General features: G+C 34.2%; 2 protein-coding genes, 3 long non-coding RNA genes, 1 other non-coding gene and 1 pseudogene across 13 annotated transcripts; 4 read left to right on the forward strand and 3 right to left on the reverse strand.

Annotated features, from left to right (window-relative positions):
- Positions 1–3,820: 3,820 nt before the first annotated feature.
- Positions 3,821–3,926, forward strand: LOC146914489 (small nucleolar RNA R71). The gene has a single exon (XR_015017220.1). It is a non-coding gene; the product is annotated as a small nucleolar RNA R71 (small nucleolar RNA).
- Positions 3,927–7,522: 3,596 nt separating this feature from the next.
- LOC146914490 (UDP-glycosyltransferase 74G1-like) lies at positions 7,523–8,993 on the forward strand (annotated as a pseudogene).
- A 14,640-nt stretch (positions 8,994–23,633) lies between these two features.
- On the forward strand, positions 23,634–26,983 carry LOC146914491 (uncharacterized). The gene is made up of 5 exons (XR_015014228.1): positions 23,634–23,858; positions 23,963–24,082; positions 25,449–25,890; positions 26,023–26,137; positions 26,663–26,983. It is a non-coding gene; the product is annotated as an uncharacterized LOC146914491 (long non-coding RNA).
- A 212-nt stretch (positions 26,984–27,195) lies between these two features.
- Positions 27,196–28,038, reverse strand: LOC146914492 (uncharacterized). The gene has a single exon (XM_085721078.1). The coding sequence runs from the start codon at positions 28,036–28,038 to the stop codon at positions 27,196–27,198; it is 843 nt and encodes a 280-aa protein (XP_085577204.1).
- Positions 28,039–36,340: 8,302 nt separating this feature from the next.
- On the reverse strand, positions 36,341–40,147 carry LOC146914493 (K(+) efflux antiporter 4-like). Of its 6 annotated transcripts, XR_015014226.1 has the most exons (5): positions 39,707–40,057; positions 38,530–38,796; positions 37,638–37,715; positions 37,372–37,460; positions 36,341–36,658 (listed from the first exon to the last, which is right to left on the reverse strand). XR_015014226.1 is itself a non-coding variant. In XM_085717353.1 (4 exons), exons 2-4 carry the CDS (start codon positions 38,640–38,642, stop codon positions 37,284–37,286), a joined length of 300 nt encoding a protein of 99 aa, XP_085573479.1. In that variant the 5' UTR covers positions 38,643–38,777; positions 39,707–40,146; the 3' UTR covers positions 37,151–37,283. The 6 variants fall into 6 exon arrangements, 3 of the variants coding, with proteins under 3 accessions (XP_085573479.1, XP_085573478.1, XP_085573477.1); XR_015014227.1 differs by having other exon boundaries at positions 37,638–38,792; positions 39,707–40,147; XR_015014225.1 differs by having other exon boundaries at positions 37,638–38,796; positions 39,707–40,142.
- Positions 40,148–48,419: 8,272 nt separating this feature from the next.
- On the forward strand, positions 48,420–49,919 carry LOC146914494 (uncharacterized). The gene is made up of 2 exons (XR_015014229.1): positions 48,420–49,348; positions 49,580–49,919. It is a non-coding gene; the product is annotated as an uncharacterized LOC146914494 (long non-coding RNA).
- A 3,906-nt stretch (positions 49,920–53,825) lies between these two features.
- LOC146914495 (uncharacterized) lies at positions 53,826–59,079 on the reverse strand. 3 transcript variants are annotated; one of them, XR_015014231.1, is made up of 4 exons: positions 58,957–59,079; positions 58,745–58,864; positions 57,229–57,555; positions 53,826–57,115 (listed from the first exon to the last, which is right to left on the reverse strand). It is a non-coding gene; the product is annotated as an uncharacterized LOC146914495 (long non-coding RNA). The 3 variants fall into 3 exon arrangements; XR_015014232.1 differs by lacking the exon at positions 57,229–57,555; XR_015014230.1 differs by having other exon boundaries at positions 53,826–57,555.
- Positions 59,080–61,812: the final 2,733 nt, after the last annotated feature.

Genomic DNA, 61,812 nt, shown 5'->3' on the forward strand with positions numbered 1-61,812 from the left:
AGTTTTGGCATCGTTAGCAACACATGGTATCGCTTCGACCCATTTAGTGACATAGTCAACACAAACAAGTATATGGAGATAAGAGTTAGAAGAAGGGAAAGGTCCCGTAAAATCTATGCCCCAACAGTCAAAAGGTTCGACTTCGATGATTCCTGTCATGGGCATTTCATTTCTTCTAGAGATACTACCTGTTCGTTGGCATTCATTACACCGCGTCACAAACTCATGGCAGTCTTTAAAAAGTGTTGGCCACCAAAAACCACTTTGCAAGATTTTTGCAGCGGTTCTTTGTCCACTATGGTGTCCTCCATATGGTGAGCTATGGCAATGCCATATGATGCTTTCTGCTTCATTCCCTGCAACACATCTTCTAATAATACCATCAGTGCTCACCTTGAACAGATATGGATCATCCCACAGATAGTGGTTTGAATCTTTGAAGAATCTTTTTCTCTGGTTCAGATCCATGTCATCAGGAATTATGTTCCCTGCCTTAAAGTTTGCAATGTCAGCAAACCAGGGTCTTGCTTCAATAGCAAACAGCTTTTCATCTGGGAATTCTGCAGTAATTCCTTTTTCCTTTCTCGTCACCTCCTCATTTTCCAACCTAGAGAGGTGATCAGCTACTACGTTCTCCACTCCCTTTTTGTCACGAATTTCCAGATCAAATTCTTATAAAAGAAGAATCAACCTAAGTAACCGAGGTTTCGAGTCTCCTTTGGTTAAGAGGTACTTAAGAGCTGCATGATCTGTAAAAACAATGACTTTGGAGCCTATTAGATAAGAACGAAACTTTTCCAAAGCAAAGATTATGGCAAGCAATTCTTTTTCAGTGGTTGTATAGTTAACTTGATTTACATTCAACACTTTGCTTGCATAATAAATTGCATGGAAAAATTTGTTCTTTTGTTGGCCCAGGACTGCACCAACAGCATAATCACTTGCATCACACATAAGTTCAAAAGGTAAATCCCAATTTGGTGCAATGATTATTGGTGCAGTTACCAACTTAGTTTTAATCAAAGAAAAAGCTTCTAGACATTCAGGATTAAAATTAAAATCATTTTCTTTGATCAAGAGGTTACAAAGCGGCTTAGAAATCTTGGAAAAATCTTTTATGAAACGCCGATAAAAACCAGCATGCCCCAAGAAACTCCTTACTCCCTTAACATTACAAGGAGAGGGAAGTTTCTCTATAACTTCTATCTTTGCTTGATCCACCTCTATGCTTTTAGCACTTATTTTATGCCCCAAAACTATACCTTCAGTTACCATAAAATGGCATTTTTCCCAATTTAAAACAAGGTTAGTTTTGGTGCATCTTTTAAGGACAGCATCTAAGTGAGACAAACATTGATCGAAGGGCTTACCAAAAACAGAAAAATCATCCATAAATACCTCAATGTTCTTTTCTATCATGTCAGAGAAGATAGAAAGCATGCACCTTTGAAAAGTAGCTGGTGCATTACACAGTCCAAAAGGCATCCTCCGGTAAGCAAATACGCCGAATGGACATGTGAAAGCAGTTTTTTCTTGATCTTCCGGAGCTACTGCAATCTGATTGTACCCCAGATATCCATCCAAGAAACAGTAAAATGCTTGTCCAGCCAACCTCTCGAGCATTTGATCCATGAATGGTAAAGGAAAGTGATCTTTCCTTGTTGCGACGTTCAACCTCCTGTAATCTATGCACATCCTCCATCCAGTGACTATTCTTGTAGGTATCAATTCATTCTTCTCATTTGCCACAACCGTCATTCCTCCTTTTTTTGGTACCACATGAACAGGACTAACCCATGAGCTGTCAGAGATAGGATAAATCATACCTGTATCTAGCAACTTTAACACCTCTTTCTTAACCACTTCCTTCATTGTTGGGTTGAGTCTTCTTTGTGGTTGCACCACCGGTTTGTATTCAGCCTCCATGTGAATTTTATGTGTGCAATATGCTGGACTAATTCCTTTCAAATCAGAAATGCTCCATCCTAGTGCCTCTTGGTTACTTCTTAGCACCCTCATAAGTTTCTCATCTTCTAGAGGTGTCAAGGTGCTACTGATGATTGCTGGTCTGGATTTATCGTCACTAAGAAACACATACTTCAGATGAGAAGGAAGTTCTTGTAATTCTGGAATATTTTTAGTACTTTGTTGCTCCCCCTTTTCTTCACTAAAGATGTTATCATCATGAGGAGAATGTGACAGCTGTTCCGTTGCCTCAAGTTGCTCAATGCATTCCTTTACCTCCATGTCTTCAATATCTTCAATATTTTCTATGGAGTTAACAATTGTTTGTTCCAAAGGCTGTGTTGGTTGTTGCTTGCGTGAATTTTCTTCAACTATTTCCTCAACAACATCTATCTGGTAACACTTAGGATTTTCAGCTCTATGTTTCATGGCTTCGAAAATATTAAACACCACTTGCTCCTTATGGAACCGCAACTCAAGTTGTCCTCTTTCCACGTCAATCAATGCACGTCCTGTTGCAAGGAAAGGTCTTCCAAGAATAAGTGGCACTTCTTCATCTTCAGCCATATCAAAGATCACAAAATCAGCAGGGAATACCAGCTCATTGACTTTAACTAGTATATCTTCAATCACACCATAGGGATAAGAGATTGACCGATCAGCTAGAGTGAGAGTCATCCTAGTTGGTTTCGGTTCACCACACCCAAGTTTCTTCATCATTGAGAGAGGCATCAGATTTATGCTAGCTCCAAGATCACATAAAGCTTTACCAATGCTCACTGGCCCAATGGAGCAAGGGATAGTGAAAGCACCAGGATCCTTTAATTTTGGAGGTAGTTTCTTTTGAAGAATAGCAATACAATTTTCTGAAAGAGAAATGTTCTCATCATCTTTTAACTTTCTTCTTCCGGTTAACAACTCTTTCATGAATTTTGCATATATAGGCATTTGATCAAGAGCTTCTCCAAAAGGAATGTCTACCTTGAGTTGTGAAAAGACCTCCATGAACTTCTGAAACTGACCTTCCTCCTTCTTCTTCTTTTTGGCTAAATGAGGATAAGGTAGCTTGACATATGATGGTATAATTTGAGGCTTACCTCCATTCTTCAATATTCAGCTCTTTGTTCTCCTCAAGATTGAGTCTTCATCTATCAACTTCTCATTTTTTTCTTCCTCCATTTTTTTCTTTTCATTTTCAACATCTCCATGATTACTCATATTTTCAACTACTTCCTCATCATTCTTTTCAACTTCACCATTTTTTTCTTTCTCCACTACTACTTCCTCATTATTCTTTGGAACATTTGGAACTAAAGGTGTCAATACCTTTCTGTTTCTCAATTCAATGGCATTGCATGTTGCGGTTGTATTTGATGAGAATTCTCCAATGTTTTGTTCGGCCAGTTGCTTAGCCAATTGCTCCAACTGAGTTTCAAGTATCTTTCTGGAGGTTTCATTGTTCTTACTTTCAGCTGCTTGACTCCTCTTCATTTCTTCAAGGCTTCCTTGGGTCATCTTCATGAAGTTGGTCATTGTCTCTTCCCAATCTGATGATATTCTTTGCTGTTGTTTGTTGGCTAGAGTATAACAATGAAATTCTTTGGTGAGCTTCTCTAGCTGTTGGTTCATCGAGGCTTGGTTAGCTAGGATGGTATTTTGATCACTCACCCCAAACACTCCTCCTTCTTTTGTGTTGGTATCAGCAGGATATTCATTACTTGCAATGAGTTCTATTAGAGCTAAAACTTCATGATCGGTCTTGTTCTTCAAACCACCCCCAGCTGATGCATCTAAGAACATCCTATTGTTGTGGGTTAAACCTTCAGTGAAGATTTGGAGATATTGTTTCATGGTGAAATCATGGTTTGGGCATCTTTTAAGAAGTAAATTGAATCGCTCCCAAGCATCATAAAACAATTCATTTTCTCCTTGTTTGAAATTGGATATCTCTCTCCTCTTATCCCAACATTTTGATATTGGGAAGTACTTCTCTAAGAATTTAAGCTCTAACTCATCCCATGATTGAATGGTTCCATTAGGGATAGTTAGTAACCAATCCTTTGCTCTACCCGTCAAGGTGAAAGGGAAAAGCCTAAGTTTCTTTTGGCTATCAGTTATAGTAGATGGGGGTACACTAAACTCACATGTTTCAGCAAAGTGACTCAAATGTTCATGAGGGCTCATGTTCTTTGACCCATCGAACTGTTTTTCCCTCAACCCATTTAGGACTGTGGTTTTGATATCAAAAGCGATTGGATTAGCAGGTTGAAAGATGTGGGTATATTTACCATGATGATTTGCTAACCCGTAATCCCCCAACTTTGGTCTAGCTGGCTCCCCCATGATACTAGGTAGCTTTTCTCGCGCAATTGATGAGACAGACTTTTTACAACCGGAACCAAGTGTCACAGCCCTGTCGACCTTGCATACACAAGAAAAATACCTTAGTAGTACTATACTAGACAAGATAATATGTACTGAAATAATAACAAACTTATTTACAGAAAGATATATTGTAGAAATCCTAATTAATAACGATATTGCCTTGTTGAAATGATTCAATAGTCCCCGGCAACGGCGCCAAAAACTTGATAGATAATTGGCAAGTGTACCAACGTCTATCGAAGTAGTAAAAATATCGATTCACGAGGACTGTATTTAACTTCAACTTAACAAGTTCGTTATTCGTTAGGATGTGTAAAGTTTATATTGGTTGCCCTAGGCAGTTGGTAATTGGTTGTAACAAACAATAAAGTAAATTGCGACAGAAATTATATTGAGATGAATGATTAAGCCTTTGAATCCGCTATTGCTCTATATGAGATAATTGTCCTCTCTCTACTTCTCTAGTATTAATCTTTCTTTACGACAAGTTAACAAAATAGTGTTGATCACTCTCGCGCATCAACACCCATTCCTAAGCTAGAATCGCCTACTCTATCCCGAGTCTACGTGGCAACAATAACTTAGGAAGCAATATGGAACGTTATCTTATGTGTCATAACCCTCAATTTCCCATCTCTGGGCTCCTAATGTTGAGTTAAACAGATTTACTAGATCAAGATCAAAAGCCAGGGTTAGTGGTCATTCAATTCCTAAGATTATTTCATATACATAATTGAAGTAGTTATGGTTAGTGGTCCTACAACAATCACTTTTGAAAAGCAATGAACACAAGTAAAAATGAATAAAGACTGATTAATATTGATGATAGAGAGAGTACAACTACAGATTCATATATTACAATAGGTTCATCATGGCTCAATGAAACTATAGTTTAGCTACTCATAACTAAACTATCATAAGCATAAATGATAGAAGCATACATAAATTCTTACCAACTTGAGAGTTGGTATGACTCTAAGAGCTTGCTCCTTCGTTTCCTTCTTCCTCTATGCTTAAAAGCCCATAAAACTTTCGTCCCTCAAAAACTCCCCCAAGCTTTCTCTTTATAGTCAATAACATGTGGCCAGCAGAACGCACCATCGTGCCACGATGACTCCTCATCGTGGCACGTTTAGACAGCTTTTGCACGCTTGTCAGCAGATCGATCGCACTAACAGTCAGTCAGAGCACACCATCATGGCACGTTGCAGATGCTTCGTGCCACGATATTTCCAGTGGGGAAAACTTTGCTCAATGCTCGTTCATCGTGGCACGATGCTCGAAATCGTGGCACGTTGTTTCCTTGAACGTGGCACGAGCCATATAATCGTGGCACGAGACTTCATTCTTGTAGGAAAATTGCATCTTTTTAACTTCTTCTCCTTTAAAGCCCTTGTTCTTGGTTTTGTATGATTTCGCCATGAATTATATGTAGTTGTCTCTCTTTATGTTATAAAAACAATACAAATAACAACTAAAAACATGCAATGACAGACAGTCATCAGTCTTCTATTTTTTTTAAAGTAATATTAATTAGAGTTATATACCGGTCCGTCAACTTTTGGTTGGTGACAACGAAATTCTGGAATTTTTCCATCAATAACCTTATTTATGACCTTCTCACCTATGTTTATAATCATAGGTGTTTGTTGTATTTGGTCTTCTATTTTTTGTTAAAAGTGGTATTAATTAGAGTTATATACCGGTCCGTCAACTTTTGGTTGGTCACAACAAAGTTCTGGAATTTTTCCATCAATAACCTTATTTATGACCTTCTTACCTATGTTTATAATCATAGGTGTTTGTTGTATTTGGTCTTCTATTTTTTTTCCGTGAAAGTAGTATTAATTAGAGTTATAATTGAAAAAAGTAATTAATGTTGTATTGAAAAGTAAAATGGGTCAATATTCTTGGGACAATATTTTTTTTACAAATAACTCAGTTATTATGGGATGGAGGGAGTATATACCTTATCTTTGATATTTAGGGAAAGCGTAAAGTAGTCCAACACTTTAAATTTGGATATAGAACAAGTGTCATGCTTCACCCACTTCCAAAACCAAGCGCCTATAGTATGGTATAAAAAATTCCGCTCCACTTTACTTGGGTTCTCTTTTACTCATAGTCAATATGATTCATCTCTATTTATTCATAGCACATCTATAGGAATTGTCCTGCTTCTTTTGTAGGTTGATGATATAGTTTTTTTTTTTTTGACAAAAACTGATGATATAGTTATTACTAGTATTTGTTAAAATGTGCTGCATATTTTTTTTTTTTTTGAAGAGGCTAAAATGAAATTGTATTACCACCTCAAAATGGCCTTCCCAGCACAAGATGTGCTTAGGAAGAAACACCAGAATTCAAATAGTATCACAGATGTAATTACAAGACAAAGTCAGTTCGTAATGGCGGAAGAAAACAACAAAGAAACAAACAATTAACATATACCGAGGATAGTGAACCGACTAAGCCACCAACCGTGGTAATTGAGGGGAAGACTGATGTATTTTCCTTTCAACCACATGAAAGTTATCGACTTAATCTTGTCAACCACCTGTTGAATGTTGCAATTTTTCACATTGAATACCCTGTTGTTTCTCTCTTTCCAAATTTCCCAGACAGTTGCAAACCATATAGCTTGTAATATGTATTTTTCTGATTAAAATGACTTGATGCATCGTTAGGCATAACGGAAAAAACACCTATCCACTTGAGAATTAAGTTCCAAACAGATCGAAAAAAATCACAATGAAAAAACAAATGGGAAGATGTTTCCATTTCCCCATACTCTCCAGCACAAAGCTAAGCATCAAATGAAATAACATGCCGATGGAAAAGATTGTCTTTGGTAGGAAGCCTATCTCGAAATAGATGTCAGGCAAAGATAATAACCTTTAAAGGAACATTCTTGGGCCACAGAGAAGATGCAGGCACAACTTGATCGAGTTGTGTAGAAGCCGACAACGAATTATATGCTCTGTGAACGGAATACACCGAAGATGTTTCCAACCGCCGCAACCATCTATCGACCCTATCGACCTGCATATTTCTAGAATTATCTAGAATGCATTAGTAACTTTTAGAATGTTAAGAATTGATGTACATGTCTAGATTTCTCTAGAATAGTTTAGTATATTTTAGAGTTAATTAATACTTTACTCTAAAAACTAAACATGTTTCAGTAGAAAACAGCCACAACAAAGAAACCGAAAGCCAATGGAGAATGAAAGAAACTATGCACCACACATTTTAGTATTACAAGAAACAAATCACTAACATTTTAAAAAGTAAACTATCCGAGTAGAAAGAGAAATTAAAAATAATACCAGAAGGTCAACTTTTTCCTCTGAATTTAATCTGCTTCATCCACATTTTCATTATTTTATCACCTCCCAAAATAGTATTCATTGTCGTTTTCCAAAACTCGCACGACCACTAAAATAAAAAACGACCAATTATTTTTGTGATCTCCCTGGAAAAACGAAAATCGCTCTGAAAAGATTCAGAGAGCCACAACAGCCGCCCGTCCGACCCCAGGTATTGATTTCTCTTTTTTGTTGGATGGATGATTTTTTGCAATAAACCATTTTCGATTTTGAAACAGAGTATTCGTTTATTGCAAAAAATCATCTATCCAACAAAAAAGAAAAATCAATATTTGGGGTCGGGCGGCAATGGTTGTGGCTCTCCGAATCTTTTTAGAGCGGTTTTAATTTTTCCAGGGAGATCACAAAAATAATAGGCCGTTTTTTATTTTAGTGGCTGTGCGAGTTTTGGAAAACGAAGATGAATACTAATTAGGGAGGTGACAAAATAAGGAAAATGTGATGGAAGCAGATTAAATTCAGACGCAAAAATTGCCTTCTGGTATTATTTTTAATTTCTCTTTCTACTTGGATAGTTTCCTCTTTTTTTTTTTTTTCTCTCTTGATGAGTTAGCATGCCCTTGTGAGTGTTTTGTTGCTTGACGCGGTTAATATCTTTAGATTGATCTGATCATTTTGTTTTTATCCTTCCTTTTTGAGATCTGATACACAACAAAGAAACCAAATACCAATGGAGAATGAAAGAAACCCTATGCTTCAATTCTCAAAACGTTTAGTCCAAAATGGAGTGAAAGTGACACTAGGAAACACCATTTCCATTTGGAGCAAAATCGACAACAACATTGATCTAAATTCAATTGAAATTGAAAGCATCTCAGATGTTTCGTCAATTGAAATTGAAAGCATCTCAGATGTTTCCAAGAAAATTGGAATTCCTGTTGCTGTTTTTTCTACTCAAGCTTGTTGTGTTAATACTAAAAACATGCATGCTTTTATGAAATGGATTGAGTTGCCAATTTCGAGTAGTGAAATTGTGTTACTTATATATTCCTACAAACCAGTTTTCAAAAATTGATCAAGCTGATGGGGTTCTTGTCAATACTTTCTATAAACTTGAGCCAGAGGTAAGTAAGTTACATATGTGTGTGTGTGTGTGTGTGTCTATATATATCTGTAAATATAAATATAATTGACTAATTTTTGATTTTTTATTCTTCATTTTATGGATTGCAATGTGTTTGTGATTTTGCTAGTCATTATCAGATTTTTAACACGGATGTCGCAGCTCAGGTGGCAGTGGAAAACCTTTATTAAAAGCATTCGTCACGATCCTTAATATTGTAATCACGGGTAAATGTTGCTCATGTGACCTTAAATGTAATCACATTGACATTTGAAACCATGATAGCATCGCCAAGATGTTGAGGACTTTTTAGAATTGGGATTCCCGCAAAGATTAGAATCAAGGTTTTTTTTTACAGCGATAACAGTTGTGGTTGTATCGCATTCTTTGACATTGTAGATAATCGTAGTCAAGTATGTTTGTTGCAACACTTAATATTATGGAATATATTTCATATAAGTTGTTAGAGATTCAGAAAAGAGTAAAATTCCAAAGGAAATTTTGGAGTTATTATTAGAGAAAAGTTTAATTGTCAATTGGTGTCCACAACTACAAGTGCTAACACATGAAGCTATTGGTAGTTTTGTAACACATTGTGGTTGGAATTCAACATTGGAAGCTTTGAGTGTTAGATTTCCAGTGATTACAATGCCACTTTAGACAGATCAAATCACAAATTGAATGTTTATTGTTGATGATTGGAAAATGGTTAGAAGGGAAACAATTAAGGTTTGCTTAAAGGAAATAATGATACTTGCACCACACTTAAATGGATTCGCTGCGGTTGAGATATTTCTGCATTCACGCAGTCAATGCATTGGTAACTGTAAGATTGAGTTTCGATAGTTAACTAAGTATGCTGAATTTTTAATTTGTTTTATAATTTTCATTGGTCATTGATGTGCTGACTCTATGAACTCGAAGTATTCCCACAACAGAGAATCTCGAACTATTATAAAATAAATTGGTATGTCAGCTTCAAAATCATGGTCTAAAAGTATGCTTAAGAGGTACCAATGAAACAAGGTTGTCTAATATTATAAGGTGATAATTCATTGATGAGGAAAAGCAAGTACTATCAATGTCATCTTAAATTGTATTGTAAGGTGATAATTTATTAATTTCCTCTTATAAAGTTTGCTCAATCATTAGAAGATGGACATAAATTGAGAAAAATATTTGTGTTTCAAAAAGTCACATGATAGCAATACTCGTAAAAATCTCCCCTGGAATTTATTATTTCTTCAAGCATATTAACTTTTAAACTTTTATTTAATTGATATAAACACTGATTCAATATAATGAAAAATTTGAAAATCTAAGAAACAGATTGTATATACTGGATAGATTAGTTGATATGACTGCACTTAAAATGTAAACATAATGTATTTAAAACTACCATTGTTGTACTCGGCATTTTTTTTATTGAATAAAAAATGAAATCTTGAACCAAAAAAAATAAAAATGAAATCAACATGTTTGTACACAAATTTAGAATACCTTACTTCAATTTTGATTCTTAAGGAACCAAATAATAAATTTCATGTGTTTTCGTTTTTGAAAATTATGGCTACAAATTTTAACTCTATTGATAACATAACCATCAATAATAATAAGATTGATTTCGACATTTCTTAAGGTTTTGAAAAATGAAACGCTTAGGCGATTAGGCACTGTTCATTTGCCATCCTTATTCTAGCTTTCTTCAACCTAAGGTAACCCCATCAACCATCCACAACCTAAATTCTTCCTACTCCGATCATCATGGATACTTGGAAATGTCTTATCGACGACACTTCCATCCCATCATCTAAAGCTCCTCAAACTAAACCTAACCCAACCCCGGTTAAAACCACCGCCTTCGTAATCACCACTAACCCTATCCCAACAACCGCCACTGTAACCACCACTCAAACCACCATAACCCCCGAGGTTCGTCATCAAAACAAGGACCCAATTATCAACCCTAAACCATCTAAAGTTCTTCAAAGGCAAGCCAAAACCTTTGCTCAGGCTGTATCCAACATCTGTGATATACCCACCTCTCAACTCCCCCAACCGATTCTCAAAGGGGATAATTTCTCAATATCGATTCCAGAAGAGGAATATTTGACCGGATTAAACGAATGCAAGTTTAACCTTCATGCCAGAATCATCTGGCCTAAAGGGTCGTCCCCGCTTTCAACTTTTGATTTGCGCGCCAAACTATCCACCTTATGGAAGGATCTCAGCAAGTGGGGAATCTCATTTATAGGTAAAGGTTTTTACAGTCTCACTTTTTCATGTCTGGAGGATGTCAAAAGTGTGAGATCCATAGCTTCCTGGAATCTTAACCCAGGCGTAATGAAATTCTTCACTTGGACCAAGGACTTTGAACCTAATCTGCAGAATAGCACTTCTGCGCAGGTTTGGGTAAGAATCTATGGTTTACCACAGGAGTATTGGAGGCCCAGGATCTTATTTGCTATTGCTAGTAGCGCAGGTACTCCTATTTACACAGACTCTGCCTCTGCTAAGCCCATGATTGAACGTACGTTTGGTCATTATGCTAGGGTACTTGTGGATATGGATGTCACTCAAACCCTAAGATACAAGGTTTTGGTCGAAAGGGTAGGTTATGCTTTCTTTGTTGAGCTTGACTATGAAAACATTCCTGATTTCTGTAGTCACTGTAAGAAAATAGGTCATCATATTGGTATTTGCAAACTGATGAATTCTTCTGAGTTCAAAGGAGATGAGGGAATGAAGGCTGGTCCTCTGAATGTGACTGGGAAAGAAACATGGAAGAAAAGACAAGAAGTGCAAAAACAGGGCAACCATGTTAAGGACCCTATTATTGTTGATATAGCAAAAGAGACTGCAGTCAGTGCTGAGAAACATGATAAAAGCAATAAACATGTCACAGGTAAAGCTGGACCTAGTGGAACTAAAGATAATCTGGAGGGAAGACAAAATAACTCATTTGAAGCCCTTTTGAGTAAGGAAGCTAATGAAGAAAACATCAGAGATGCTTTGAGATCTGCAGACTTGGAATATGAACAACAAGTGAATGAAGAGCTTGATGAAGTGCAAAAGGGACCAGATGAGAACGATGATAGCTCACAAGGCTCAGAGTTTGTTGATGCAACTCAACAAATTTATAGAACTGAGACTTCTGATGCTTCTATGGATCATGAAGACTCTGAAGAGGAGGATTGCTCAGTTGATATTAGTGAGGAAGATATAGAGAGACACAACAGAGAGTTCCTTAAAAATTCATGGGCTAATATGGCTGATGAGGCAGAAACTGACAAAAGACCTCTCAAACATCTGGAAGAAGAAGGCATTGACAAGTATGATATACCAGATGAAGGATTTAAAGTTGTTCAAAAGAGGAAACCTGCTACCAAAAAAGGGTCATCAAAGAATAGTCTATACAATACCAGAGCTAAATCTGGCAACTCTAAACCCTTCAGATGAAGAGTCTCTACTGGAACATAAGGGGTTTAGCTAACCAGCCCTCAAGGTTAGCTCTTAGTAGATTAATTTTGTTACATAAACCTGACTTAGTGTTTATTGCTGAACCTTGGATGGATTTCTCCAAATTCCCTCCCTCTTGGCTTCATAGATTAGGTTTTAAGATTTTTTCTCTCAATGATAGGGGAAATCTTTGACCTAATCTTTGGTGTTTTTGCTCCACTAATCTTAACCCTTCTGTTTTAGATGTAGATAGCCAACAAGACACTTTTAGCATCCCTGTTAATAATCACAATCTTATTTTTTCTGCTGTTTATGCTTCAACCAGTAACATTAAAAGGAGAGATCTCTGGCAAAAACTTAGTTTACTGAACAACACTTTTAATGCCCCTTGGACCATCATTGGAGACTTCAACACCATTTTAGGAGTGCATGAACATAATGGGAGCTTCACACCTGCTAGACCCCCCATTAATGACTTTGTTAATTGGTCTGACACAAATGACTTAATTCACCTGCCTACTAGAGGTGCCACCTACACCTGGGACAATGGTAGATCTGGTATAAGACACACCAAAAGGAGACTTGATAGATCCATTGTTAACCATAAAATGCTTGATCTCTGCACATCCATATCTTGTTCAACCCTTGTTAAAACAGGTTCTGACCACTACCCTCTCCTGCTTGATTTCAAAACAGATAACATCAAGATTGCATCATCCTTTAAATTTTTGAAGATGTGGACTCTCCATACTGACTGCAATCAAATCATCTCTGATTGTTGGAACATTACTATCCCTGGTTGTCCCATGTATATCCTCAGCTCTAAGCTCAAAAACCTCAAAGCCAAACTCAAGCAGTGGAACAAAGATATTTTTGGTAATATTCATTCCCATGTTGAACTTGCTGAATCCAAACTATCTGATATCCAAACTCAAATTAACCTTTTTGGTCATTCTGATCAGCTTATGAATGATGAGAAATTAGCCCAAATTGATCTTGACCAAGCCCTTAACAAGCAGGAGTCCTTCTGGAAGGAAAAAGCTAGAATAAATTGGCATTTGCATGGTGATAGAAATACAAGTTTCTTTCATAGAGTCACCAAAATCAAAAACAAGACAAAAGTCATTTCCTCTTTGAGGATTGAAGAAGATATCATCACTGATCCTCAAACTATTACTAGTCATATTGTTAATTGCTATCAGAATCTTTTTTCTTCTAACTTTGTTTTGCAGGATTCTTTGCTGGTGGAAGAAGTCATCCCTCCTCTCATAGACAATCATACCAATAGCTTGTTAACTATGGTTCCCTCTAGAGATGAAATCAAGGCTGCAGTGGTTAGTCTGAATGGTGATGGAGCTCCAGGTCCAGATGGATTTGGTGCTTGTTTCTTTCAAACATACTGGGAGATTGTGCAACATGATGTCATTGAAGCTGTGTTGGAATTCTTTCATACTGGTTGGTTACTTCCTAACTATAATGCCAATTCCCTAATATTGATCCCTAAAAATCCTAATGCTGACACCATTGATCAATATAGACCCATAGCCCTAGCAAATTTCAAATTCAAAATAATTTCAAAGGTTATTGCTGACAGACTTGCAAACATCCTGCCTAGTATAATTTCTGTTGAACAAAGGGGTTTTGTCAAAGGGAGGAATATTAAAGACTGCATTGCTTTAACCTCTGAAGCTATCAATGTCCTGGATAAAAGGTCTTTTGGGGGGGAACCTAGCTTTAAAAATTGATGTCTCAAAGGCTTTTGATACCTTAAATTGGGAGTTTCTGCTCAAAGTTCTTATAAGTTTTGGTTTTAACCAAACTTTCTGCAGCTGGATCAAAACCATTCTCCAATCAGCGAATATTTCCATTTGTGTGAATGGTACTCAGGAGGGGTACTTCAATTTCAATAGAGGTGTCAGACAAGGTGACCCTTTGTCACCACTTCTTTTTTGTATTGCAGAAGAAGTTCTTAGTAGAGGAATATCAAAACTTGTTGACAATGGTACCATTGAGCTCATCTCTGCATCTAGACACTCTAAGATTCCATCTCATTGTTTCTATGCTGATGACCTTATGGTTTTCTGCAAAGGAAAATTGTCTGGCTTAGAAGCTTTGAAGGATCTTTTCACAAGATATGCAAACTGCTCTGGACAGATTATGAACATCAGAAAGTCTTCAATTTATGCTGGAGGTATCCATAATCATAGACTTAATCACATTGTTAACTTACTTGGTTTCTCTGTAGGGGCCTTGCCTTTTACTTACCTTGGAGCTCCTATTTTCAAAGGAAAACCAAAAAAAATTCATTTTCAATCAATTGCTGATAGAGTGAAACTGAAATTAGCAACTTCGAAAGCCTCTCTCCTTTCTATGGCAGGAAGAGTTCAATTAGTCAAAGCCGTGGTACAATCAATGCTTATTCACACAATGTCTGTTTACACTTGGCCTGTTAGCTTGCTCAGAGAAATGGAAAGATGGATTAAGAACTTCATTTGGAGTGGTGATATCACAAAGAGGAAGATGGTGACTGTTGCTTGGAAAAAAATTTGTTCTTCTTTTGATGAAGGTGGCCTAAACGTTAAATCCCTAATTTGTCTCAATGAAGCTACTAACCTTAAATTCTGCTGGGATTTCTTGCACTCTAAGGAACAATGGGCATCTGTTCTTAGAAGTAGAGTTATGAGAAGAAACAACTACATCAGGCATCATATTTCATCCTCCATTTGGTGTGGTATTAAAAAAGAGATGGATACCATTAAAGATAATTCAACCTGGCTTGTTGGAAATGGAAAACAAATTGACTTCTGGCAAGATGCTTGGAATGGGGATCCTTTGGCTCTATCCCCAAATGCTACTATGGATTTGATGGCTGACTTCTCATCATCCCTTGAGGATTATATTCTCAATCAGCATTGGAATGTGCCTATTCAGCTGATTCAGATATTTCCTGCTCTCAGAAATCTTACAACCCATCTTATCCTTCCTGTTGAAGATCATGAAGACAGTTTGGTGTGGATTCACAATTCTTCTGGTTTACTCTCCCTTAAAGAAGCTTATGAGCACAAAAGGCATCATTTCCCTCAAAGAAATTGGGCCAAAATTATTTGGTCTAAAGATATCCCACCATCTAAATCTCTTATGGCTTGGAGGTTGCTGCATAATAAGCTCCCAACAGATGAAAATCTGAGCATGAGAGGCTGTCATATCCCCTCTAGATGCTCCTTATGCATGTCTAATTCTGAGACATCCCTCCACCTTTTCATTCACTGTCCATATGCTACAAATCTTTGGAAGTGGCTTGCCTCTGTTGTAAACATCAATATCTAGTTTCAGACTCTGGAAGATATATGGCTGCTTTGTGATAGAAACTGAAACCCCAATGTAAGCTTGCCATCTTATCCGCTTTGATCAATATCTTGAATGTCATTTGGTTCTCCAGAAATCAGTCTAGATTCAGTAACAAGGTGGTCACTTGGAAGTCAGCTATTTCAATCATCATTTCAAATGTTTCCATCTCTTGTAATCTCTCAAAGGCGGTTGCCTCTTCATCAATATCAGATTTCATCATCCTCAAGAAGTTAAATGTCTGTATTCATCCTCCCAAAGCTCCCAGGATTATTGAGGTTACATGGCACCCTCCCATCTATCATTGGATCAAATGCAACACAGACGGATCTGCCAATAGCACCACATCTTCCTGTGGTGGGATCTTCAGAGATAAAGACTCCAATTTCCTTCTTTGTTTTGCAGAAAACACAGGTGCCAAGAATGCTTTCTTTGCTGAACTCTCTGGAGCAATGAGAGCTATTGAGATTGCTCATCAGCATCAATGGAACAACTTATGGATTGAATCTGATTCAACTCTTGTGGTAAATGCTTTCAAAAACTCTTCATTGATTCCTTGGCCCCTAAGGAACAGGTGGAACAACTGTGTGAATATCACTAGGAATATGAATTTTTTGGCTACTCATGTGTTTAGGGAAGGTAACTGCTGTGCAGATGCCTTAGCTAATTTGGGTTTAACTTTGCAACAACTAACTATTTGGCTAGAATTACCTTCTTGTATTAGAAGTTTTTTTGTTCAAAACAGGCTTGGAATGCCTTGTTTTAGGTTTGTAAATATCTGAAGAGGTTTTGGTTTGGTCCCCCTCTTCCTTTTTGTTCCTCCTTTTTCTTTTGGTAATCTATTTCTGGTAGTCCTGGCTTCCTGCTAGGCTATCTTTGTTTAAAAAAAAAAAAAAAACCATCAATAATAAACAAAAAGTGTGAAGATTCATGATTAGGGTTGAAGAATATTTGACATTGTGAATTGATACTATGTTGGAGATTGATTTTTTTATTCTCACCTACTAATAATTAATTTAGGCCCCAACATTCTTTTTACCACTTTTTATTGTTCAAATCTTATTATTCGGAGGGCTATAAAGTATTCAACATGAACCGTCAAATTTTGTAATTTTCTTTCTTATTTATTTACAATTTAGGGTACGTAGTATTTGCCATTTGTAACTCTTTGAATATTGTAAGGAGAAATTTTGTTTGTTATTCATTCAAGTGAAAAATACATCAAGTGCATACCTATTTATAGTAAAGTATCCAAGTATTTGAGCTATCTTACTTTACAAGAAATAATGCAATACTAACTATAATTCTCAGAAAGTAACTTAAGTTGTAAGCTCTAACACCTAACAATTCCTCCCTTAAATTGTGCATTATCGTAAAACAGTTTACAAGAGTGTATCTTAGTCTAATCCATCAATAACACCAAGCTTAGCTCTCAGTTTGCAAATTGTTTCAAGTTTGAGTGGCTTTGTCATAATGTCAGCCAATTGATCTTGTGAGTTGCAGTGTTTCAGTTCCATGATATTATCTCTGGTCAAGTCCCTCAAAAAATGAAATATTATATCTATGTGCTTGCACCTTCCATGCATGATAGGGTTCCAGGGCCGTCCCAAAGAATTCAGAGGCTCGGCTCTGGGAATGAAAAGAGGTCAGTGATAAAATCAAAATGTATTTTTTTTTTTTTGGAAAGAGCAATGTTCTATTTATATTTTTTAAAAGATAAATGCAAGGTGTCGTATATATGCGGTACACCCAAAGTGAAAATGACTACCGTATACATGAGAAATCCCCACCTGACACCAAAAGCAAGAGAACCTAAATCTAATAGGCCTAAAAGGCTAAAACAAGAGGACAAAAAATGGCTGGGGGTGTTAAAAAAAAATTGGAGGGCAGTAGTACTAGTGGGTATAAAAAAATTTGAGGCCCATGGTTGGGGGAGGCCCAACTCTGTTGAGCTGTTTGCACCCCCTCAGGGTCGGGCCTGTAGGGTTCTTAGACAGTTTGATTGATGAACTGTTATCACATTATACCGCAGTTGCTTCCCTTTGATCTTCACACAGATGGCTCAAAATCTTTCTCATCCAAACTCCTTGAAAAAAGCATCAAGCTGTTGCATCATACTCAACTTCAGTAGTAGATACAGTAATTATAGGCTGCTTCTTAGATCGCCAGGATATTGCTCCATTTCCAATCATGAACACCTACCCTGAGGTGCTTTTCCTATCATCCGTGCTCCATTTGAATGTTTAATTGAAAATAAATAAACATTATATAAATTGCTTAATAACAATTATGGGTGTCTATAAGGCACTAATTTCATTTGATGAAATTGTAACAGTAACCTATAATCATATATACGAAATTACAACTTATTTTATATATTATAATAGATTAAGAAGAGTCATGTACCTTCTTAGTTGGGTAGAGCGTGCTAGTAACGTGTTATGAAACTAAGCAAATAAGAATAAGAATAGAGAGAAGGAGAGGAGGAGATAATAGAGAGAAGTATTGTATTATTCTTTGATGTCCTCTAATATGTTACATATGAGCTCTATATATACAATAACTTAGGGAACAAATCCAATAGTCTAGTAGTATAACTCATTAACCCATTTGCTCTATGGACATCCACTATTAATATTTATATCACTCCCCCTTAGATGTTGATGAACGAAATTGGCAAATGCACCAAATCGCAACAAGAAGTAAAAGAAGATTAATAGAATTGCAGGGTTAAATTGTCTTGCCAAATGCAAAATTATTTTTTCTAATTCAAATGATTAACAACGATTAGGGTTTCCTTGAATCCCCCGTCTCTATTGGAGTTATCTTTTAAGAAATAAAAGAAATTATGCGGTGCATCACTAATTTAATGTGTCACGATGATCTAACCCATACTAGGCTCTTTAGATAACTCATGTAGGATCCACCAGAGTAGTGTACTATGTTTTTTTAAAGAACAAAGTAAGGAGGAAGACGATTCAAATCTTAACTTCCTAACCACTATAAGAAGTAGTAATTAGAAAAGCCAATGAACTATAAAATTATGGGTTGTTAGTTCCTAATTTAATCCTACAGATCAATCCCCAAGGTTACACTCGTAGTTAACTAATTGACCAAGCATTAATAACGGGCATAATCAAATTTAAATCTCAACAAAATCAAAAACGTAAACTGAATGAAAACTTTATTCATAAATTCCATCAATTAAGAAGGGGTTTATCGTGGAACCCTAATCAAGAGGTTTTGTTGCTAATGGCAACAAACATCATAACAAAACAATAGAAGAACATACCTTAGAAAGAATAAAAGGAGGAGAAATTTTGCCTTGAATCTCTTATGCTTGACCCTTTCTCTCATCCATAAATGTTACCGAATCCATAACATAGTGTGCCAGAGTCTCTATTTATAGCATGAGGTTGCTTAGGGTTTAAGAGAGGAAAATTGGGCTTTATCCGCCAAGCAGTTTTTAGCCGCTGTCAGGCGAATGGATTGGGCACAGGGGCGCCCGAGGCAGCCCCTCATGTGTGATTTCTTGCATTTTCTTCCCGTCTTTGATCATTCTTCCGTCTAAAACTCCTAGGAACTTGAAATTTATTTTCTTCACCATGTTTTGTCTTCAACAACCTTCTAAGAACCCTTGATCTTCAATTCTTCATCCTTGATTCTTCACGTGATGTATTGATTTGATGATTTACATGATTTCTCACTGCAAAACACTCAAAACACCTATGAAGTTGGATGATCAAGGATAAAACTGAATAACAACGACTCGAGTGAAAACAATACTTGTATAACCACATGTTATTGCCTCAAAACATGAGATTTTTGTTTCATATACTTATTATTGAACTATGTATTGTAAGCTTTGGTCTACTTAGATTGTGGTTCATATATGTTGGTAGTGATTTAAATCTACTTATTTCTTTAAAAAATTATGTGAAAAACTCCTAATTGCAAGCTCTAATTAAAATTTTGAAGTTAAATCATGGTTTAATTGCTATTACATCTTGTTTTTACATCTTTAAATTGTGGTAACAACATAAATCATAGTTTAATTGCTATTACATCTTGTTTTTCGGTATCAAAACACTAATATTGCAACCCAGGTTGCGGTTGCAGACCTTTATAAAAAACTTTGGTCACGATCCATTTTATTGTATAGAAATTCAAATAATAGAAAATAAAAGGAATAGTAATATTTTATTTATTCATATAATTCAATTATTACATGTGAGACTGAGTTTTTCTCCAACTCAATAGTATTATTGTAAACTAAATAAAAAGATGAAATAAATTTAGGGTACTCTAGAAGGGGGGCAACATTGCTTGTTAAAAGCGCATAGTATGTAGCAAGAAGGCACAGGTGCATAATCATCAACACTAACCCCGGGCCGTGTGGCATATGCATTTCCCATTAGGCTCATCGCAACAACAACCAAAGAGACAACAAACTTCATTATCATTTTCAAAGAACCTTCCATTTCAGCTAAACAATTTATTTTTTCAAACAAAGAACAAACTGCATATCTTGTGTTGAGACACAATAGATTATTTATACACAGATATCAATCCTTATCCTAAAAATAAGCATATGTGGACAATGTTGACCATCATATTAAACTATAGACATATTATTAATATATATATATATATATATATATATATATATATATATATATATAGCTATATTGACTATTGACTGTTGACTATATATATAAGTTAAAAGTTGTTATTAATTGATAAAAAATGAGAAATTAAAACAATTTTCAAATTACAAAAGTATTTTAATATGTATGAAGTCCTTTTTAGGTGTGAAATCTAAAACACTCTAGAAAGGGTAGACTGGACTAGCCAATCAGGTTGACGGTGAACCAGAATAAATTTTCTGTGCCCGATTCTCTCTCTCTACCTCTCTCTCTCTCTCTCTGTGTGTGTGTGTGTGTGTGTCTATATATATATATATATATATATATATATATATATATATATATATATATTACCTTTGTTTTATTAAGACAATTTTGATTAAAATTATGGATATAGATATTTTTTTACTTTCATATTATAACAAATTATACTTATATTTTAAAATGAGACCAATAATATAAAGAATAATAATATAAATTCTAATCTTTTTGAATGATATGAACAATCAACAATTCGCTCTTGGTGAATTAAATCAACCACTTGAGCCCAAATTCTTAATTGAAAAGTACATAATAAAGCTTTTTAATCATGTACAAATTTGCATGGATAAAGAAATCAAAAGTAAAAAGGTTATCTTGGAACTTAAGTTTTTCATATAAAATACATAATTTTGAAATAAATAATTTTGAGTAAATGGACATTTTAGTCCCTGACTCTGCATTTCGTTGTCACAAAGGTCACTAGCTCAGGATTAAATACCAAGTAGTCCCTGAATGTGCACTTCCGTTATAACTTTAGATCCTGACGTTATAAACTTCTGTTAACCGCTGAGATGAAAATTGTTTTGTGGTATATATGTGATGCATCACAGGGACTAAAGTGAAAGTAGAAACTGGTCACTTTAGTCCCTGAACCGAAAATCAATATCCGAAATGAATCTCAAATCCCTAAATTCCGAATTTATTCTCTAGATCTCAAATCCCTGAATGTGATCTAATTTAAAAAGGATAAGTTAAAAAGTGAGAGTAATCACAAATTATGGCAGCATATTAACCAAATTGTGGCAGATAATTCACAAACTGAACTAAAACGGAATTGTATAGTTTAATTTGATTTTAATTTTCTTTAAACAATCTGAAATTTAAAGACATTTGTTTCACTTCTTAGGTAAGAAGACTCCAAAATATTGTGTCTCAAAAGATTCATAAGATTAGAATCTATTATCTTCATATTTTGTCAGAAGTGTATATAGTGATTTGGAATAGTCTATAAGAAGACATCATGAAGTTTTTAAGCCAAGTGTATAAAGACATTGAAAAAAAGGTCATGCTGCTATTATAGGCTAATAGGATCAATACCATTTATTTTTAATCCAATGATTAATAATCATTACACCCATAAACAGACGCATGCCCAATCCAATGATTAATAATCATTACACTCGGAAACAGACGCATGCCCAAATATGGATTAAACTCATCGTGTTGCCACAAGAATATTGGAGTGAATGCACGCTCTTGAAATAGGAAGTGACATGGGGGCCCTTCTTATCGTGGATGCTGCTACATAAAACAGAGTTTTTGGTCACTATGCATGCATCTTTGTAGACATCGACTTCCTAAAGCACATTTTTTATGAGATTTTTGTTGAAAAGGAAGGTCATGTCTTCAATGTTGAAGTACATTATGAACTCCTCCCTTTGTTTTGCTCTCATTGTCACATGATTCGTAACCGTATTTCCGCTTGCACGTGGCTGCAGCCTTAGATTTCAATGGCAAAGATTGATCACGGTTAGAAACCTTTACATATCGACCATGCTACCCCAAAAAAAGTAACGGTTCCAAAATTGAAACCTCGTGTGGATACTACTGTGGATGGTAGTTCCAAGCCCAAGAAAGATGAATATCTTACTATTGAAGAGGCTACTATTGTTGAAAACATTGCAATTGTTACCAATTAATGTCGATTAATGTATTATTGTTGACGAGGAACATATTGTCGTAGAGGAACATATTATTGATGAAGATATATGCAAGCTATTACAGTTGTGCTGAAACCTTCAAAGATTTCTTTGTTAGCAAAAGGTAGTACAATGCCCAATACTATTGTTAAACCCTTGGCCAGTACCTCTTGTAGTTTTTCTTTGCAGAACGTTTGAGATGAAGTGCTTCAAAACAGTCTCTCACACTTTCGAACGCTCGTTCTAGAGCTTGTTGAACAACGGGACTGAGAAGATATTGCTAACATGGAGGAGCCATTGATTAATGTTGATAAGCCAATGGAACAGGTTTGTGATCCAAATTAAATAGGACATTCGATTATTGAGCTTGTGCAACAGCTACCAACATAAAAAAATATATCCTATATCTACCAAATATATATATATATATATATATATATATATATATATATATATATATATCCAATTACCCCCTTCACAACAACCCTAATCTGCAAAAGGAGCTTGAATTAGCGCAGAAGCTATTGAGGGGAAAATATGTTATAATTATTTTTTGAGGGGAAAATATATTATTATTATAATTATAATTATCATTAAAATGCAAATATAAACAGATTTTGTGAACTATGTTTTTTTTTTGACAAAAACAACGATATTCATTCATTCAAATCGATAAAATACATCAGAATCAAGATCGCTAAAAACGTAAAGGATGAATCTGCGAATAAACTCACAACACCCAAGTTAATAGCATACAACGGCAAAATGCCTACAAATAATATGATAAAATCTAAATCACCAGAATACTCTTGCTTCTGGATCTGCAACGTTGACGTCCAAATCATTGATTGAATCTGTGATTGACTGAAGCTGATCTTTCAATATGAACCAACAAACACCGCAACAAGATGCCAAATCAAACAACGCCGCACAAGACGACGAACAACACAAGGTCGCATGCAGACGACGAAATAACAAAAAAAAACAAAAGAAAACGCTTGATATTTGTGAAAAATATATCACTTATTTAGATCGAAAGAAAGGGAAAAAAGATGTAGAGGGGTGATTTTAGGTCAAAAATTGACCTAAAACCACCCCTCCTCGATGAGTGAAAGAGAAAGAAAACTTAGAGAGAAGTTGTAGTTTCTCTCACTAAAAAAACTAGGGCCAGGAAAAAAAAATATCATTAAAATGCAAATATAAACAGATTTTGTGAACTAGGTTTTTTGCTTTGACCATTTCATTTTCTCTTCTGTGTATTTTTCTCCCATTTGGGTGGCTTGCTTCAACAAATTTTTCCTTTCCCCCAACTGATCCACTTTTTTAGCTGACAACACTATTATTACTAATTGTTCCTTGATTTTTTCCGCCATATAAGCCTCTTTCCCAAACAGATTTTTACTATTCTTCTCATTAATACTTGCAACAATTCTTAAAGCTGAATGTTTGTTAACCGTATAACATTTTGTGATGAAATTAGTTACCTAAATACCCAATTCTTCACCCTTTAGCCATAAAAAATTATGAAGGAAATATCTTGGTGAAATCAAAGCGCAGTTTTTGATTCCAAATCAATAGCAGCAAGGGGGCAAATATGATTCCTCTACGTTGATTCCATTCTCTCTCTCTTCTCAACCCTAATTACGTGAGTCTCTTATTCTTTTTCCTTTTTCACTTACAAGTATTATTGTGTTGAATACAAAAGGTGTTGATAATTTGACTCTATTTTGCGATCGTTTGCTTATTTAGGAAAGAGATGACTACAAATCCAAATGTTAAAGGTTAACTGCAATAGGAACCAGTGGTATGATTTCATGCAAGCTATGGTTGTTGCCGTTGAATATGTGATCCAACTGCTGAATTCCTCAGGTAAGGTTAATACATCATACGGCCTATGAAGCACGGACACTCTTGGATAAAATGTCCGACACCGACACTGACAAATAATTAGCATGTCCGTGTCTGTGTCGGTATCCGATAGTGTCCATGTCCGATGTTCTATGTTGACTCCAAATATGATTCTATTTGTTCCCTGTAAATAAGAAATAAGAATAAATAAAGGCAACTAAATTTGTTTTTGGAAAGGCCAAGGAAAATGATGTTAGAATAAAAATAAGCACCAAAAGTACCTTTAACTAGAGGTGTATAAACAGGGTTAGGAATGGACAAATGGGGTTTCAGAAAAAGCTTTGCAACTACTTGATCTTAGACCCGGGTCAACAATATATGAGGATCGTCATATTTTATTCAATTTGAATCTTTATTTATGTAACGTATTATTTTGATTGCCAAGTACATGTCAATAGTTGCAAACCAAATATAATTATGGGAACATCATCTTTTTGTGAAACCAATACCTTATACCTTATAGCGAAGCAACAAATACCTTATAGTGTTTCACTTCTTTCTTGTTTAATTCTGCAAGCGTATGTTGGATGCGCTTAGAGAATTAGTCAAGGAAGATGTGAAACACTATATGGTATTGGTTGCTTCGCTATAAGGTATAAGATATTTGGTTTCACAGAAAGTTTTGCAACTATAGTTTAAGCAAGATACACTAATTTCTTTTAAATGTTTTTGCAACTGTGATCAAGGCTACGGTAGCCTCATGAGATGCGACTATGATATTAAAACTTTCTGGACATATCTTTTGGATTGTGAGTAAGGAACACTGTCATTAACAATGTTGTTTGTTACCTATATTATAGGGGTAAAACAAACAATAATAATCCCCAAACACAAATTGAATTTCTTCTATGTATGATTTTAAAAAGATAATTATAAGTATTTTGTAATGTGAAAAAAATGATTTTAAAATATGATATTGAAATAAATGGAAGTTAAGAAAATTATTCAACATAAATTATCACTAATATAGTGGTTGTCAATTTCCGCAAAGAATATTAGACATGTGCAGCATAAATTTTGTGATAGAGATGCAAATGAAATACTACAAATTCCACTTGTTAATCTTGGTAAAAAAGATGAGATTATTTGGCGATATGATAAAAAAGGCTTATACTCGGTTAAAAGTGCATACCGAGTTTGTGTGGATGAATTGATTAAAAGAGATGCTAGCAAAGGTTGAAGGAGATTGAAACCGTTAATAGGCATTACCTATCCCTCCCAAGGTTAAGCATTTTTTATGGAGGCTTGGGAGGGATTGTTAACCAAATAGACAAAGGATGGTGAGTAAAGGAATTGATTGTCAACCAAATTTTGATGTTTGTCACAGGTACCCTGAATATAATTGGCATTTGTTTCTTGATTGTGCTGATAGTATATCGTGTTGAAAGAAACTGAATACGTGGACAACTTTGAAGAGTTTAATGATTGATGTGGAAGGCTTCCAAGATGTCTTTAACCGCATATGGAAACAACTTAATATCTCTCAAATTACTGCTTTTGTGATGACGACGTGGAGTCTTTGGAGAAAGAGAAACATACAGCTTTGGGAGGACAAGAGAGAGTGATTGAAGTTGTTATTGGCCATGCTCAAGGACTGCTCCACGCTTGGCAGCATGCTCACAAGAATTCTCGTGAACAAGTACAGCAGCAACATCAAGTTCAGCCTTGGAAGCCTCCTCCTACGGGTTTTGTCTAGTGAAATACTGATGCGGCAATTTTTGCATCGGATAAAATAATAAGCATGGAAGCCTGTATTCGTGACGAGATAGGTAATTTTATATCAGCTATGTCATCTTCAGTGTCTCTTATTCTTTTTCCTTTTTTACTTACAAGGTATTATTGTTTTGAATACAAAAGGTGTCGATAATTTGACTCTCTTTTGTAAACGTTTGCTTATTTAGGAAATAGGTGACTACATATCCAACTCGGTTTACTGCAATAAGAACCAGGGGATGATTTCATGCAAGGCATGGTTGTTGCCGTTGAAGTTGTGATCCAGCAGCTGAATTTCTTCAGGTATGTTTAATACATCTGACTCAAACTATTATTCTATTTTTTTCCTGTACATAACAAATAAAATCATATAAAGGCAATCAAAATTTGTTTTTGGACATGCAAGGAAAATTATATTAGAATGAAAATAGGCACAAAGTAACTATAACTAGGGGTGTACAAATGGGGCTAGGGATGGAGAAATACTAATTTTTATATTGTTTCGCATCTTCCTTGTTTAATTTTGCAAGTGCATCCAATAATAAAGCTCTTGCCTGCCAAAATGAATTAACGGATATGACTATTTATCCATTTTTTGGTATTTTAGTTGACAACATCTTTAACTTCCTCTCTTCCTCCCTCTCTTGTGCGTGAGGTCTGATGTGGGATGTCACGCACAAGAGAGGCAGTAAGAGACGGAGAAAGAGATGTTGCCGACGAAAATACCAAAAAGGCTATGAGTGTAGAAGTAGAACACATTTATTTATTTTTTCTATTATTATTATGGGATAAATGGTCATATTTACATGTGTTGATTCATTATGGCAGGTAACAGCTCAGATGTTGGGTGGGCTTGCAGAATTAATCAAGAAAAATGTGAAACTCTATAAGGTATAAGTCATCGTTTCACAAAAAGCTTTGCAACTATTATTTAAGCAACATACACTAATTTTTTTTTTTAATTCTTTTTGCGATTGTGATTACTCTTACCATACAAATAGCCTCATTGGCTAATTACTCTTACCATTATTAAATATTTACATCCTACTATGATTTTAATATATACAACTTTTGGATTGTGAGTAAGGAACACTATAAATAACAATGTTGTTTGTTTCCTATATTATAGGGGTAAGACAAACAATAATAATCCCCATTCAAAATATATATATTAGTACTAAATTGAATTTCTTATATATATATATATATATATATATATATATATATATATATATATATGATATTAAAAAGATAATTATAAGTATTTTGTAATGTGAACAAAATTATTTTAAAATATGACATTGAAATAAATGGAAGTTAAGAAATTTATTCAACAATAATTATCACTAATATAGTGGTTGTCAATTTCTGCAAAGTTCATTTAGTTTGTTTCTGAATACCCATTTTGTTTCAATAATGTTCTTCTGAGGTGGATTAGCAACCAGATCCCATACATCATTTCTTTGAAATTGATTGAGATCTTCTTGCATTGCAACTATCCATCCATCATCAAAAAGTGCTTCATCAATAGAAGTTGGTTCAATCGTTGTCAACAATCCCAACATAGAATGTTCATATCTGAAGGATGTTCTTGTCTTCCTAGGATTTTCTTTGTTTCTAATGATTTGATCTTCTGGATGAGAAGACTTGTACTTGAAAGTGCTTTTGGATTTAGTTGCTAGATGAGAACCATCATAAGTATATTTAGAAGCTTCTTCATCTTGATGAACTTCTGGAGTTGGATCATCTTCTGAACTTTCAGGATTGTCATCAAACTCTAAATTTTCAACAAGTTCTGAAGCTTTTCCTGTTATCTGAATATCTATAAAACTTTCAACTAGCTCTGGCATTTTGCTGTCAGGCTCTTTGTCATAAAATTTGATGTGTATTGATTCCTCAACACATCGTATTTCAGAATTATACATTATGCATGTCTTTGATCTTTCAGAGTAACCTATAAAGATTCCCTTCTGAGCCTTGACATCAAATTTCTTTAGATAAACCTTATTGTTCAAAATGTAACATGTACATCCAAACTGATAAAAGTAAAAAATACTTGGTTTTCTTCCTTGAAAGGGTTCATATGTTGTTTTGTTTAGAATTGGTCTAATATAGATTATGTTCTGAACATAATATGCTATGTCTACAGCTTCTTCTAAAAAGTACCTTGCCCAATTAGCTTCATGAATCATGGTTCTAGCCATTTCTTGTAAAGATATGTTCTTACTCTCTACAATCCCATTTTGTTGTGGAGTTCTAGGAGAAGAGAACTCATGGATAATTCCATTTTTGCACAAAAAGCTTCAAAAGGCTCATTTTTAAATTCTCCACCATGATCACTTCTGACTTTTAAAAATTTCATTTTTTTTTTTCTGACTACACTTGTGTGCAGAAGTTACTAAACACATCCATATGATTGATGCAGTACTTACTGGTGCAAAAAATTCAATCTGAAGTAGTTGTAAGGGTTTGGAAGTAGAAACAATGTCTTTAAGTTTAAAAGATAATTTCACATTTTTTTCCTTTCTGACATGCACCACAAAGTGCATCTGAGTGATATTTAATGTCTCGTAAGCCTCTGACTAGTTTTGACTTGCTAAGCTTAGAGATTAATCTTAAGTTAGCATGCCCTAACCTTCCGTTCCACAACCATTTCTCATCACTCACAGACAGAAGACAAACTACCTTCTGATCAGCCAAATCTGAAAAATGTATTTTGTAAACATTGTTTTTCCTTTTACCATTAAACATTATGGATTTATCAGTGTTGTTGATTCATGTACAGTTCTTCTTATCAAACATCACTTCATAACCACCATCACAAAATTGACTTATGGTAAGTAAGTTATGTCTTAGTCCATCAAAAAACCATACATTATTAATAGAAATAGAAGAGTTACTAATAGTTTCCATACCAATTAACCTGTCTTTCAGGTTTCCTACAAATCCCACAATTCCTCCCTCTTTCATGTTAAGAGTTAGGAACATAAACTTTTCTCCTATCATGTGTCACGAGCAACCACTGTCCAGGTACCATGATTTCTGCTTTTCCATTCCTCTTAAGTACATCCCATCTTCATCCTCAGAATCTGTTTCAGATTCTGCATCAGAATTGTTGCTACCAAAGCCATATTAGATTCTTCCTCAACTTCTTCTTTCTTAGATTCTGATTTTTTATCAAGATCATCCCATGTAGCCATCATACTTTTCTTGATCTTGTTTCTGAAGTTACCTGATTTGAAACTAGTTTTCTTTGACTTCTCCATTGACTTGTCCTTTTGCAACTCTAGATAGTCAGCAAAGAAATGATCAAGTTTCTTGCAGTTGAAGCATCTATTCTGATCGTCTTTCGTTAAACTAGATCCTTTGTAGCCATTGATTATGCTTAAGAACCTCTTGTTTCTTTTAGCGAGATACATAAGTCTTTTGGAAAGCATAACCATCTCCTCAGCTTATGGATATTCTTTAGAACCCCGAGCAGGAGATTTATCAATTTTGAGAGCTTTTGAAGACTTTCCTTTGGAATCCAGTGCTATAGACTTGGACTTCTTAGCAGGTTCATCTTCATTTAGCCCTAACTCATGACATTTGAGAGAGCTTATAAGATCTTCAAGACTGAGTGTATTCAGATCTCTTGCTTCCTCAATAGATGTCACCTTAGGTCACTACTTAGCAGGAAAGCATCTTATAATCTTGTTCACATAATAAGAAGTTACATTGCTTTTCTTCATAATCTGAAGTCCATATACTAAAGTCTGAAACCTTGAGTACATAGCCTCAATGTTTTCATCTTCATTAATGTTGTACATCTCATACTGTTGAACAAGAATATTAGCTCTGGCTTCTTTGACCTTCTTGTTTCCTTCATAGGTAGAACACAAAGACTTGAACATAGCTTTAGTAGTGGATTTGTCACCAAACTTTAAGTATTCTTTGTGAGGTAAAGCAAAAACAAGAATTCATCTGATTTTGTGATGTTTCTTGTATACTTTTTTTGAGCAGCAGTGTGTTTCTTTCTATAAACAAACTTCACCTTCTTCATCCAGTATAAGATCAACACCATCTTCCAGGATATCCCATAATTCTTTATCTATACCAATGATGTGAATATACATTCTACTTTTCCGCCAAGAAAATGTTTCAGGATCACAATTGAACATAGGTGGCTTGAAAGAACCAGATGACTTGTCATCAGTACCATAGTAATATGATACAATAGCTACAGAGGTTTCAGAATCACCACAAGCATACATGTTTTTCTCAGGATATTTTCTGTTATATTGTTAAGTGCTATTAATAGACAACAGAACCAGGCACTCTGTAACGTCCTATTTCTATTAAAGCGATAAAACACGCGAATATAACAATATTCAAGAAATAGACGCTATGTCTAACACAAAAATCCAAAATCCAAACATACATGTATATATAATATATCAACAGTCGCAGTGGAACAAAACATATAACTCCTCAAGTACATGCCATGGTCAAAATATACCAACATACAAATACTCCAAGTCCTAAACACATGGACAATAAAGTCAAATCAACAACAGACATAAGACACTAAAGCATAATCAGAGCCTGTCCTAGACTCTAAGACACGACAACGGAGAAAGCTCCCGCCATCCAAACATCCACCAAGCAAACTCACCAAGCAACTAATCCTGCACAGCGTCTACCCATCCATACAGACAGGTAGGTGGCAAAAACCACTGGTGGTAAGCATTACATCAAACATAATCCATATAAAATTTAATCAAGAACATTGAAATGAAAGATATATTCAAGAACAATTCATACACATATTCACAAGTATTCTCAATACTCATATCATTCAAGATCATTCAATATCATCATTCCAAGTTTGTATCAACAAGTGTATCATACACGTATCACAATTTCAACCATGTCAATTAACAATTAACGATTTCAATCACCATGCACAACTCAAATGTATTTCAATTCACCAACAATGTATGCAATGACTCTAGACTCATTTAGATGCATGCGGTACCATACCACCTCAAGGTCGTCACCTACGATGCAACAAAAACATCGTAATCACCTCAATTGGATATAAAATCCACCACCATCAGTCATGAATGCATGAACATATGACTCGACTACAATGCATATGTTCACACAAACAAATCACCTCAACATCACCAATACTTGTATATATGCAATCAACAACAATTCACCACCACTTAACATATATAAAATCACCACAACATCCATAATTCAAGCAACATATAGTTGTCACATATATACACCACCAATCATCCTCACATAAGGTATAACAATTTTCCATAAGGATTCATATGCAATTGGCTCTCAAAAATCATTTCAATCAAATTCGTCTCTCAAAGTCACAACATTATAAATAATTGAGCATTTAAGCCAAAACCAAGTAAACAAGTTCCAATGCCTCAACTAAGCATACCTCTAGGCCACATATGAGTGCAGTAGGGGATACCTTGGTGTTTCACCGGCCAAATACGATGAATTCATGAAAATCACAAAGTTCGTCTCACTTTATCGTTTTTACAAAAGAATTCAATTTTCAAGGCAAAACAAGTTAAACTCATTAGACCCTTTAAACCAAGTTATTTCTTTCATAAAAACACCCTTAGATGATTAAGATAAAGACCCTACACTTAGGAATAAATTCGGAAGCAATTTGGTTGAAGAAAAATGCATTTAAAAAGTTTCTGGTCAGGCAAAATCGTAGCCCGATTTCTACCCATCGTAGTCTGATGTTTTTCGTGTCGAAACACCCCAAAACCTGGTCAAAATCGTAGTCTGATGCCAAAAATCGGAGTACGATGGCTGCCTGACAGACATCATCAGATTTTTCCAATTTTCACGTTTTCGCGCGTAAAATTCAAACCGTTAACCCGTTTTCGATGCCGTTTTCGCCTACGCGCTCCTGACACTTAGCTCTATTATAATCTTCAGAAAAATTCAAGTTTCAACCATCCCAAAATCATTATCCAAGACCTCACATCAACACTCATTTTTCAAACGGTTAACACTCGAATTTTCACACGAAAATCCCGTTTTCTCGCAAACGGCTCGACTAACATAATCACAACATGAAAACAGAAATTCTACTAATTCTAACTCACCCAACAACACCAAAAACTCAGCCAACAACTTCATATACCAAAAGTTCATTTTGGTCCTTCACATGAACAACTCAACAAAATTCACCAATTCACCAAAACTCTCACAATTTTCAACAACAACAACAAATCTCATCATAATTCACAAATTCATGATACCCAATGCATCAATTCATCAACAACTCATGTTAAAACAACAACAACAACAACAACATTTGAACATGAATCCATTCATAATTCAACAACCACAACTTCACAATTCATCAATTTCATACAAAAACATACTATGTTCATATCTACCCATTTTGACATACAAATTCAACAACAACAACACAATTATCAATTAATTCATGTACATAATCATATCATCAAAATTAAGCACGAATTTCTACCACAAAATCTCAATTAACAACTTAAGTAAAGAATTAGGGATGAACTACAACTATTGATTATCCTTGAATTCTAACCCCCTTACCTTAATTTTTCACAATCTCTAGCTAGTGCTTCACTTTAGCTCCAACCATTAATTCTCTATCCTCTTCTAGCCCTCTCTAGATCCTTCTCTTCAAAACCCTTTTTCTCCTCTTGTTCTTTCTCTCTCTACCTCTCTCTAATTGTGAAAATGAAATGAAAATGTTGGTAAAGCCCCAATTTCACTACCAACTAAAGTTTATATAGACTCTACTCAATTGGGCTTAACTAACAATGTCTTAATGGGTCTAACTCATTTCTATTCTAACCCAAAATGTTACTACTCACTTAACGGTAAAATATAACACTAACGGTCACTTAATGGTAAAATAAATAATCACTCCACTCTCCAACACTAAGTAAAATAATAACTCTCACTAAGCACTAAAAATAACCTTCAGCAAAAATTACAAAATTACCCCTGCTCTCAAAATGACCAAAATGCCCCTAAGTCCAAAATGACTAAAATACCTTTCTAACACGGAATTCTATGGTCCCCAACAAAAAATACACACAGAGGCAAATAATCACATATGAGCACATATAACACACATAAAAGCAATTAAATAAATAATAAAATAAATCTAGCGAAAAATCGGGCTGTTACACACTCTAGTACCAACTGAAGGTGAGAAAAACACAAGAAGGGGGTTGAATTATGTTAGTTTTTTCTTCTTTTTAACAAGATTCCAAATTCATCCTCTGATAGAGTTCAGAGTTTGAAGAAATGTTCATAGTTAAATGCAGCGGATAATAAAGAGATAGAGAGAGAAAGAGAAGAAAGAGACACAAGAAATTATCCTGGTTCCTTCCACAATCCTGAAGTAGTCCAGTCCCGTTGTCACTTACAATAGATTTTTCACTATAATCACTCAAGATTACAATTTCTCAAGCACACAAGCAAGAGGCTTCCTATGCTCAAACACACAAGCAAGATACTTCTAATAAACAAGAATTAAAAAGAAATAATTGTTTAGTTGAACACTTGATATACAATTAGTGGTGTTCACAATAGAAAATAGTTCATACTCAAAATTTAAGAATTTCTAAGATGTGAAAGTTTATATGAAATTCTAAGTGTTGGATGTATAATAATTTGTAAATTGTTGAGTCTTCACACATAATCTTTAAATCTTCATTCCTTTATATTGAGGTATAAAAGAGACGTTGAGAGTGTGCCAACGTATTAAAGAGTCGTTAGAGAAGCTTGATAATTCAACATTGATTTTTTGCTTGATTTGGTTAATGTCCTATGAAGGAATGCATTTGAATTCTTTCCTTGAAGAGGAATTAACCGTTCTCTTCCAAAGAACACAACTGTAGCTTTGTACACTTGCACATGGGAATGTTGGAGGTAGTGGAGGTAGTGGTCATACAAAGTGTCCTTCTTGTACTATCACTTGACAATGACATCCATTGACCTTCTGATATCTTCCATTGTGCATAATCTTCAGAATAGTTCAAGCTTGATATTCAAAGCTTCAGCTCTTTGTCCTTTAGCTAGTTCCTGACCTTCAGAGTTTGGGAAGACTTCAGAGTCTGACTAACTTCAGAGTCTGGATTACCTTCAGAGTCTGGATGAAACATAGCTTCTCATGACAATTCTTGCTCTTTAATTTGTTCTTCCAGAACCAATACTTGATTAAGATATAATAAATGTTAGTCTATGGTCCTGCACACTTGAACAAATATTAGCATATCCAATTTAACTTTTAATACCTTGTTATCATCGAAACCCAAGAGGCATAGTTTAAACTTATTTTGTTCCTATATATATATATATATATATATATATATATATATATATGTATGTATGAGTTTTGCTAGAAGACACCCATGAAGGTGTTTTTTAGCAACCCACACCTCAAGGTGTGATTTTCACTTTTTAGTTATAACTTTTCTAAAATAAACCTTCATAAAAATTAGTTGGTGTCTTTTAGGAAATGCTCATAGAATAACTTGTTAAAAGACACCTTCATAAAAGGTGTCTTCTAGCAAAACGGGTTTTGATAGAAGCCACCCATGAATGTGTTTTTTATGTGAGAATAGAGTTTTTATGTGAGAATGATAGGAAAAACTGTCAACCTTTGGATAAAAACAAACGACTATGATTAAAAGTTCCATTTTAAACAACACATGTACCTCACCACACTAGATTGATTCTTAAGAACCCATTCATCATCTCCAACCTAACCATCATCAACGTTTTCCACTATGCATTGTTAACACACTTGAATCATCAATCTTGTCATTCTTCTACGTAACTCACCCTCTCTCTCTATATATCTCTCTCGCTCTCTCTCTCTCGCTCTATCTTTCTCTCTCTCTCTAAATATTGAATCACTTTCTCACTCTTTTGTCTCTCTTCCAACTTGAAATTTGGCGACCAAAAGGACAACAGAAACAATTCTAGTGATGTTCTTCGATCTCGGCCAGGCCATCACATTTGCACTCTTTTCCCATACAACCAATACATCTGACGATCCAAACAACACCTAGCTCCTCCCTATTCTCGGCCACCGACGTTGGTGATCCAACTGGCAACGAGTTCCACCGTTTTCTCACCCTCCTTATAAAGATTCCGACACTGATGACATTTCGGCAAAGAGTTGTTGTTAATGACGGGCATGGCGACGATGTCCTTCATGGAAGGGGAAAAGAATGAAAATAAAGTCAGGGAATAGGAAGAAACAAAGAAAACGTGAGAACTGTGTGTGGAAAGGGACATGTATAACTTAAATTGGTTTTTTTTTATCTCAACCATACATTTAAATCTAGGCTAAAGTGCACTTCACCCCTAACTTTCAAAAACTTGTAATTTTAGCCCCCTAAGTAAAAAAACTACAATTTTGGCCCCCTAAGATTTAGCCCCTTTGCATCTTTAGTTCTTTTGGTCAATTTTGACTTATTCAACACCTACGTGGCAGGCCACGTGTGTAATTAATTAATTTAAAAATTTAAAAAACCACATAATATTTTTAAATTAAATAAATGAAATTAAAAAAATAAAAAAATCATAAAATTGGAATAGAAAAGGAAGAGGCGTGATCTTGATGAACCCAACACAACACCCTCATCTTCTTCTCCTTCTCTTTCATCTTTTTCACCCAACACTCATTCTGAAATCACAACTCTCAAAAATTTAACCCAAAATAGTTTCATCATCATCATCATCATCCAACATTAACACAAATTTAAACCCAAAAATTCATCATTTACTAAAGTTCATAATATACATTTAAACCCATAATCTACCCCATTAATGAAACCCAGAAATTAAAAAATAACCACAATGAACATAAATCAAAACAATTTTATCATTAATCATTACAATCCACAACCAGAGAAGACCTTGAGGACTAGAATCTCTCAAAGCAGGAGTATCAATCCGATGTGGAATGAGGATTTGATGTTTGTGGCTGCAGAACCATTTGAAGAGCCGCTCATTTTGAGTGTGGAAGATAGGGTTGCGCCGATTAAAGAGGAACTGCTAGGAAAGTGTGTAATTCCCTTACAGATGATGGACCGGAGACTCGATCATAAACCTGTGAACACTAGGTGGTTCAATATTGAAAAACATGTTGTTATTATCACTAGTGCAGAAAACACTTTTTAAATCAGGTGAATATGACTTTTTAAATCGGGTGAACTTCCGATTTATAGGTGGCCGATTTAAAAAGTGTATTTGATTTTAAGTCAGCCCCCTTTACCCGATTTAAAATCGTTTAATTTAAATCGGTTGAACCCATCTAAAATCTTTTAATTTAAATCGGTTGATACCATTTAAAAAAGGCTAACAAGAGTAAAAAATCTTTGAATTTAAATCGGTTCACCCCATTTACATTCTCTCTATATTTTAATTTTTTTATACACGATTATGGTACTAAATATAATATGAAATATCATATGATCAATGAAGGTATAAAACAATAATATTAATTTAGTAAAACTTAATGTGTGCTTACTAGTACATGTCAAATTACAAAATAATTCTGGACCACAATGTCTCGTCATGTAAACATAAAAAATAAGAGAATATTGTTCATCTAACAAAATAAGCTATTAACATGACATGGACAAGGTTACTAGAAGAAATCAATTCACTAGCTTTAGAACCTAGAATTTGCAAAGTCTTATCAACGACCTTCTATTTTTTCTCCTTGCCAATAACCTCACTATGGCCCAAAGCATCAACTGAATCAAATGCAGTAATCATTACTTGAACCTGTACAATTAAGAAAACATGTTTTAGACTCTACTTATATTTTCATTTTATAAATTCAGCATTATATGAAAACTGCAGCCACTGGAACAAATCCAGCTTATATGAAAACAACATTATATGGAACAAATTCAGCATTATTGTTTTAGACTCCATATCCAGCTTGAAACAAAACAAATGAATCTATCTATTCCCAAAACACTCATTTAGCATACAAGGGTTTTCAGCGGTTCTTCCTAGATACCACCACATACACGACATGACCTTTACATTATCTACAACCAATTACAAAAAGAAATAAATATATTGAATAGACTCATTCTTAACCATGTAGATGAAGTTTAAACTCATATTTCTATAATAGAACATACACGTATTTTTTGAAAGAAAACTAAGAATTGAAGTGACTCTGTTTAGACTACATACATTGGTTAACATACTTAGAATTAAAACTATGAGCAGATTACCTTTTCTATCAATCTTTAGCCAGATATGTTATCTACAACTCACTAATATTTCTAAACTTGCATCTACATATTTTTAAAATCTCTTAACAAACAAAGAATTAAAACTATGAACAGATTACCTTTTCTAACATCTATAAAATATTAGGTCAACTCGACGGTAGTCACACTGGAAAGATAGGATCTTCATAACCATGCTGTAATAGAACTATTGCGATAAGTAAATGACAGTCCGCCCTATAATTAACGTACGATTTACTCATGGATATTACTCCTTGAAGAACACCTGATGTTCCACCCAAGACAGGAAGCAGTGCAAAGAGCAAACCGACAGCACAATCCTGACAAAAACCAATAACATCGAATAATGAATTTCAAAGTATATCTGAGAGAAAATTTTAACAAATATATCAGTGTCGTTGATAGCACTAATCTCCACTCTTTCTACACAACTGCAGCAACAATGTTTCAGTCATTCATTCATGTGCATCTATAAATATAAAAGTGATAGTACATACCTGCAGAATCAGGGTTCCAATTATAACCTGACCATGAAGGGCATTGACACTGTTCCTTTCCATTAAGAATTTCAAGACCTATGGGCCAAAGAAGAATAAAAGCAAATTCAAAGAATTTGATGAGGAAATGAAATTTTCAAAGAGAAATTTTCAAAAACAGGGAAGTTTCATTCAACCATACCAAGTCAATTAGAAGAAGTCTAACTAAACAAAAAAAAAGGAACTAAATCTACAAAATGTATCAACATATTATCCATTCACATACCACCAGTCAGCATTGCTTTAAACTATGACCAGAGCACAATAGAGAAGCCATAAATATTATCACATACCAACATATTTAAGTAATTAAGTGTAAAATTCAACACAATTTTTATCAATTCTTGAAGTGTTGATTTTTCCTTTCAATCTTATGCCCCTATCAATGACATATTATTATCATATGATCAAAATTCTTATAATCTCTTACTCTGAAGTTGTCTATTTCCTCCCTCGATTTCTACTTATTTGGTCTAGTTACTAAGCATATTGCAACTAATACTTGGACCCTAAAATCAGGCCACCACCTTCTAACAAAAATAACTTCATACTTTCTCTGGTTGAGTAATTTGATTAACTCTTCCTTTACTTGGTTGGAACTTGAAACACTGATGTCTCTAGAACATAAAAATATTACTATGAATCACCACCTTCTAAATGCAACATATATCAACAGAAATATTAATTCATAAGGAAAAAAAAAGAATAACAATTCAATAAACTATAGTAACAACCAACTCACAAGTTCCAACATTGTTTTGTCATCTGCAACGATGTCATTTTTAGTGAGCTACATCAATTTCACGTGAACACTTATAATTAATTGCAAAACAGTTCCAACAAAATGCATTACCGATTTGACAGCAACATAAACAATGTCATCTGTGGTGCACCAAAGCCAGGAACCATCAGTACCTTTACCTTTTCCTTGGAAGATGTCTGAAATTGTGGTGCTCTAAAAACCATGCTCCTCAATACAAGCAGGTGTAGCAGACTCAAACCGTGAAAAGGAAACTGGCTGCAAAAGGGGATTCACCGTGCGGACTCGTTGCAAAACAGCATTTTTAATGACCTTCCCGTTTGACAAAAATGATCGCAATCCTGCTTGCATTTTGGCTGTCTAATAATCAAATAGTGTCTCTTAGAATTTCAATGTAGTTATTTATAATGCACATATTCATGCAAGAAAAAGGTGACGAGTTTTGAGGATAACCAATACATACATATAAGCCAACCCTCTAGAATATGAAATTTATAAGTGATTCTGGAATCACGGAATCTATTACTAAAATTCGAGACAGATACAGTAAATTCACCCTTCATGCCAACAATATTGAACTAATGAAAACATCAAACGGACATCGATAGCTCTAAACTTTTCAAACAAAACTCAGAGATTGCACCAAATCCAATACATAAATAGATTTTATCAAATGTTCTTCGCCACAACCAGTTATCTAATATACATATTTTTGTATCAAGTTCTGTTTAACCGTGGATATAAACAAGAAAAGATAAAATGAAACAAAAAAAGTAAGTAAAAGCATCCACAAGATCATACAGAATTTCCAATGATAAATCAATCCATGGAACTTCTATAGTACGAATCATATAGAGTTCCTTTAGTACATAATTATGAATAGTAGAATTGAAATCCCAATTACCAAGTCAAAATCAAAACTTCACCCACCCTAAGCAACAAAAAATCTAAAAAACCATTGAAAACTACAGAATAAACCCAAGCAGCGAATGAAAGAAGAATTCACAAACACAAAATCATCAATCAATAATACAATAACAAAACCCCAAAACTTTCACTGTCTCTCACAATTTCATTCTGACAAAAAAAAATCAACTTTATCGATCCACACACACATAAAAATTCCAAATTTCCAACAATCTTTACATTCAATCCAGTAATTCAAAGAAGAAAACCCTATCTTACAATTGAAATTCTCAAATGAAACCTTAATTACGAATTTCTCACATGCAACTAAAGAAAGATGAACACGGAAGGAGAAAGAGTGAACCTATGAGTCATTCAATCGTAATGTGGCGACGTCGACCGAAAGTGATTCGACAGTTGGTTTGGGTAACGGTGAGGGATTTGCAGAGAATAGAGGGTTTCAGTGAGGGCGAGGGCTTTGGTGAGGTTTCGCACAAACCTTGAGGTGATGAGTGGGTTTCGCGACGGAGGTGGGTGGATGTGCGGGTTTCGCGACGGCGGCGGGTTTGATGGTTAATAAGAGGGTCGATTGATGAGAGTTGGCTGAGATTTGGATCTCGCACAGGAATGGGGTGAGGGAAGGGTGAGAAATTAGGTTTGGGATCTGATGAATTTGGGTTTGAAATCAATATTATGTTAAAGTTTTATTTTAATTTTAATATAAAATTGTTTTTAAATCGGGTTACACAATTTAATATTTACTGTTGTCAAAATCTTTTCTTGTCATGGGTTTTTAAGTCAAGTGGATTGCATCCCATTTAAAATCTCTGAGTTAATAAGTGTTTTTTGTACTAGTGTATGGAAGGGGACAAGAAGAAAGAAATCAAGTTTGCAAGCAGGATTCATATAAGGGTATGTCTAGAAGGTGGTTATCATGTTTTGGATGAATCAACTCACTACAGTGGTGATTTTCGCACTACGGCGAAACAGCTGTGGAAGCCAAGTATTGGAGTTCTGGAAGTTGGGATATTGGTGTTGGTGGCTGGGGTTAGTAGAGAGAGAAGGGAGATTGAACCACGTCCCTTCACTTTTTATTTTTTCTGATTTTTTAATTCAAATTTTTTTTTGTTTTTAAATTTTTTTAATTAATTAATTACACACGTGGCCTGCCACGTAGGCATTGAATAAGACAAAATTGGCCAAAAGGACCAAAGATGCAAAGGGGCTAAATCTTAGGGGCCAAAATTGTAGTTTTTGTACTTAGAGGGCCAAAATTGCAATTTTTTGAAAGTTAGGGGGAAAAAGTGCACTTTAGCCTTAAATCTAATGGTTTATAATTATTCTTATCATTTTCGCATAAAAACTCTATCATGTCTTGATATATATAAGGGCATATCAAGTGAGAGCACAAGTTATTGTGAGAGATGAGAGGAGTAAATAATAGCCCTTTGGATTTAAATCAATGATTCTAATTGAATTTATGTTTTAAAACTGCACAACACTTTATTATGTCTTGCCAACACGCATTCCGTTGTCTTTATATCACGCACTTGTCCCTGCATCTTCTTCACTTTCACTTCTCAGTGTTTTCACTTCTCAGTGTTAATATGCAGATTTTTTTTCCTAAAGGAATCGAAACATAATCGAAGCTTGAGGTAATGAGGAGTAAACCATAAATTTATTTGAATTGATTCTTTATAATGAAACCAGAAATTAATTGAATTGATTAATAAAAAAACTCAGAAATTGATCCAGTACTCCTAATACAAATCGATTCAGAATCATGTATAACATCCTTCAACTGAACACGACAGTCTACGACCTTTCGATGAAGAAAAATTGATACAAAGTCCTTCAATATTGTGAAATTCATTTCAAGGGAGAAGGCTTCAATAATTCCAGAATTGACCATAGGATGAGTAAAAACACAAACCCTTGAATGAATGATTAGCAAGAAGATCCTTACTTGCTGGTTGATTGAAATACGATCCTTAAATCCCAATCTATGAATTTAGGTTGTTTGCATTCTTCATAATTTAGGTTGTATATATAAATTGTTTTTATACATGCATTTGTTTCCTAGAATTGTTAATATAGTTTTATTAGTTCATCATTAGCAACGAGTCTAAAAACAATAGCATAATGAAATATGGACAATCCAATGATATAAATCCATCCCAAAATAAGAGGTAATTAGGTTGAAGAAACATATCAAACTCAAACAATTGGTTATAAAAGCTCCAAAGAAGTTGTATTGTAATTGAAAATTCTAATTGACAAATGGAACCTTAAAACCACAAAGAAAAATATAAATAGAATGGGTAATTTATATTTTAATGAGCATTATCCACATAACAAGTTATGTGTACGAAATGCATATATAGTAGATGTGTAGGAACGATTCATTTGATATATCTATCTCTTATAGTATTATGTGTACGCCTCAAATGGTTTGTTGTCATAAACATATATTTGTATGTTTGTTTCTATGCATTACCACTTTACCACTTTAAGTTTCTTTTAGCATGTGTATTCATACTGAAAGGCTGACATAGATGTTAAGTGTCATTTTTTTTCTTCATGTATTCCGTCTATCTCTTAAATTAATCTATAAAGGATCTGAATGAAACAAAAGTTTCACGTCGGTTTTTAAATAGAAACGTTCATCTATGAATGTCGACTATAACACTTAGCCATCCAAGCTAACGACGCTGGTTCGATTCCCACTGCCCACTTATATCCTATTTCTCTATATATTCTTCTCAAACATATAATTTTCTATTATAAAATCTCACTCACCTATTTTCTACGTGTTTCTTTTCTATTATTTTATGCAGGTTATCCTCGTAACAAGATTGAGGGGTGATATCAATGTGTTTATGTATGAGAATTATGTGGATATCTATTATCTCACCTATATTATATTTTTATTTAAAGTTTGTTTGATTATTGTTTATGTTTCAACTGGGTTCTAGTCACTCATATTGTGACATAAGTGCCAAGTTTAATAATTTGATCTTTACTTATTATCTTAGAAAATGAGAAAACATTACATATTTTATTTTATTTTGAGGATAATTGTAAGGCTCTAAGAAGGAAAATGTTTTATTTTGAGTTATGACATTATATTTCTTCTTGTCATGATGTGATATTTTAGACTACATGAAAATTTAATCTCCCAAGTTCATATAAGGCTTTAACAATAGAGATTAGATATTCAAAATATAGATCTTATTAAACTTGAATTAAATCTTAACAACGACGTTAATATTTTTTTAAAAAAAATAGGTGTTAATATATTGACAAGGAATAATTTGACAAATAGATAAAATTTCCTAGTTATAAACCTCTAACATTGACTCGAAAATCCAATGTTATCTATATATAGATCCCTGACGAGCATACTTAAATACTCTTCAGAATTTTAAAGTTATAAACTACAAAAAGCATCACCCCAAACATAGTGAATATAAACTTTGTAACATATAATACAAAATAAACTTAAATGCTCGGTTCCATGGTTGGCGTGTTAAGCATGGTAAAAACCTCACAATCTACCTAAAGGACCAAATTGGAAAGTGCACCAAATCGTAACAATCAATAAAGTAGTAAGTTTATCGTCTCTATAGGGATTGTTGTTCAACTTAGCAATCAACAAAAATTATTTAAAGGGTAAATAGAAAAGAGATTAAAAAGGGTTGTAGGGTTTAATTGCTCTGGCCAATGCGAGATTAGGTTTGTGATTCAGATATTTAACAGTGATTATGGAATCCTTGAATCCCTATTTGTCTTTGTTGGAATTAAATTGGTAAAACATCAGTTTTGTGGCGTCTACTTATGATTTAAGAAATTGGTTTTAGAACTCCTATTTACCCTAATGACAACATGTGCGGTAAGTTAATCTAGGTAAAGTTACGGCGTTCTCGAAAGGAAGAATTAGAAAACATGAGGTTTCATACTTCATGTCATTAACTAGAATTAAGAAATAAGAAATTTGAATTGCAATTAAGAAACAAGATAATGTATGATCCTTGTGAACACCATGAACATTCAAGCATTTATGGGAATGTTAAACATACATATATCCTGATATTCCTAGTTGACCTCGCAATTAAATTTTTTGTTAACCAACGATGTTGGAACAAAATGTGTTTAACATTACCCTTTGAGTTTTAATGATAACAAGGTATTAAAAATTGTCAATTGGATATGCTAATATTTGTTCAAGTGCGCAGGACCATAGACAAAAATTTTGTGTCTCTTTAAAGTATAGGTTCTGAAGGAACAAATGAGAGCAATGAAATCAACTGCAAGGAAGCTTTAGAACCGTCTGAAGAAAAGAGGTTCTGAAGACAAGTACTCCTGAAGTGTCGATGTCATCAGAAGCACCTCATCAGAAGCAAGATCACCAAAAGCAGATTTCATCATAAGCTCTGAAGATCATCAAGAGTTAAAGATCATCAGAAGCTGAAGAGAATTGAAACTTCAAAGGTTGTTCAACTGATTTAATCACGCCTATCATTGCAGAAGACTGGAAGAATGAAGCAACGGGTAATTCAAATGGATTTGAGGGCATTGGATGCTTTTTTGTTGGAGACAGTTGAAAAAGGACAATTGTACAACCACTATCTCCACTACTCTGTTTTGTCTCTGCAACAAGACAAGAACAACAGCTATAAGTGACCTCTGGGAAAAACCTATGGCACCACGTGTCTACATTACAACTTGACGCTTGATTATACGTGTGTGGGTAATGCTTTCCTAGATGGTCGTGCACACTAGATCCGTCGTAGGTTCATCTTAACTTGTCATATAGGTCTTGCTTACGTCATACATGTCATGGCGGTCAAGGGATCCTAGGACCGCTAGCTCAAGATACGCTAAACGCAACTTAACATGCTTATTCATGACACGATCCTAAACTGGACGATTAGGGAAACCTAAGATCGTCGTTGGTATAACTTTATAACTTGCTCTAATGCATAACCTGCACATGTCTAACATCATATCATATCGTACATAGCCATATTCATTCATTAGGTTAGAGGTTAGCATTGAACAAACATTATTATCTTGATGCATTTTACGGAGAGCCCCGGGTGGAGTAACCCCGAGTACAATCCCATACATGACCGGTGAAAACCTAGCTAAGGCACACCGGACTCCCTCAGTGACGTGCGGGCCCCTCTTGCGGAGCTTATCCTGTTCCCCTGGCGAGAACCTCTTGGGATCCCAACCTTGCGTGGATCACAAGAGACACAACACCTACATCTTGCATTAAGTCTTGATCATACATACATGAAGGGTTTAACCTACACATGCTTACTCATTTACCACGGGTCCGTGATCGACCCGATTAGCGGTAAACTACATACATAGACATTCTTATTCATATGTGATGGGATTAACTTATCAATTCACGGCTTAACATACTTGCATAGTCATTCTCGTTCATAGTGAAGAGTTTAAACTCATCAATTCATATACTTGTCATATTCATAAATATATACATCATGTTCATGCTATACTTGAAAATGTTCTATCTTACATGTTCTCGACCACTAGGTCGAGGCTCTAGAATTCCCATGCTTACATTTGTTTCTACCCAATCACGTTTATGTATGATTCACGTAAGTGTTCTTTATTGTTGCCTAAAGTTTATGTGTGTCCCATGCATTTCCTTTTTCTTTAAAAGATTAGGGTTAGGGTTACACAATGCACTTTTAAAGATTGAGGGTTTTCCTTGAAGTCTAGAAAGGTGTAAAGTTGATCTCAATTAACATAGTGATGTTCCAAACAAGCAAGCAAATAAATAAAATGGAAAGCCTACCCAGATTTCGCTAATGGCAAAATGCCTCTGGAATTCCAGAGAATTTCGCTATTAGCGAAAAACTCCTGAAACAGTCACCTGTAATTCGCTAATGGCAAAGTCCCTCTGAAGTTTTCTGCAAAATTTCGCCATCAGCGTAATAAATTCGCCATTAGCGAATTTCTTGAGATCAAGATGCAGAATTTTTGAATTTGATACCTGAACCTCAATCTTAAACATACATATGAACCCTAAACATCCGGAACACATAACAATCATAGAATATGAGATGTATGGCACTTTAATCACATTTTTAAGCAACAATTCACTCAATTTAGGGTACTAGAATATACAATCTAATGTTCAACAATACTCACACAATCAAAGCATAAACCCAAGGGAAAGGAGTTCTAACTAAAAACTCACCTCTAAGGTGATGCTACACCAGAAATCTTGTCTTCTAAATCAAACCCTATGCATGCAAAGTCTTCACTCAAAGATTCAAGCTCGAAGTTTGGTTGTTTCTTGATGCCACTTCATGAATACTCCATTGTCAACCTTGAATCTTGCATAGTACTCAACTTAGAGAAGTTTGGTTGAAGGAAGGAGGATTAAGGTTCGACATTCTTAGAGAGAAAGAGGAGAATTTTCTGCTCTAAGACTTTTAGAGAGAGGAAATTGCTTGAAGAATGAAGTTTTGAGCTCTAACTTACTTATATACTCTTTAAGCGAAACTACAAAAACGCCCTTCTTCTTAACCGTTCTTTCTCAGACACTGATAATTCAACCCGTGTTTAAATGACATCACGTGATAGAGATTCTCCGTCATACTTGCTTTCCATGAATATTTGTTCTCTGACACATTTGACGGGTGATATTCCAATAATCGTCGAGTGGGATATTACATATTTAGTTTACTTTTTTTGTTCTTTTATTTATTTAGCTTTATTTTATGCTTATTAGGACCATAGTCATCTCATGCATTTTTTTTTTGTTTCTTTATTTTTAGCATATTTATTCATTTTATTACCATATGCATTTTATTATATTGTCATTTATATTATTGAGGCATTAGAATGTACTTAGGAACAATGTAAAAATATAAATGAGAATCTTGCACCAACGCACACATTTATTTAGTCCGCTTTATGTCAAGACCTAAATCAAGAACAAAATCAAATCAAGGACCAAATTTAAAATCAAACAACTAATAACTTTAGATTAATTCCAAGGAAAAGGGACTTTTATTTTGGATCCAACATCCTTATAAAATCCCTCATATTTTATTTTATTCCGTTACGCCTAGACTTTTAGAATTTAATTAGACTTTAATTAGCTCACTTTTTTTTTTGAAAAAGCTAAAATGGAATTTATTAAGATAGCAATGAATCTTAACCAGCACAAGGAGTGCTAGGCTAGGAGTCTTACGGTAGCAACAAACAAAGGATGGTGGGAAGCCCCCAATGGAAACCCATATACCCGTGAAAATAAAGAAAAATCCAAAAACCTATAGGAAACACCTTCTAACAAAGGGTTATCTCCGTAATCAATAAATAAAAACACCAAAACAAAGCTGACACCACGATCAACGAAACAACATAAACAAAATCATCAAGCATTGTCACAACTGCCACAAAAACAACTTCTACACCCACATCCCGCTGCTCGCACACAACCGCTGAACACTAGCTTAAAAACCTACACCACAACCAACAAACTTTGAAAAAACATCCGGGAAAAAAAACCCCAAACCACCATTAGCTCTCCTAAGCACCTTAACCCAAAACACACCTCATAAACAACCACAAAAGCCAACCAAAAATCCATGTACCATCACTTTAGCTAGAATAATAAAAAAATTCAAAAACATTCATATAGGCAGAACTCGAATATATCTTTTATTAACAAACCTTGGACTTTAACCCAAGTGATTCCTCATTTCTTTTTCCAAATCAAATTTCCATCAATTTTTAACCATACTTAGACTGGGTTTTCTTCAATTAAAAAACAATCACATCACATTTTATTCTTCTATGTCATATCGGCCTCTTATCCTCTCAAAATTTTTTCCAAACTTTAAAATCAATCTTAACCAATCACTCGGCTTTTTACCCCGAACTACATGATTTTGATCCCATTCGGGTATGTAGGCAAAAGACTTTGTCTTTCCAAATCAACAAAATAACAAAAATATTTTCTTTCTTTATTCATTCAGAATTAGACTTCTTAGGCCTTTTTACAAGCAAGTTAATTTGTAGCACACGATAAATAAAAGCAAGAGGTTCCTATAAGATACTATATACGTTTAGGGTGATAATACCTTCCCTTAACGTAACCAACCCCCGGACCTTTGATCTCTTAAAAATTGTGTTTTTTATTGGAACTTCTCCCCATTCCCTTGGAAAAATAAAAGATTGGTGGTGAGTCCTAAATTTGTGAGTCAACGCTAACCAATATCTTGATAACCGAAAATCACCGCGACACAGTGCATCACATCCAAGCATGCCCCTGCGCGAGGATCACCCTACATGTGTCCTTTAACTGTTCCTAATCACATACCGCAAAACCCGGTGGCGGTTATTCTCAAGGCGCGCCTATACGCGGTTATACACTCCTTCTAATTTGCATTACTGACTTGAGCGTCAGAGTGCTAATGTGACTGCAGACACCTTTCGTTCCATCATGAAGACTCGCCGCCACCGTACTGGAGTACTTCCCGCCACCGTTGCCTTTTATCCACATCCTCACAGAACAGATAAAAAAACTATACTATCCCAATGTTACCTAAAAAACACAAATATTTTTGTCCGAAAATAAAGAAAATAGGCAAATATAGATATATTATAATTATTTTTTGAGGGGTAAATATAAGATAATTATAATTATTATAAGATGTAAATGCAAATATAAACAGATGAAAAGAAATAAAATATGCAAATATAGATATATTATAATTATTTTTTGAGGGGTAAGTATATGATAATTATAATAATTACAAGATGTAAATGCAAATATAAACATATTTTGTGAATTAGGTTTTGCTTTGACTCTTTCATTCTCTCGTCCGAAATTTTTACTCCCATTTGAATAGCTTGCTTGCAACAAATTTTCCTACACCAACTGATCCAATTTTTTTGCTGAGAATGTTATTATGACTAATTTTTCCTTGACTTTTCTGCCGGATATGTCTCCATCCCAAACAGATTCTTCTCACACATATATACCCTTCCAAAACACATAAGAGGCAACATAATTGCAACATGCCAACAATTATTAAAGTTGAATGTTTGCTACCCGTATAACATTTTGTAATGAAATTGGTTACCAAAATACCCAATTCTTCACCCTTTAGCTACATTTACAATCAAACGAGTAAAAAAGCGATATGAGTTATTACCAGTATAATATTTATTTCAAATTTTTTTTGTTTGCTTGTGCAAGCGCATCCCACATCTGAACTCTTACCGGCCAAAGTTGGATGCGCTCAGATGTTGGATGGCTTGTAGAAGCAAACAAGAAAGATGTGGAACGCTATAAGGTATTGTATTCCTTAGTCTGTATTATAAGTTTCCAATTGCGTTTCCATTTTGTTTATATGGTTACCAAGTTACCATAACAGATTTGTAGTCTATATTATCTTGAAAGAGGAAAATGATTTATATCCATAATCTCATAGATGAGGAATATCCTTATACTTTCACATCATCTGATGCTTTGCTATCTTTTTGTTCAATGCATATATACATTGATTTGACTTGCATTCTTTCTATTTCTTTTACATCCTTATTCATATATATCGTCTTTCTTTACTTTAAAAACCAATGGAGAATGAAAGAAACCATGCACCACACATTTTAGTGTTACCATATCCATTACAAGGCCACATAAACCCTATGCTTCAATTCTCAGCTTCTTCATAACACCCCTTTTGATTGTGTCTATCACGCTCTCTTACATTGAACTTTTGATGTTTCCAAGACTTTTGGAATCCCTGTTTCTGTTTTTTTAACTCAAGCTTGTTGTTGCCTTGATTGAGTTGCCGATATCGAGGAGTGAAATTGTGTTACCTGGATTGCTAAAGCTTGAAGCTGCTGATCTGCCTACTTTCTTGGATCAATGTGGAACCTATCCTGGTTACCTTGATATTCTTACTACCCAGTTTTCGAATATTGATCAAGCTGATTGGGTTCTTGTCAAGTATGTCTGTTGCAACCCTAATTGCAGTTGCGATAGTATAAAAAAATTGTATTATGCAGTTCATTTTGTGTGGTAAATACTGTTCATGCGACCTTATATTAAATTATCATGGCGACATCAAAAACAACAATATTGCTGTAGCCAAGATACGGTCGTTGACATTTTTAAAACCTTTATTAGAAGTAATTTTGATATTTGATGATTGAAATCTAATATGAAAATTTTATCTAGGTTGTGGCTTGGTTGGCAAAGATATGGCGATTAAAGACAATAGGACCATGTATTCCATTTATGTTTTTAAACAAAAGACTCCAAATTCAGAATCTTGCATCAAATGGCCACAACTACTTTTCGGAGCTTGGCAGGTCTTATTGAGGATCAAACAAAGGAATTAACTTATGGATCCGATTAACAGATTATGGAATGTTGTTAGAGATTGAGAAAAGAGGAAAGTTCCAAACGATATTTTGGAGACATCATTAGATAAAAGAGTAAATGATGTTGTTGGTTGTTTTGTAACACATTGTGGTTGGAATAATTCAACATTGGAAACTTTTGAGTGTTGGATTTTCAGTGATTACAATGCCCACTTTAGACAGATCAAATCACAAATTGAAAGTTTATTGTTGATGATTGGAAAATTGGAGTCAAAGCTCATACTGATGAGAAAGGGATGGTTAGAAGGGAAACAATTAAGGAAGGAAATAATGATACTTGCACCACACTTAAATGGATTCGCTGCGGTTGAGATATTTCTGCATTCACGCAGTCAGTGCGTTACTAACCATTAGATTGAATTTCGACAGTTAACAATTTCCATAAGGTAATAATTTATTAATTTCATCTTAATTGTCATTATATTTTGTTTACTAAGAATGTAAGAGTTATTAACCTTGCTCAATCATGAGAAGATACATCCTACTTTTTTATCACTTGCTCATACAAAAATAGAGAAAAATATTTGTGTTTCAAATAGTCACATGATAGCAATACTCGTAAAAAACGACCCTGGAATTTGTTATTTCTTCAAGTATAATTACTTTTAAACTTTTATTTAATTGATATAAACACTGATTCAGTATAATGAAAAATTTGAAAATCTGAGAAACAGATTGTTACAAAATCTGTTTATTGATTTTAAACTATAACAACATATTTTTGAACCACGTTGGTGTCCTGTACGTTGCACGGGTACTTCCACTAATATGTATTAAACATTAACAACATATAACCAATTCTATATAACAATTCTGATGTCCTCGTAAAAGTTATTACTACACAAATAACTATGATAGTGCAAGACCTAGAGATTATGAGACCTCTCTATTTATATTGACAGATACTACTCACACCCCAAAAAACCCAAGTTACACCGCAGAATAACTAATATACCCTTTAACTACGATAAAAATTTCAAAGAACCAAACCTAGAAAACTTAATTCACGTATTCATCATTCAAACTTCTAAAGCCTAATTTACGTATTCATCGTTCCAAACACTCACCGTGTTTTTGAAAGCTATCGCTGTTCCTCACACTTGCTTAAGCCTTCATCTCCTCGTCTCTTTCAATAACATCCAATCACATAAGTTTTCCATTTTTTATCTCTGTCAGCACGCACGTGTATCACTTCATAGCTTTATGTTTAGCGATTTCTGATTTTCCTAGCTCGATTGTGTTCTAAGTTCCATTTGAGCAAGAAAGCAATGATTTTTTCATTTTCTGCATTTGGGAAGTTTACATTAACCTCTTATATATGTAAACTGAATTTAAAATAACCCAATTGTACATACGTAAACTGAATTTACACTAACCTCTTATATGCATACCTAATTAAGTTTACATATATATATATATATATATATATATATATATATATATATATATATATATATATATATATATATATATATATAAACTTAATTTACATTAACCTCTCATATACATACGTAAACTTAGTTTACACTAACCTCTTATATGCATACCTAAACTAAATTTACACTAACCTCTCATATACATACATAAACTCATTTTACGTAAACCTCTTATATACATACGTAAATTGAATTTACACTAACCTCTCACATACATACGTAAACTGAGTCTACACTAACCTCTTATATACATACGTAAACTGAATTTACACTAACATCACACTATGTAAAATCAAATTACAGTTAACACATGCATATCTCATACCAAATCAAACAATAAACAAATAGAAACTCTTGGAAAATGAAATTCATGAAATTCGCTAACCTTTATGAATAGAGTACAGATCAATAAAAAATATGTTGATTCAATCTTTGATCTTGGTTGCACATCTATGGTGATTTGTGGATGAAAGGGGTTGACGGTTCAAAATGATAATGAAAGAAGGGTTTTTACATGAAGAGGACAATTTTGGTATTATTGTAAAATTTTAAATAAATTTGGCTGTAACTAGAAATATATGGGGTGAGACTAGAAAGAGTCATTTATATTTACTACTCAATCATCCCATTATACTATTGAGTCAAACAAATTGCATATTTTAAACAACGAAAATGTGAATTATTTAATTGATTGAAGGAAACGGTGCTCCTTCATGTCTAAGACTTTAAGAATTCAAATAAAGTAGAAAGATATATATCAAAAGAAGCTGGTTTCCAATGAAAGAAGTCAGAAACATAACCGATTTAAAACTAGGTGGCTGGCCTTGGTTTGCATCAAGATCGTAGAAAGTGTTTCGGTTGTGAATAAAAAGGGTAATGGGAACAATACTAGTTTTTGGAGAGACATGCATTTGGATTGGAAACTCCACTCTCTGTGAATTATTTCAAAGGATATTTTCAATTCCGTGTCAAAAGGAGGCTAGTGTGAAAGGTAAAAATAGTGGTTCGTCTAGATTTATATGGAGGAAATCACCTTTTGTGTGTAGGCGTTAACAAATAAAAAATATTTTAACTTTGGTTAATGGTATTTAAAGGGTAGTGGGGGAGGATTTGTGCTGGAGGAGGCCGGAGGAGAGTGGAGAGTTTTCGGTTAGTTCTACCTATAAGCTTCTTGAGATGATACTACTCTTTATTGGTGTTTTGACTATTTTACGTGAATGTCCCATATAATAAGTACCGGATAATGATGACAAAACAATAGTAATCTTTTTTTGGGTCATACTAACTTGTGCTCTAATGGCGTATGTTAAGTAACCCAAAAAGAGCAATTTTGCATTGGAAAACAAAATATTTTAACTTTTAAGAAGTTGAATGCACGACTTTTGATACATATATCTCTATAATAAGTTTCTTAACATGTGCCCATGGGGGCATAAGTTGGCATTTGCCTTTTTTTTTTTTTTAGATCCGTGGATACCACTTCCTATAATTTTCGCTCATATTAGTTGGGATAATATTGAAAATCCAACTGATTTTTAAATCCTTCATTCATTCCTATCCAATTAAGTTTGTTTCCTCCATTCTTAAGAGTTGTTGAACTGATCGAATTGCTCTCGTAGCTTTGATGTGTTTGGGGAGAATTTTTTTCTCTTCTCTCTCTCTTTATACTCGATACATTTCCGAGCCACTTCTTCCTTTTCTTTTCCATCCCTTCGATATTAAGAATGTTTTTAAGACCATATTCCCTTTTAAGGTATAACAATCATGTGGAATCAACAATGGTCTAGAAAGCATAGTCCATTAGATAGTTTTTAGGTTAATAAAAAAGGATCATTGTCGCTTTTTAGAAATAATAATTTCTCTTTAGAATTAAGAGTATATACATCTAGTCAATATTTTCTTCATTTGAAGAAGTTAGAGGTTGAAATTGTAGCATCATGCTTGAGTGGTCGCAGCATCATAATTTAGCGGTTTAATTCTAGTACAGCTAAATTCAAGTGACTTTAATGGCGATACTTTAGAGTGTAGTTCTCGAACGGTTTTTCTAAAATGTAATAGTTAATCGCACAGTGAATTTTGTTATTTTAACTTGGAGGCGGCAGTTGATAGTTTGTCTTGCACAATTTTAGACAGTGCCGCGAAACGTCTTAATGTGACCTGGGAACAATATTAGAATTGAATTGAAAATAATAGACAAAACGGTTTCATAATTACCTTAGGAAGAAAGGATAGTTCCTAACCAACCTACCTATAGAGTTAGGTCCTCTAACCTTCTCTTTGGCACAAAATTAGGTCAAACCTTCAATGGAATTAACAACATCCTGGGTTCCAGAATGATTCAATCTTCTGCATAAACATGTAGGAGCGAATTAGCCGATTTGTGTGGAAACGACCAACTAGGCCGAGGTGGGGGTCGGTGGTTTGTGGAGGGATTTCATCAATATGAATTTCGAGTACATCTTCCTCATCGCTTAGTGAAAGATGTTGTAGTGTGGGCGTGGTAAATATTGGTGAGGAGAGTAGTGGTGATTGTAAGGGAACTTTTTACAAGGAGAGAATAGTAATAGTAAGAATTTCTCACTAAAAAATAAAAAGAAGAAGTAAATCTAGACGAATGATATAATAAAATTTAGATTTGTATAATATAAGGTCTCTATAGATTTGACTTTAGGCCCCAAAAATTTCTAGAGACATCACAAACAAAACTCATAGATATTAAGATTACTCTAGTTCACGTCTCTTCGTTTATTGAAAGTCCATGAGTTTTATATTAGTCTCCATCACAATCATTCTCCATAATAGTGTCAATTAGCACTGCTATCATGTGACTATGTGACAGACAAAGATATACTTCTCCTAGATGCTTTGCATTATTGTACTGTTAACCATTTATGTATGAGCAAGTGTCAAAAAAGTACTTGCTTTTTCTTTACCAATGATTTACTACCTTATGTTAATTTGACACACTTGCTTTTCTTTTTTTACCTCTTAAGCATACTTTGTAGACCATAATTTTCAGCTAAAACACCACTTTATTTTATAATACATCAAGATTCTCTGCAGTTGAATACCATGAGTTCACATAGTCAGCACATCAATGACCGACTGATCAAGATTTGACTATGCAAATTTTAAGATCAATAATTTGGATATTAAAAAACAAAATGAAAATCGGCATACTTAGGAAACTGAAGAAACTCAATCTTATGGTTACCAATGCATTGACCGCGTGAATTTCGGAATATCTCAACTACAACGAATCTATTTAGGTGTGGTGCAAGTTATGTAACTTAGCATAATGTCAATTCATTCACAAAATCAACAATATTCTTATCAGAACTTCCACCCTCATCAACAGAGTTCCTAGCCAAATTCTTCCATTTCATAGCATTCTTCTTCATTTCATTTCCCTTTTCAATCTCGATTATTTCCTTTAAGCAATCCTTAATTGTTTCCCTTCTAACTACCCCTTCATCATCAGCATGAGCTTTGACATCATTTTCCATACATCAACAATAAACTTTGCATTTGTGATTTGATCTGTCCAAAGTGGCATTGCAATCACTGGAACTCCAACACTCAAAGCTTCCAATGTCGAGTTCCAACCACAATGTGTTACAAAACAACCGACAGCTTCATGTGTTAGCACTTGTAGTTGTGGACACCAATTGACAATTAGACCTTTCTCTAATAATGACTCCAAAAATTCTTTTGGGAGTTTACTCTTTTCAGAATCTCTAACTACCCATATGAAATACATTCCAAATTTTATCATCCGCATTTATAAGCATATAAAATCTTCAACGAGTGTGGTGCAAATATTTAATAGTGTTTTACATATAAAATAAAAAGTAATCTAATAGAAACACTTCATTGATGTAAATGTTATGAAAATAGTCGTGTTTCCAAAATTTTATCATGTCGATTTTCTCATATATGTATATAAAAATTTATTTATGCATATATATGGACATAAAATATGCAAATGGTGCGGCGCAAACATTGAACTATATTTATGCATTCCACATCAGACGATGTGAAGGTATAAGAATATTCATCATGTATAAGATTATGGATATAAATCATTTTCCTCTTTTAATATAACATAGACTAATTAAGTAATACTAATTTTTTATGGTAACTTGGTAACCATATAAGCAAAATGGAAACGCAATTGGAAACTTATACTATTGACTATTCATGATTGGTAAAATCTCAAGGAGAAATCAAACCTCACATGCATCCAAAAAGACTCAAGTTCCTCACATTTTGATTTATTACACACAATTCCCTTTTTCGGAATAAATCAGCAACTTTATTACAACGGTAGTCAGAAAAGATAGCAATAACTCTTAGTTTACTCCCCAACATCAAGCATTTCAAAAGAAGGAAGGGCTTCAATGCCAACTTGGGAACATTTTTTTTTTATTGAAGCAAACTTAAATGATATCGTTAATCAAAATATGTTCAATACAAGGAAGATAATTCTCAAAAATACGGTGACAAGACCAAGAACAGGTCGCCGTAGCTAGACTATAAGCAAGCTTGTTTACCTGTTGCCTAATAAAATTCACGTCAAAGCTAGAATGCAAAACTAAATCAATTTTAATAGAAGATATAATAGCATAAAACTATGAAACTCCTTGATGGGGACCTAATAGTGTGTACCAAAGTATGGGAATCTGACTCAAAGATCATGTTGTCCCAACCTTCATCAGCAGCTAAACCAATACTGGTTTGGGGTTGAGTGAGTCTAGACTTGGGTAGTTACCGACAAATTGGAAATCAATGTCAAAAATTAGGATTTCCCTTAATATTTCAATGCCAAAAATTGTTCTAGCTTTTAAATTATTCTTAAGATTTCATTGTGATTTGGTCAAAAAGATTTCATTGTGTAAAACACCGATTTTGAGCTTTTTAAATCTGTGCTAATTGCCACATTCATGCTTTTTAAATCTGAGCTTTTCATTATGACTATTACGAGTGATAGAGGGGCAAGTCGTTGTCTTCGGGTGTTTAGTTTCTCTGCTCAGCATTTTCAGTTTCCCTCGTCAAAGAGGCTTATTTCGCAACACTCTTCATTACTTCTTCTTCACGACTTTTCCCCCTCTCTCTTGCTATAGCTCTCTAACCGACTTTGAATTCTCTATTACTATGATGACATCATAATCATTATATACCATTTCATAGTTCGCGCGACAAAATTGTTACGCGTCACCAAATTACCCTGTGAATTCATCGACGTCATCACCATAGTTGTCATGACTTCAAAGATTTCATCGCGTAATCTGGTAACACTGCAGTCGGCGATAACGATTTTGTCGCGAACAATGAAACCGTATATCAATGCTTATGGTGTCATCATTGTAACAAAAGATATTTATGAAAAGATTTAAAATTAGTGTAGACCAATGCTTGTGGTGTCCAAGGAGGCTAACGTAGCCTTAATCACAGTCGCAAAAACATTAAAACCCCATTTATAGTTGCAAAGTTTTTGTGAAACCCCATTTATCCATTCTAACCCCATTTATACACCCCTGGTTATGGGTACCTTTGTGCCTATTTTGACTGTAATATAAATTTCCTTTTCCTTGGCCTTTCATAAAACAAAATTCGGTTGACTTTGTTTATTTTTATTCCTATTTTCATTATAATATAATTTTCCTTTGCCTTTCCAAAAACAAAATTTGATTGCCTTTATTTATTATTATTATTTCTCATTTACAGGAAAAAAAATAGAATCATATTTGGAGTCAGATGTATTAACGATACCTGAGGAAATTCAGTTGATAGATCACAGATTCAACGGCAACAGCCATGGCTTGCATGAAATCATCCCCACTGGTTCCTATTGTTGTGAGCCACTAACAGTTGGATATATCGTCACCTCTTTCCTAAATAAGCAAAAGATTACAAAACACAGTCAAATTTCATTGAGTCAAAATATTTGTATGCAACACAATATTACCTTGTAAGTGAAGATGGAAAAAGAATAAGAGAGACTCACGAAATTAGGGTTATGGAGAGAGACAACGAGGGGAATCAACGTAGAGGAATGAAAATCTGCTCTTTGATTTCACTAAGATTTTCCCTTCATGGTTTTTTATGGATTGTTTGTATGCAACAAAATATTACCTTATAATTATATTTTTAAAATCATATATAGAAGAAAATTCAATTTAGTTCTAATCTGTATATTTGTTTATGGGATTTATTTTTTTTAAGGATGTATGGGGATTATTATTGTTTGTCTTACCCCTATAATATAGGTAACAAACAACATTGTTATTTACGGCGTTCCTTACTCACAATCCAAAAGATATGTATAGAATCCCTAAAACAAAAAAGGTGTATAGAAAGATTTAAAATCATAATCACATCTCAATATTTAATAATGGTAAGTGTAATTATTCAATGAGGCTAACGTAGCCTTAACTGCATTCGCAAAAACATTAAAAAAAAAAATTAGTGTATCTTGCTTAAACTAAAGTTGCAAAGCTTTTTCGTGAAAGCAATACCCTATACCTTGTAGCGTTACACACAGTGGCGGAGCCACTCATGGCTCAGGGTGGGCCACGGCCCACCCCAAACCCTAAAAAAATAATTTTTAATAGGTATATATACAAAAATTATAGCATGAAGTTATATTATATATTTTATGTTGCGCTAGAATCAACATTTGTGCAGCGTGTTCCAGCGGTTAGGCAATTGTTTTGGCTGCTTCATGTCTCAAGAGATCATCGAATCCTACTGATCATCGAATCCTATTGTGCCACTTTTTTAATTTCTTACGTTTTTTAAAAAAAATTAAATTAAATTAAAAAGGCCATCAGTGTTCGAACTGGTGCATACTGCTGCACTTTAAAAATTCTTTCTTTTCCACCAAGGTAACAACCTTTCATATCTTAATTTTGCTTTTAATAATATATTATTAACAAAGCACAATTTGTTTTACAATAAAAATTAATAGCCACTAAATTAACTAATAAAAAATATACATTTACACACATTATAAAAATTGGCCCACCCTAAAAATTATTTCTAGCTCCGCCACTGGTTACACATCTTTCAATCCGCTAGCGCATCCAACATCTCAGCTATTATTCAAGAACTATATCCAATAATAATAATAATAATAGAAAAGATAAATAAATGTGTTATATCCTCATAGCCTTCTGGGTATTCTCGTCGGTAATATCTCTTCCTCCATCTCTTACTTCCTCTCTTGTGCGACTTCACACACAAGAAAGAGAGTAAGAGAGGGAGTAAGAGATGTTGCAGACGAAAACACACTGAATGCTATGAGGTAGAACACATTGTATTTATCTTTTCTAATATTATATTATTTATTATTATTGGATAGATGGTCATATCTCAGATGTTGAGCCTATTTTCATTCTAATATAATTTTCCTTTACCTTTCCAAAAAACAAAATTTGATTGCCTTTATTTATTTGTATTTCTTCTTCACAGGAAAAAAAATAAAACTGAATCATAGTTAGTGTAAGATGTATTAAACATACCTAAGGAAATTCAGCTGTTGGATCACAGATTCAACGGCAATAACCATGGCTTGCATGACATCATCCCCCGGATCCTATTGTAGTGAACCTTTAACATTTGGATATGTGGTCACCTCTTTCCTAAATAGCAAACGATTACAAAACATAGTTAAATTTCATTGACACAATAATACCTTGTAAGTGAAAAAGGAAAAAGAATAAGAGAGACTCACAGAATTAGGGTTATGAAGAGAGAGAACGAGGGGAATCAACGTAGAGGAATCATAAGTTTCGCCTTTGGTATTTAAGAATTGTTGCAAGTATTAGTGTTATTATATGAGAAGAATAGTAGGTATTGCCTCTTATATATTGTAGAAGGATATATACGTGTGAGAGAGATTGAGTAAAAATTCTGTTTGGGATAGAGACATATACGGCAGAAAAAGTCAAGGAAAAATTAGTTGTAACTAGTGGCGGAGCCCTTCATGGGCTGAGGTGGGCCACGGCCCACCACAAAAATTAAAAAATCAACGATTATAGGTCTACTTTGCGAGATTTTATACAATTTTGTGTCGTTTTAGATTTCGGTTGATCCAAATTCCCGTAAAGTGGTGTAGTGGCTCACCTAAAAAATTTAAATAATTCAATTATAGATCTATTTTGCGAGATTTTATACAATTTTATGTCGATTTTAGGTTTTGGTTGATCCAAAAATAAAACTCCTTTACGCAGTAAATTTGCACATGAAATAATTGGTCACTTGAATGGATAAAAAATAATTTGGCCCACCCCCAGAATATTTTCTAGCTCCGCCACTTGTAACAATGTTCTCAGAAAAAAATGGATCAGTTGGGGAGATGAGAAAAATTTGTTGCAAGGGTCAAACTCAAAGCAAAGCATAATTTACAAAATCTGTTTATACTTGCATCTTACGGTAATTATAAGGGTTAATGGTGTTTTACCATGTAATATAGATCATTTCCGGTTTTCTTCCTGTAATTTTTTTACCCCCTGTAAAAAGAATTTGTTTTGGAATACCCCCAATAGGTCATTCAAAAACGAACTTTCTTTTTTTCAGAAATTTTCATTTATGAATGATCTAGGGGTAAATCAAAACAAAAATATTACAAGGGGAAAACCGAAAATTACCTATATTACAATGGGTAAATCATTATTAACCCTAATTATAATAATTCTCGTACAATTTTCCTTAAAATAATTATCATATATTTATATTTGCATATTTTATTTCTTTTATGAAAAAAGTATTTGTGTCTTTAGGTAAGATAGGAATAGTATATACTGTTTTAGTGTTACCCTTTCGATTCTTTGGAGAAAAAGGTTATGTTAATCTGAAGTTCGGCTGAAAGGTTAGTAATGTATAGTAAACAATTGTTCCTCCTAATAATTGAACTCAGGTTCTTCAGGATAATTTTTTTCTTGGTGAATCTAATTAACTATTTGAGCTCAATTTCTTGTTTGAATATATTATATAGTTTAATAACAAGGTTTTTCTATCATGTGCAATCTTTATATAGTTTAATGATAAGTTTTTTCTTTCATGTGTAAACTTTTATAGGTTAAGAAGTTAAAAGTAGACAGTTTTTCTTGGAACTTGAGTATTTTATATAAAGTACATGATTTTGAAATCAATAATTGTTGTTGTTACTAACATACTACCTCCGTATATTATATTAATTAGTTTATATAATGCAAATATTAAACGCTAAAAGATATGGCAAATTCTATGGTACACCCAATATATTTGAGTGTACCGGTACACTCACTCTTTAAATTAATGGTTAAATGAGTTCTTTTTTAAAGAAAAATATTATTTTCTATCATTTATATTTATAATAACTAAATCTTATTCATCAAAAGTGTTAACGAAATAAAATTATTTTTTTTTTGAATTTTTAGCACTCATAATTGAGAATATTGATTATATTTTACGATAATATGTAAAAAAATTACTATGATTCTTATAAACAATGAACTGATGTTTTTTCTTATGAAATGATGTTTTATAAAATATAAATATTGATAAATAGTTATTTATTTCATAAAATTATGAAGAAAGAGTACCGGTACACCTCATTTTGTGAGTGTACCGTAGAAATTCCCAAAAGATATTCCCTCCATCCCAAATTTTATAATAATGTCCCTTCAGAATTAAGGGTATATACATCCATTTGATATTTTCTTCCTTTGTTGAAATGGTGGTAGCATCATGCTTGAGTTATTGCAGTACCATAATTGAGCGGTTTCTGTATTAAATTCAAGTGACTTTAATGGCGATACTTGAGAGGGTAATTTTGGAATGGTTTTTCTACAATGTAATAGTTAATCACACAATGAATTATGTTGTTTTATCTCGGAGGCGTCATAGTTGATGGTTTGTCTGCACAATTTTAAGTAGTGCCTTAAAACGTTAGAAATCTTCAATGGAAACCTTACGTATAGAGTTACGTCCCCTAACCTCTTTGGCACAAAACTAAGCGAAACCTTCAATGGAATTAACAACAGTTAAGTATGAGTCACAATTTGATTGGGTTCCAGAACGATTTGTCGGAGGGAATTGGTCGGTTTGCATGGAAACGACCAACAAGGAAGAGGCGGGGGTCGGTGGTTTGTGGAGGGATTTCATAAATCTGAATTTCGAGTCCATCTTCCTCATCGCTTAGTGAAAGATGTTGTAGTATGGCCATGGTAGATATTGGTGAGGGGAGTAGTGATGATTGGAATAGTAATAATACGAGGTCTCTATAGATTTTACTTTAGGCCCGAAAAATTTCTAGAGACAACTCTAACAAAATTCAAAGATATTACTCTAGTCTCTAGTTCACGTCTCTTCATTTATTGAAAGTCCATGAGTTTTATATTATTTTCCATCACAATCATTCTCCATCATAGTGTCAATTCACGGGCTTATTTTACTAGTACTGCTTCTATCATGTGACTATGTGACACACAAAGATATTCTTCTCCTAGATGCTTTGCACTATTGTACTGTTTTCCATTTATGTATGACCAAGTGACAAAAATGTACTTGTTTTTCTTCACCAATGATTTACCACATTATGTTAATT

This window comes from Medicago sativa, chromosome 6, assembly GCF_051527215.1.
Source record: "Medicago sativa cultivar Bolivia chromosome 6, Bolivia_mono, whole genome shotgun sequence".
NCBI classification, from domain to species: Eukaryota; Viridiplantae; Streptophyta; class Magnoliopsida; order Fabales; family Fabaceae; genus Medicago; species Medicago sativa.

What these genes read in the sequence shown, in the direction of transcription:
- LOC146914493 (XM_085717353.1), bottom strand. Translation starts at nt 38,642, where the DNA reads ATGGTTTTTAGAGCACCACAATTTCAGACATCTTCCAAGGAAAAG. An exon ending in AGACATCTTCCAAGGAAAAG is followed by an intron (nt 37,716 to 38,597) that starts GTAAAGGTACTG and finishes TTTGGCCCATAG; the next exon opens with GTCTTGAAATTCTTAATGGA. An exon ending in TTGGAACCCTGATTCTGCAG is followed by an intron (nt 37,461 to 37,637) that starts GTATGTACTATC and finishes GGTTTTTGTCAG; the next exon opens with GATTGTGCTGTCGGTTTGCT.
- LOC146914492 (XM_085721078.1), bottom strand. Translation starts at nt 28,038, where the DNA reads ATGGCTAGAACCATGATTCATGAAGCTAATTGGGCAAGGTACTTTTTA.